Raw genomic sequence first — 71732 nt, 5'->3', positions numbered from 1 at the left:
TCATCTGGGTTCACATCGTGTGTCGATTTGGGATGCCTGCAGAAATAACATGCGACAATGGTAAGCAATTTATCGGTGGTAAAGTGACAAAATACCTCGAAGACCATAAAATAAAAAGGATATTGTCAACACCATATCATACGAGTGGGAACGGACAGGCCGAATCAACAAACAAGACTATCATCCAAAACATGAAGAAAAGATTGAACGAAGCTAAAGGAAAGTAGAGAGAAATTTTGCCCGAAGTCCTTTGGGCATATCAGACAACATCTAAATCCAGTACGGGAGCGACTCCATTTTCCCTAGTACATGGCTCCGAAGCTTTAATTCCAGTCGAAGTCAAAGAACCCAGCACAAAGTTCCGACATACATCGGAAGAGTCAAACTACAAGGCTATGAATACTAGCCTCGAATTATTCGATGAAAAATGAGAGGCGGCACTAGTTCGAATGGCTGCACAAAAACAACGAATCGAAAGGTACTACAATAGAAGAACCAACCTCCGCCATTTTAAGGCCGGGGACTTGGTCCTAAGGAAGGTCACCATCAACACTCGAGATCCTAATGAAGGGAAGCTCGACCCAAATTGGGAAGGGTCCTATCAAGTCCTCGATATAGTCAGGAAATGGTCTTATAATCTTGGAACAATGGATGGAAAACCATTACCAAACAATTGGAACATATCGCTTCTCAAACGATATTATTGTTAAGGTATGATTTTCTCCTCTCTATCGTCTATATATATATATATATATTCGTCGCTAACTCATTGAAGGAATTCGACAAAAGACATCAAGACCTCTGGTTTTAAAGCATGCGTTGTACTCTTTTTCCCTTAATTCGGCTTTTATCCCAAATGGATTTTCTAGCAAGGTTTTTAACAAGGCAACAACTATGTGCTACCTGAGGGCAATTCAATAGTATCCGAGGCTCCATCATAATCAACCTCGAATACTGGGGGGCTACCATCAAATAAACCAAGTTCGGCACAAGAAAATTGTTTCATATCAAATTCATGTCGGACAGGGTCTCGATAGAGAAAAGTGTAAGGGCCAAATGGTCAAAACAAACCATGCCCACGTAGGTTTGCTCGAACCCTGGCATAAGATATGAATACATGTATAATTACTTATAAAGGAAAACTTCTTCTTTTCAGATATATCTCACACTTTGAAAAGATCTTCCTACTTCATGATTCAAACAGGCTTAAAGGCTAACCACCATCAAAAAACATTTTGATACGAGCGATCAAAAAAGCCTACGGGCTACAAATACTTTGAGTTTGAGTTCGAAGCAATCGCTCACTCAATTATTAAGCCTAAGGGCTATCTTACTTCGAGTTCGAGCAAATCACTCGGTCATAAAAGGCCTATGGGCTACGATACTTTGAGTTCGAGTTTGAAGCAATCACTCACTCAATTATTAAGCCTAAGGCTATCTTACTTCGAGTTCGAGCAATCACTCACTCGATCATAAAAAGCCTACCGGCTATGATACTTTGAGTTCGAGTTCGAAGCAATCACTCACTCAATTATTAAGACTAAGGGCTATCTTACTTCGAGTTCGAGCAATCACTCACTCGATCATAAAAAGCCTACGGGCTACGATACTTTGAGTTCGAGTTCGAAGCAATCACTCACTCAATTATTAAGCCTAAGGGCTATCTTACTTCGAGTTAGAGCAATCACTCACTCGATCATAAAAAGCCTATGGGCTACGATACTTTGAGTTCGAGTTCGAAGAAATCACTCACTCAATTATTAAGCCTAAGGGCTATCTTACTTCGAGTCCGATCAATCACTCACTCGATCATAAAAAGCCTACGGTCTACGATACTTTGAGTTCGAGTTCGAAGCAATCACTCACTCAATTATTAAGCCCAAGGGCTATGCTACTTCGAGTTCGAGCAAATTGCCTGAGGCCTCAAACTTACAAACATTTTCAGAAAACACAAGTAAACAAAATCTTCACTAAGCAAAATGACCGATCAGGGCCTTACAAAGGAACCTAATCATCTACGGGGAGCAGTCTTTTCTCCATCGGGCTCCTCCTCACTCTGAGACCCGCTTTTGCTCCCGTCATCATAATCATCGTCGTCATCGTCTTCGTCATCATCATCGGAGGCCAAGGCCCCAACATCAGCTTCAAGCTCTCTTGCCTTTGTTATCTCTTCAGAAAGATCGAAGCCCTGAGCATGGATCTCCTCGAGGGTTTCCTTCTGAGTTTGGCATTTGGCAAATTCGGTGATCCAATGTGCTCGAGTTCGAGCGGTATTGGCAACCTCTCTCGCATGTAACTGAGTGACTTCAGCATCAGCCCGATAAACAACCACCATTGCGTCTGCATCAGCCTTTGTTTTTTCATCCTTGGCAAGTTCAGAGGCCAACTGAGCCTCGAGCTCCTCCTTTTCCCTTGCTTAAGCCAAGCTTTTCTCCTTCAGGCTCTAAAGTTGACTTTCGGTCGATGACAACTGGGCTCAAGCAGCCCCTCTCTCTGCAGCAAGGCGGTCCATGTTTTCCTTCCATTTCAAGGACTCCGCCTTTATCTCATCAACCTCCTCAGGGAGTTTCCCGATCAACTCAAGCTTCTACTGCAGCTGTGAGATCGAAAGATTAGCCGTCATTCCAGTATCGAGCCCATAGGCTTTTAATAGTATCATTACCTGCTCGAACAGACCGGTCTGATCTTGATAAGCTTTAGTCAACTCAGCTCGGAGATCCTTGATTTCCTCCTCTCTTTACCTTAAGAGAAGTTTAAGGGTATTCCTCTCCTCCGTGACTCGTCGAAGATCGACCTCATATCGATGCAGCTCAGCTCGGGATCGAGAACATGCCTCTCGATAAGCTGCCGCAGCCTACAAGGGAAGAAGAAACAAAGTAAAAAAAGAAAATAGACATAAGGGATAATACCAAACGAAATAAATTAAGGCTTACATGATTGAAAGCTTGCTGCACTCCGTGAAAACAATCTGATGCATCACTGCTACAGGCAGCATCCTCGACACCGGTAAATAGACCATAGAAGGGATCATCCCCTTCATGAGGCATGTCTAGTTCGAGGGCCCCCAAAGCTTGGGCTTCCCAAATCTCCCCTTCATAAAAGGTAGGAAAGGTGGGCGAGTCTTCGATTCCTGCTGCCCTAAGTAAGTCACTTGGGGCGTTCCCTTCGGTTTGAAGAGATTCGGGAACAACCCCTTCAGATATATTCCCAATCTATTGGCTTCGATTGGAAACACCATCGATCTACAAAGACTCAGTAACTCTGCCCGAATCCTTCTCTGATATATCCTCAGTTTGAGCCGGAGCTGTATAAACCACCATCGATCCACCTACCTGTGGGGCATTGGCGGTTTTCTTCGTTCGGGCCACCAGCACGAACTCCTCACCTTCTTTTTCCTCATCTTCGTCTCTGAGGCACTGAACCGACTCTAAGGTCAAAGGGACGGTATTCTTCTTCGACTTACGAGTTGACTTTGCCTTTGGTTTTGGATTCTCGGAAGTAGAGGCCCTTTTCCTCTTATTTTTCTTCGCCGGTTTGGAAACTAGAACCGAGGTCTCTTCCTCGCCGGACAGGGGCCTCAAAACTACGTCTCTGCACAGGCCTACACACAAGAATTCCCAAAAAGGAAATCGGTTGAGTATAAGGAAAGTATTTCGTTCGAACTCCCAAAACATGAAAAATGGGCTTACCATGATTTTTCGCCTCCTATCGGCCCTTCGCCAGATCACGCCACGAACGTTCGGCATATGAGGAGTTCGAAGCCAGAGCCAGTACCCAGCTCTTAAGATCAGGAATGGCACCGGGCATCCAAGGAACCGCTGCATCACAAAAAAGATATCGGTAAGAAAACAAACTAAGAAACAAGGCAATAGGAAATAAAATAGTAAAGTACACTCACGATTCATATTACATTCTTCGGGGAACGGCATCTTTTCGGCAGGGATCAGGTCCGAAGTCTTCACTCGAACAAACTTGCCCATCCAACCTCGATCCTTATCCTTGTCTATACTCGAGAACAATACCTTGGTAGCCCGGCGTTGTAGTTTTATCAATCCGCCTCGAAAGAGGCGGGGACTATACAGTCTAATAAGATGATCGAGGGTGAAAGCCATCCCCTCGATCATGTTTGCAAAGAAACAGATGAGAATAACAATCCGCCAAAAGGAAGGATGAATCTGGCCTAGAGTTATTTGGTATTACCAACAAAAGTCAACGATAACAGGGTCGAAAGGTCCTAACGTAAACGGGTAGGTATACACACTTAAGAACCCTTCCACGTGGGTGGTAATATTGTCGTCGGAAGTCGGAATCACCACTTCCTTATTGCCCCAGTTACAATCTACCTTCAACTGTTCAAGTTGCTTTTTGGTTATCAAGCATAAATATCTCGATACCGGTTCGCATCGACCGAGAACTAGCGTGCCTTTGTCGAGCTTGAAATTAGAGGTAAGAAGGCACGTTTTTGGAACACACTCCTTTGGCCGTGGCTCCGCCGGTGTTTTATCGGTGACGGTTTGTGAAGAAGAGGCCTCTCCTTTTTTAGGAACGGTCTTTGATGTTTTCATCATTTTCCTTGAACTTAGAAGAAAGGAATAAAAAGGGGTATGATGTTTCAAATGAAGACTTTTGTAGTGAAAAACTCAGAAGGAAAATTTCACGCAAACAAATTCAGAAAATATGGGAAGTTGCTTAGAAAATTTTGATCAAAGAATGTAAAGGTGATTAATGGTAGAAAAATGGGATATCTATAGGTTAAGCGGTGGCGATTCAATCTCGGTAATGGCCGACCGTCACCTGACACGCATTAAATGCCTCGGTAAACAGAACCGACGGGACCTCTATCACATATATCATGATCGAACTCGATGCAGACGTCAGTGTATGTCTAACCGTACTGGTGGAAAATCATATCGTTTCTCGTTACATCCTTTTCGAGAAACGAGGGGACTATCTGTGTACGGTAAAATCGATTAAGTCAGTCGTACGGACTGGTCGAGATGATAATACTTCGATCAAAGGGTATCTGCGTGACGACAGGTCGAGGTCCGAAGTAAGGGCGTCAAGCTTCGAGCTCTAAGACCGATCAATGACAAGCTCGGTATCATTATCGAGCTCATATCCAAATCGAACTACGAAGCAAAGCGAAGATTATCGAAGATGCATAGACCGACCAACACTCACCCCGAATATCGAGACTCCAAGTTAGAATCAAGCTCGAACCGAGGCCGAGGGCTCGATCCAATACCAAGCTCGAGCCAGTATCGAGCTCACAGACAAGAGCAGTTGCAACCGCACTAGGGGAGAGAATCTTGGCGGGAATATATTTCAAGTTGTGGGTTCTCCACTATATATTTTTTATTATAGATAAAGTAGGATCCTTCTACTATAAAGAGGGGAATCCTTGTAAGCATAGGGCGGACACACATTGTAACAAAGACAACTTTAGAGAGATTAACACTTTTGGGCTCATTTACTTTGCCTTGTTCATCAACATTTCTTTTTTCTCTGCCTTATATTTCATTTCATTTGTCAAGAATATGCATATTTCTATTTCACTCTATAATTTGTACCAAGTTATATCACGTATCCTTAGAACCATACACAAATTTAACTCTATCCAATTTTTCGGGTAAACACTACTTCTTTACTTGTAACACCCTCTCTTTTCTTTTTATTCTTCTAATTAGTATGGTTTTCATCGAATGTATATAATATAAACTCTTCATTTTAGTTAATCTTTTTCGCGTTTTTTTTTCCTTATGTGGCTTGTAATCTAATTAATTAGCCATCTGGGTGCCCTCCCTATGAAAAGAGATTATCTGGTTGCCCTTCCTAAGAAAAGAAGATACTATATATAACAAGGAAAATAGATGAAAATCTCAACTTCAAAAAACGAGGTTTATGCTTTCAGTTCCTATTCTCTGGGAATTGGGATCAATTAGGTCTTCCTTGTCATCTATCGACTAATTGTTACAAAATCCTACTACCGAGAAATTCAAATCTCTTTGATAACACAAATAACAGCAAGATCTATTATAATATAAAAAAGTTTCTTTTCTTTAAGTAAAAAAAATGAACAAAATTAAATAGACCAAAATAGACTTGTGGGTCTACTAACTTGCCTCACACCTTGCCGTATAGAGGACATGAAAATGAACTTGACCCTGAATATATTAATAGAAATTTAACTAGAAAGGGAGAGAATAATCATCGAGAAAGATGTCTTAACATTAAGGTTTTAATTTTAATTTGATGTTTTTTTATATCAAACCAATTTTTGACAAATACTTTAATGTATCAGTAATTAGTAAACAAATAAATTACAATCTTAAATTATATGTTTAGTCAAACATCATCATATAAAATAAGATATGATGAATAATATCTTTTGTAGACTTTAGAAGAATTTTTTAACTTTCTACCAATATGAGATCAACATAAAGGAATAGAACAGATTGTTTTCAACCATCCGTGCAACATGGTTTGTGTACTAATTCTCTTAGTATCAGTTACTAATACTTATAGAAGTAAAAAGGATTAAGAAGATGTTTGGTTAAGCTTATTGTATAGGTTAAAATCTGCCCTAAAAATATTTAGGGCAATATAGCACTAAGGAGTGGGTCAATCGAGGTCGACCAAACAACGAGGTTTGTGGTCGAGATGTCAACAATGGGCGAGATCGAGTATCATTAGTAGAGTTGTAACAGCTAGTTTTTAAAATGGGATATTAAAGAGAATATTCTAGTGGATATTCTCTGCACTTGTACTATTAGGATGTGTTAGGTGTATGTCTCATATAAATAGAAAAAGACACAGTGATGTAGGGCATGTGACATTCATTTTGATATGAATAGACTTTTGAGAAAAGATTCTCTCTCTCTTATAAAGATACACACAGTGCCTTTCATCAAGATTCTTGTTCATATTATTCCAGACTTTTCCATCAAATTCGAGAATAATTCGAACATTCTACGATTTGTCGGTCATTCATCATTAGCAGGAGGGACAATCATCTAGTTCATCCTTTATTGGGTGAACCATTTCTCCTATTTACTTAAATATTATTTATTGTTATTTATTGTTAGTCCTTCCTTCATTATTGCTCATGCTTTTTGGAACAGTTAATGCATGTTACCCTCAACCCACTATCGGATCTGTCTAACGTTAGTCACGTTTTTAGAACGCACATCTAGAGATATTATTATTAACTAAGTTTAACCCATTATTATATAAACTCAACTGTTTTAGCCGAAAATTATATTTTTTGGTCAAACAATTTGGCGCCGTCTGTGGGAATTTTCTAGTTAAATTTTTAGTTTCTTCTAGATCTATAACTAACACGGATCGCTAACATAAAAAAGAAGTAAGAATGAGATCTCCTTTCTTTGTATGCACAATTCCAATATGGAAGGTAACAGAGAAGAAAGGACGAGAATAATAAGTGACCTCCCAACCAACCTCATGAACGTCATCAATGAGAGCTGTGAAATAGTGGACGAAGACGCAACGCCCAATGCCTCCCCTAGACGAGATGGGTCACCCCCTCCTCACTGCAGCATCACAAAATCTCTTGGTAAAGGAGCCTCCATATCTGTGGGGGAAGAGACGCCCCCAGCCGTAAAAAAGCTCCTTGAATCATGGCTAACCGATGCGCTAATTGGCGTTCTCAGCAAGTCCACCCAAGATGCGGTTGTGGAAAATTCAAGGATTTACAGTGTGCAACATGCGAACGAACAGTGTGACCAACACCCTCCACCTCCAACAACGGGTATTACTCACAACGTCATTGATAATGCAGGTGATAACGCTCTTGCAATTATTTTGAAAAGGATGGAGGAAATGGAGAACGAGAACAAGGTACTCCGAGATCAAATGAAAGAACACCAGGAAAGGGTCGATAAAATACGGGCGCCCCCAAACTGTTATCGAAGAGAGACGCCAAACTGATTTGTCGAGTAGCCATACAGCGATGATGCAGCCCCACATGCCATATCGAAGACCTTCAAAATGCCACCCTACCTAAAAATATGTGATGGCACGACTGATACTGAAAATCATGTCACTCACTACATCACAGCCGTGAAAGGCAATGATCTCGCCAAAGAACAAGTATCCTCCATTTTGCTGAAGAAATTCGGTAAAACCCTCACAGGAGGAGTGTTGATATGGTATTCACAACTATCTGCGCGCTCCATCGAAACTTTTGAAGAGATAGATGACAAGTTCGTAACGGCCCATGCTGGGGTCAAGAAAGCCGAGGCAAGAGTGAACGACATATTTGCTATTAAGTAATCTCCGGGAGAGGGACTGAGGGACTTCCTTGCCCGCTTCAGCCGAGTAAGGATGACCCTACTGAATGTGTCCGAAGGGATAGCAGTCGCATCCTTCCAGAACGGGCTGAGCAAGGACGGTTCGAGGGCGACTAGAAAGCTATTGAGTCGACTAATAAAGTACCCCCCAACCACTTGGGACGAGATACACAACGCATATTGTGCTGAGGTCCGAGCAGATGAGGACGACCTCAATAGACCAACTTATCGACTGACCTCGGTACAGGCCGAATCCAGAAAAGATCAAAGAAACGATAGTAGAAGGGACCTCGCTGCTTCACGACCCAACAGGGAACGACATCAACCATATGTCAGAGCGTCCGTTGCACCCTCCTCCCGCTATGAAGAAGGCCCACACATATCAAGGACAGGGACTCACCGGAACGAAAGAGGTATGCCTCCTTATTATCCGCTCACAACTTTTGTATGTCACCTACAGAAATAGTCTACGCCTTGGAGAAGCTCGGACCAAAGGTAGAGCAGCCACAAAAGATGAGGTCAGATCCGAGTACCAGAAAATCGGACGCCATTTGTGAGTTCCATCAAGAACAAGGGCACAAAACTGAAGATTGCATCGCCCTAAGGCAGGAGGTCGTAAACTTATTATGACAAGGACACCTCAAAGAGTTGATGAGCGACCGGAGAAGGACCAACTTTTCCAAAGGACGCGAACAACATCAAGGGCTGCCGAAACCACCCTCACCGACCCACACCATCCACATGATCATCAGAGGTGGCGAAGATGCCTCCATCAACAACGTAAAGTTCACCACTACCCACCATCTCAAACGGTCAATCACCCGCGAGTGGTACGACGAACTCGAAGAAAGTATCATCTTCGATAAGTCAGATACCAACGATTTGGTTTTCCCTCACTATGATGCCCTTATTATTACTTTACGAATTTTGGATACTGATGTGAAACGCATTATGGCAGACGATGGGAGTGGCACGTGCATTATCCATCCTCGAGTGCTTGCACAAATAAAACTCGAAGATAAGATAGTGTTGTATTGCATCATGCTAACTGGTTTTAACAATGCAGTTGAGCGAATATCAGGCGAAATCACGCTCCATGTTCTGGCCGGTGGCGTCACTTTGGAGACCACTTTCCATATCATGGACCAAGACATAGCGTATAACGCCATAATAGGGCGACCATGGATACACACCATAAGGGCCATCTCCTCCAGCTTATACCAGGTCATCAAATTCCCAACTCCATAGGGAATATTCAGTATACGAGGGGAACAACGCACATCCCAAGAATGCTACCGTGTCGCCCTAGACCGCACATCCACTCAACAAGTGAAGGACAAAGAAAAGGAGGCATAGAAATCAACATGGTCGAGGTCGATATGTGATGATAGCGAAGACGTCATCAGATACCCCAATATGGTCGAAGTTGCAGAATCAACCATAGAAGACTTCGACCCCGTTCAATTAGACACCAACGATCACAGCAAGAAAGCTTACATTGGCTGCAAACTTATGAAACCAGGTAAATTCCATCAGTTCTTAACTACTAACGCAATTTTGTTTGCTTTTAGCCATGCAGATATACTAGGTATCCCAAAGGAAATCACCACACACAAACTGAACGTCGACCCATTCCACCCCCCGATGAGGCAGGTCAGGCGTAAGTTCAACTCTGCGATTAATGACGCGGTACGACAAGAGGTGGAAAAACTATTGGAAAATGGCTCCATCAGGAAGTTGAAGTATCCCTAGTGGGTCCCCAATGTAGTGATGGTGAAAAAGAAGAATGGGAAATTGCGGATGTGTGTGGATTTCACTGATTTGAACAAGGCATGCCCCAAGGATTCGTTTCCATTACTCCATATTGACCAACTCATCAACTCGACGGCCGGGCATGAATTACTGAGCTTCTTGGATGCCAATTCAGGATACAATCCAATCCTCATGGAAGAAAAATATCTGAAGAAAACCACATTCATCACCCATCAGGGGGATGTACTGCTACAGGGTCATGCCCTTCGGGCTGAAAAATGCAGGGGTGACTTACCAAAGGTTGGTGACGAGGATGTTCAAAGACCAACTCGACAAAATGATAGAAGTCTATATAGACAACATGCTAGTCAAGTCCAAAAGGAAAGAAGATCACATCGACCATCTGAGAGAGACCTTCGATATATTCAGACGATACGGAATGAAACTGAACCCCGAAAAATGTGCGTTCGGCATGGACTCGGGAAAATTTTTGGGTTTCCTGGTATCAAAACAAGGAATCGAGGTCAATATTGATCAAATCAAAGCCATCGAGGGGTACCAGAACACTTGGCCACCAAAAAATAGGTCCAGAGGTTGACAACCCGTATCGCCGCCCTTTCAAGATTTATCTCACGATCATCAGACAGGTGTCACAGATTCTTCGACATACTCAAAAAGGATAACAGCCTCCAATGGACTTCTGAGTGCATCCAGGCCCTGAAGGAGTTGAAAGCATACCTGTCATCACCACCACTGCTTTCAAAGCTGGAGCCAGGGGAACGTCTCCTCGTTTACCTCGTTGTATCCGAAGTAGCTATAAGCGTAGTCCTGGTTCGAGAAAATAAAGGTACGCAGTCTCCCATCTATTACATTAGCAAAACATTAATCGACGCCAAGACGAGGTACCCTCACCTCGAAAAATTGGCCTTAGTCATAGCTTTGCGAAAGCTTAAACCATATTTCTAGTGCCACCGCATCTCGGTTATCACGACTTCCCCCCTAAGGACCAATTTGCATAAACCCGAGTTGTCGGAAAGGCTGGTCAAATGGGCCATCGAATAGAGCGAGCACGATATCACATATCAACCGCGAACAACGATAAAGTCGCAAGTCCTCGCTGACTTGATTGCCGACTTCAGTGCAAAAAGAATGCCCGAAGTTGAAAGAGAAGTCGTCCACACTTTTCCCCAAACATAGGACCTCTGGGTCTTGTACACAGACGACGTGTCTAACGCGTTAGGGTCCGGAATGGGACTCGTACTCGAAGTCCCAACCGGCGAAGTGATTCGCCAGTCCATAAGGTGCCCAGATATGACTAACAACGAGGTTGAGTATGAGGCCATAATTGCAGGGTTAAAGCTAGCACTCAAGTTTGGGGCGAAACGGTTAAGACTACGCTGCGATTCCCAACTCGTAGTTAACCAAGTCACAGGGACTTTCCAAATCAAGGAACAAAGGTTGCATAAATATCATACCAAAACTTGCAAGTTGTTGCCCAAATTCGATGAATGTCAACTCGACCAGATCCCACGAGCATAGAACACCGAGGCGGACGGTCTCGCCAAACTAGCCGCAGCCACCAAAAATATTGCAACCGGAGACAGAAGTGTAGTCCACCTTCTCAACTCGTTAATAGACCAAATCGAGGTAAGAACCATAAACCTGACTTGGGACTGGTGCAACCGTATTGTTACATACTTGCAGGACGGCGTACTCCTGGGTGACAAAACAAATGCCAAGAAACTGAGAATGCAAGTAGCCAGGTACAACATCATCCATAACGACCTGTACAAGAGAACGTACGGCGAACCTCTGGCAAAATGCTTGGGCCCAAATCAGACGCGGCGCGTCCTTGAATAGGTCCACAAAGGCCATTGTAGAGCTCATTACGGCAATCAGGCTTTGTTTAGATGCCTCATACGGGCAGGGTATTACTGGCCCACCAGGAAAAAAAGGGTCGCGGACTTCGCGAAAAAATGCGAGCAATGCCAAAAGTACGCCCCAATGATTCACCAAACAGGTGTACACCTCCACTAGATCACCTCACCTTGGTCGTTCATCAAATGGGGAATGGATATCGTGGGCCACCTCCCAGCAGGGCGAGGTAACGTACAATTCCTTCTGGTTTTAACTGACTATTTCCCTAAGTGGGTGGAAGCAGGAGTGTTCGTCCAAATATGTGAACAGGAAGTGATCGCCTTTATATGAAAAACATCGTATGCCGGTTCGGCCTCTCCAATGAGATCAGCTGCGATAACGGACCCTAATTCACGGGGAAGAAGGTCGCTGAATTTTTTGAGAAGTGGCGTATCAAAAGAATACTTTCGACGCCATACCATCCCGCGGGCAACGGGCAAGAAAAATCCTCCAACAAGTCGATACTGAACATCATGAAGAAGAAACTCGAAGACGCCAAAGGACTGTGGCCGGAAATATTACCGAAAGTATTGTGGGCCTACCGAACAATGCCGAAGACAAGCACAGGAGAGATGCCCTACTCTTTAGTCTATGGGACTAATGCAGTATTACCGGTTGAGGTCGGGGAGCCCAGTCTAAGATACTCCCATGAGAGCGGACCAAGGAACGATGAAAGCAGAAGGCAGGAACTCGATGAAGTTGAAGAACAAAGAGACATGGCCTATATAAGAATGATTGCCCAAAAACAACAAGCAGAGTGCTATTACAACAAGAAGGAAAAGGTCAGGCCGCTTAAAGTCGGGGACTACGTGCTTAAAGCTAAAACACAAGCAAGCAAAGACCTACGAGAAGGCAAACTAGGAACAAATTGGTACGGTCCGTACAAAATCACAGCGACATCGAACAAAGGGCCATTCCAACTAGAAACATTGGAAGGAAAGCTACTACCAAACAACTGGAATATTACCCACCTCAAGTACTTTGCCTTTTAAGAGATAAAGTGTCCCCCAAGTCGTACTCTTTTTTCCCTCACTTGAGTTTTGTCCCAATTGGGTTTTCTCAAGGAGTTTTTTAACGAGGCGACGAAGGGGACACTTCAAGTCGAAGTACGCAAAGACAGAGGCACAGGACGATTAGTTCATTGCTCGACCTCTCAAGCCTTCTCCACGTCGACCAATGAAGGGACTATATAGACTGGGACTAGGAATGGAACGCCAGCCGACGCCCAAAAATTTGTAAATTTCTCCAAGTTTATGAACAAAACAACAATGCATGAAGTTTATTTCTATTTCTCCAAATGCACAACCAAGGCAACAATGCTTAAAGTTTACGATGTCGACAAACTCCACACATAGAAGCATATCTTTCTAAACGTAGGTTATGTTCGACCTTGTTCGAACTAACACCTATCGCCCCTCAGTCACAATTAAATGTAGGTTATGTTCGGCCTTGTTTGAACTAACACCTACTGGTTGTCGGCCATAATTAAATGCAGGTTATGTTCGAACTAACACCTACTGGCCCTATGTAGGTTATGTTCAACCTTGTTCGAACTAACACCTATTGGCCTTCGGCCATAATTAAATATAGGTTATGTTCGACCTTGTTCGAACCAACACCTACGGGCCCTCGGCCATAATTAAACACATGTGTTATGATTCGACCTTGTTCGGACCCTCGGCCATAGCTCAACGTAAGTTATGTTCGACCTTGTTTGGACCAATACCTTTTAGCCCTCGGCCATAGTTAAACATAGGTTATGTTCGACCTTGTTCGAACTAACACCTATCGGCCCTCGGCCATAGTAAAACATAGGTTATGTTCGACCTTGTTTGAACTAACACCTATTGTCCCTCGGCCATAGTTAAACATATATTATGTTTGACCTTGTTTAAACTAACACCTACTGATCCTCAGCGATAATTAAACCACAAGAAGAAAATCATATGCAAATAACAAAGTTGGTATTTCATACTTAGAACATTTTTACACAAGCTCATGAAGACACCACCAACTACACACAAAGATATATAAAAAATACAAAAAAGAAAACTACTAGCCACCACCTTCATCGCCTGCAGCATCCTCGTCGACCTGGCCCTCAACTACGGCACCCTCTTGACCTTCAACACCCTCATCATCACCGTTTTCGCCCTCAGGATATGCAGCATCATACCATGCATTTTGCTCAAGCCAGTCTACATCTTCGTACCCCCGTCCTCGCTGGCCTCTACGTTGCAGGTTCATACCCGTAAGAGAGTCGAGCTTCACGAGCCTTGACACGAGAATCTTCAAGGGCGGCCTCAGAAACAGATCCCCCCGCATGCAAATCTCAGAACACATCCAACTGGGACTCAGCATGAATCCACTCCTCGTATAACTCTCGAGGAACATTAGGAAAGTCTGAAGTATGAGAAGAGAACGGTCACGCCAGTAATTGGGCCTTCTCGTCCTCAAGGGCAGCAAATCGGTCGTAGAGGTCAGAATTCTCTTTCTCCAACTCTCTGATCTTCTCATCAAGACGCTCCTCTTTTAACCTTGCAGTTTCCAGTCGTTCTCCCGCTCAGAACAGAGGGTCTAGATCACTACCTCAAGGGCCTCCGTCTTCCTCGAAGCCCCTGATCGAGCTAACTTCGCCCTATCCAGCTCGTTCTGCTTCTCGGTGATCTCGCCATAAAGAACCTCCATCTGCAGGCGACACTCTTCCAATATCATGCGCAACTCGATCACCTGTGTCTGGAGGTCGCCGCACTAAACCTCCACGGCCCTACTGACCTCGAGCTCTTCTTCTTTATTTCTCAACGTCCCCTCGATGACCTTCACCAGCTCATCATCTTTTTGCTTCAGCTCGTCCTGAAGGGTCGGCAAATTGCAGCCCTTGCCAAAATGCCTGCGTATTTCCCAATACTTGCCACGGTAGACAAAGTATTTGCCCCAAAGTTTTGTGAAGATAGACTTGCGCCTCTCCTCCCTTCGGGCACTTTCGATTTCCAAGATCACGGTCTGTAAGTGCCAAAAGAAAGAGAGTCAAACATGAGAACGCCTCCGCTGACAAGGGCAAAGCACTAAAACGAAGGCCAAAAATCTAAACAAAGCAGACAAGAAAAAGAAGCCTTGAAAATTTTACCCTAAGAGTGAGGCCGGCTATGCTTCTCGATAGGGTGGCGTCATCAAACTCCGTAAGGGTTTCACCCTCCATTTCGGAACAAAGGGGACCAAGGGCAGGGACCACGTTCTCTGTGTTTTTTAACAGATTATGGTCCATGGGGATCGCAATGGTCCGCGTAGACCCCTCCAGCGTCACTTCGAGCTGAGTAAATCCCTCTTCCATCATCCTCAGCTCTGCAGCATCAAGATCTGAGCCCATCTCATAGCCATCCTCAGCCACGCCTTTATCTCTCCCATCAGTCGGCGAAGAAGCACCGTTAGCCGGTCGCGAGGTCGATGGCCCCTCTTGCCACGAAGTATCAGAAACCCTTGCAGATGCCCGTTTTGACTTCTGTTGTCACAAAAGGAAGGGATACACCCTCTACGGCCTCAGCCGATATCGGAACCTCAACCACCAGCTTGATGTCATATTCAAATATTATGAGTGTCATCTAGTGGATGGTAAAATCATCCATCACAGAATCTATAGCCCGGGCAACCCCGTCACCAACATCCACTGACCTTCTCTTGTGGGGCACCAAATTCCCATCGCTTGGCGATAATTACTCCTCCTCATCCATAAGACGGAATAAAGGGAAACTCGGAAGCTCCTCTATCGAAATATTTGCAGGCGGAGAAGAAACCGATGCTGAGGCAGCAGTAGATAGGGCCAAAGACCGAACAGACCTAGCCGCGGTCGAGAAGGGAACAGAAACAGAAGACCGAATAGGCCTGGCCACAGTCGTAGGGCTGATAGATGTTGAAGAGGATGCAGCTTTCCTCTTACGGAATGCAGGAGGGGGAGCTCTCGGCCTCGTCAAAGATCCTTGGGCTGGAAAAGAAAAAATCGAAAAATGTTATCACTATCGGCAAAAGCAAACTATAAGAAATAGGTGACTAAGAGGCCAAAACAAAATTTAAAAAAAACAGACGAGCTCACCAATCGAGGAAGGAGCAGGCCCAAACTTCTTTAAAAAACCCGGCCACTCGCGAATTCCCACGATGTGAGGGAGAAGCCAGCTGACCCAATTAGAAATGTCCCCGACCAAAGGAGGGGGCGTGGTCTTGGTTGGATAAGAAAAAAACAAAAGATCGGCACTCATGACCAAGCAAGTAAATCAAATGCCTCGAAGAAGAGAAGTTAAACACTTACGAGTATAATTCCAAGTCTCGGGAAATTCGTCTACGTTGGCCACTACGTCCTCAATTATGACAAAGAAAATATTATGCCAGAACTTCCGGCTCGCCTTATCATCCATCTTCACCACCAGGTACTTTCCCCCTCGATGGCGAAGGTTTAATATTGTCCCCCTATAGAAACTACGAGCGAAGAGATGCATCAAATGTCGAAGGGTGATCTCGACCTCGGCCAATTCAGCGAACTTAGTAAACATCCTAATGAGCTTGTATATATATGGCGCGAGCTGAGCCGGACAAATGCCATAGAAATGGCAGAACTCCTCCGCTAAGGGGAGAAGGGGAAGAGTGTAGCCAACATAAATGGGTTAGGCGTAGAACGCACAATATCCATGGCTGTGGAATTGTACCACGTCCTGCCCTGCAGGGACCAACTCGATGTGAGCGGGAATGTCATATTTAGCCCTAAGCTCAAATAAATCGGCCTCTTTCATCGCCGACTCAGAGATCTCGGGCTCAGCCTTAGGCGCCTTTGTAAAGTCAGACCTGATTTTTCACCACGAGGAATTATCCCCTCCGCGTAAGGAGGCAACACCATCGCTAGGGGAACCGGGTCATTTCCCTCACTGGGACCAGAAGATACTTTAACCATAGCTATGGAGAAATAGAGGGTATTCGAATAACAAAAAGTTAAACGCAAAAAGGATCTATAGAGCAGGGAAGGAAGATATGCAACAATGGAATAGGAAGAAAGAGGCACAAGGTTTCAATATGGGAAATCTGTAAAACACGAGTGTGTGCCCTCACATCCCTATTTATAAGAATTCGGGCATCGAAATCAAAAAATTATGCCACCATTACCTAGCACAGATATAAAAGCGGCAGATCCAATCAACAGGCGCACGTGAAACGATGTAAAGCATTGGAAAAATGCACCATAATGACGCATGATGTCAAGATGTCACTTTGATCCAGAAACGATGCAACCCCAAAAGCTACGGCTCGCTAAAGGTCATGTCGCCATCTCGTCCAATCTTCTCGACCACGACAAACAGGATCCGCTCATCAAGGTCATCTAAGGCCGGCCTCAATAAGCGGAGGTACTAACTGTATAAGTCAAAATCTGCCCTAAAATATTTAGGCCAATATAGCAATAAGGAGTGGGTCAGTCAAGGTCGACCAGGAAGCAGCAAGGTTTGTGGTCGAGATGTCAACAACGGGCGAGATCGAGCACCATTAGCAGAGTTGTAATGGCTAGTTTTCAAAATGGTATATTAAAGAGAATATTCTAGTGGATATTCTCTGCACTTGTACTATTAGAATGTGTTAGGGGTATGTCTCATATAAATAGTAAAGGAGAAAGTGATGTAGGGCATGTGACATTCATTTTGATATGAACAGACTTTTGAGAAAAGATTCTCTCTCTCTTATTAAGATACAAATATTACATTTTCATCAAGATTCTTGTTCATATTATTTCAGATTTTTCCATCAGATCCGAGAATAATTCGAACATTCTACGATTTGTCGGTCATTCATCATTGTCAGGAGGGACAATCATCTAGTTCATCCTTTATTGGATGAACCACTTCTCCTATTTACTTAAATGCTATTTATTGTTATTTATTGTTAGTTCTTCATCCATTATTGCTCATACTTTTTGGAACAGTTAATGCATGTTACCGTCAACCCACTATCAGATCTGTCTAATGTTATTCACGTTTTTGGAACACACATCTAGAGATATTATTATTAACTAAGTTTAATCCATTATTATATAAACTAAACTGTTTTAGCCGAAAATTATATTTTTTGGTCAAACACTTATAAGCTGGTCAAACTGGCTTATAAGCATATTTTGGTTTATCTACGCGTTTGGTAAACATCCAAAGTGCTTATAAGCCAAGTATTTATAAGCTAAAATCAGCCATAAATCATAAGTTGGTCACCTCCAACTTATGGCTTTTTAGCTTATAAGCACTTTTAGTTTGACGCAAGGCTTTTACTAGTATATCCTTAATAATATTTTTTAATTCACAAAATATTTTTCCCAAAATAAATTTTCTAACTTTCTTTTCATTCCATATTCGTTGTTCATCTTTTTCTTTACAATTGTTTTTAATTTATAATCTTTTGTAAAGTTTTTAAGGATATTTTAGTTATTTAAATAAAAAAATAATTTATTAGCACTTTTCTATCAAACACATCAATTGCGTATTATCAATTTCAGCACATCTATCCAAACATGTAAATCCTTATTTAAAAAATCAGTTTCAGCACTCAAAAATACTTTCAACACTTCAGGTTTATCAGCTAGGCTTACAGCCCGCTCCATGTTAAATGCGATCATTAGGTAAAAAAAAAAAGGACCAAAGTCAAAACAATTTATACTAGGTTGATATAATCGAATTATTTCTAAAATTCTTTAATATTTTGAATTCTCCGGAGTCTGGACGATAATATTTGAAGGGTTTCTCTCTTCCGTTCAGGGCATTGTTTTCCAACGGTCAAAGGGATTGCTACATTTGTGCTCTGTTTTTATATTCCGGGGAAGATTTGTTTTATACTACCGCCAGCCTAAATGCTACAAGTTTAAAGGAATTCTGGAAAGTAGTAAGTCTTACATTTTTATTTCGTACGATCTTAATTAATAATTCTGGAAGTGAATTCCTATGACATTTTATAGATCAACTACAAACATGAAATGGAAAGTATTGCTCAGTCTTTGATATTGTTTTTTGAAGAAGTGAAAATGTTTTGCCTTTGGATTGGTCCTACCGCAAATGACAAAGACATGATATATTTCATGTTCATGCATCTCTCTCTCTCTCAATGTTAAGAGATATAACTCGTACAGTTATAACTTGGAAGCAAGCAAAAACACTTCGTAGGGACCTAGAAATTTATCACATTCTTATGCAAGAGTTATATATCTTACTTCTCCCAATCCTCTTTAATTTACTATATATCCAACGTGATCGTATATATTATCGTCTAGCATCTTTATGTTCAGGTCGAACTTAGAGTTTGTTTACCTTCCAAATGAGTAACAATTGAATTTATACGTAATTAAAGGATATGTAATTTAATTTAACACGAATGAACTATGAACAATAAATAATTGAATTAAAAGGAAATCACAGCGATCAAACCAAATATAATGGATGATTAAATCTAGCCTTGCAATGGACGTTAGGAAATCGGTTCCGATCTAGCCCTCGGAACGGGCTCGGTTACGACTTAACAAACAAGCAGCTGAAAAATACTTTGAACAATAGCTAAAGAGCAAAAATTAACTTTACTGCTTTGATATGCGTGCTAACAATGGTCCTAAAAAATAAAAGGTTCTCCCCTTTAGATAGTATGGGAGTTTCAATCCTAGTACAAGTCTAAATAAGGTTAAAAAAAATCTTCTTCTTCTAATAAACGTTGATATGCAGTTGATGTTGGGCGAGATTTGCACCGTAATATCCGGTTGAGGGCGGATATTATGGCTCCCAGTTTATCGTGTCTAACAATCTTTTCCTTTAGTCTCGGCCCTTCACTCTGCTCGGACCCGATGCTCGGCCGTGTCCGGTCCCGGATGCACCATTCGTCCTCCGTGGGCTCTGAGACATGGAACCCCTCGGCTTTACTTGAGGTCATGTCAGATCGTGCTTCCTTTTCGTTTCTTTATCAAAAAATCGGGGGTAACTTTATCCCCGATTTTACCCGTACACAAATAGTCCCCTAACTTTTCGAAGAGCAGATTTACCGAAATGACGAGAAGTGACTAACTGAACCTGGTTCCTTCCACCGTACGCTACAAACGGGCTGATGAGTCAGTGAAACGTCCCCTCAATCGCGTCGTTCTGACTTCGGACACGTGTCAACCGCCGGTCGACCGTCCTCGAATGCGAAATGTCACACATTAAATATTTTTCTCCTATAAAAGCTTCGGTTTCCTTTTTTCACTTTTTTACTTTCCGATTTCAAATCTTCTTGAGTTACCCTCGAAATTTTTACTTGTTCATCATTCCCTCAAATCTTTACGAATTGTTCTTTACATCTTAATTTCTTCATCCTTAATATTCAAATCTTCATGTTTCCTCTTCAAATATTCAAGCCAAACCTTCAAATCTTCATACCCAGTCTTCAAACCTTCATATTCCCAGATAACGATGGCAAAAACTTCAAAATTTGTGCCTCAAGACACGCCCCTTCAACTTCTGCCTCGGCAGCTGATGTCGAAGTGATCCTCCAGGTTGCAGCCCCAGAACCTCCTCTTAAGGATCTTATTCCTGGAGGCCGCTCCATAGACAACGATTTTAAAGTCGATAAGGCCTCCAAACAAGGAGATTGGGGTGATGAGGTATGGAGGTATATCTATTCCATTACCAAGGATATACTCCCGACGGTTCGGGAGGACTGTAAGTGGGAGGGCAAGGAAGTAGTCATCCCCGGCCCTGATGAGGACATCACTACGCACGTAGAGGGGTACTTAAGTATTTATACGTACCCATTCACGCTTGGCCCGGTGGATACGATAATCCTTAATTTCTGCAAAAGGAACGAGGTCTGTCTTGGGAAGATCCACCCATCTTTTTGGAGGATCGTTATTCTCCTTCGTCACTTCGTCAACAACACGGAGGAGCCCCGGTTCACTATCGACCATCTACTCCGCATCTACAGCTTTCGAATCTTTCGATGGGGGGTTAATCAAACTTGTCCGTCGGACAAAGAAGGCTCCATTCTCGAGCATCAACGAAGACAGGGATCGAGGCTGGCAGGGGAGATTTTTTCGGGTGAAGACCGAGGATCTCATTCCCCCCGAGTTCCTGCCATTCCCTGAAAAAACATGGAACCTGACAGTAAGTTCATCTCTACCCAAGTTGTTAAAATAGTTCGTTGAATTTTATTCTTTTACCGCACTTCCCGGCTTTCCTGTTTCAAGGAGTGGGTCTAGGGGATATGTAAACAATTGACATACTCCGAGCGCGAGTGGCACAAACTTTCAAAAGGAAAATGGAAGGCATGTTCTCATGGTGAGTATTCCCCTTCTACTGATTTTAACTTCCCTTACGTTCTTCTATCGTTTTGGCTAAGTCCCTTTCTTTCTTCTATAGGTTTGCCCAAGACCACCGAGCTTTGGGCGGTGGACGAGGATATGTCCTCGTCCCCATCTGCAAAACCTTCTGCTTTGGGATAGCCTGCCGCTGAGGCCGCTGTGAAGAAGGAGGAGAAAAAGAGAAGAAAGAGGGGGTCTTATGGCTCTTCGGATGCTCTATCTGAGGCCAAGAAAAAAAGGGTCAGGGTCCGAAGGAGCACCAAGAAAAGTACTCGGGCCAGGGTATCAGACCCTAATTCTCTTTATTGGCTCAGGGACTACCCTGAAGATGACGATATGGAGTTTGTCGCCCATGAGCCGGCCATTGCTGCAGAAGAGCAGGCAGCACCGGAGGGAGGGGATCGTAAGGCTGAACCCTCTTTAGTTCGAGAGCCTGAGGGAAAGCCCGTGGCTACTGCTCCTCGAGAAGCTACTCCGATTCTGAGAGAAGCCGCCGACATCATTGATATTCTGAAATCACCGTCTCACATGGAGTCCCTTTTTGATGAGGCACGGGCCATTAGAGAAAAGCCGACTGAGGCATCACGGGCCGCAGATGAGGCTCTTAGCCTGATATTTGAAGGCATGGATGTCGGTGCACTGGAGGACTACTCCAGTTTTGGCCACCTGGAGATCTCGAGAAAGGACGTGCTTTTAGAGTCAGATGGGTCGAGCTCAAGCCCAAAGATTGTGAAGAAGTTCCCCGCCCCAGGCGTGGATCTCGACCATAAGAGAATGGTCATGTTTACGATACCGGTGCATATCAGGGTGCTATCCGGGCTGATTGGCATGGCCATCTACCTTCGTTGCTTGGTAACCGAAGAGGACCAAGCGAAGATGAACGAAGTGGACGCGCCAAGCCTTTTCAACGAGGCACATCATGTGCTGAACAGGGTAAGTTTCCCTTTCCTTATATCCTTAAAGGGTTCATTCATCCTTAGCATACTTTAATGATTTTAACATTTTTATTCCTCAGACCTCGGTGCTTCACCATGAGAGCTTTCACCAGTCTCGGATGGAGGTGGGTCATCTCGAGTTCGAGCTCAAGGAGCAGGTCTTGCAGAAGGACATGTACAAAGCTCTTAATGAGTAAAAAGATGAGGCCCTCAAGGACCTCCCCATCCTCCAAGATGAGCTAGAAAGAGCTCAAAAGGAGGCCTTGACGGTGAAACGGGAATATGCCATTCTTGTCTAAAAGGTAAGGGTGTTTGAGATTAATAACGATAGTTAAGTGCAACTGCTAACGCCATAATCTCGCAAGTCCATGAGAAGATAGACCTAATCGACCAGCTCAGGGTCGAAATGAATGAGGTCAAAGCCTCGACCGAGGAGTTGAGGAGCAAAATGGATCTCTTGGCCTCTGAACGGGATGCCACCAAAGAGGACTTGGCATCGGCCAAGGATCAACTCCAGGTGATGAAGCATAAAGTCGATAAATGGTCTCGGCTGAACGATGAGGTCCGAGCATAACTAGACTCGACCGTCATGGAACGGGACGACCTCGGCCAAGAATACACCTCTCTAAAGTCTAAGTTGGAGGCGTCTTCGAACGAGTCCTCTGAAGTTCAGGATATTCTGGCCCAGTATAAGAACGATGTGGAGGTGGCTGAGGCCCGTATAATAACAAAGGCTGAGAATGTGAAGTGGCTGACCCGGAGGGAGACCCTTGAGGAGAATCATGCCCGGAGGTTCGATCTAGCGGCCAAGATCGAAGAGGCTTGAGGCCGAGGTGAAAGAGAGATACGAGCCCGAAGGTTCGGGCCGCAAGTCGGGCTCCGGTGAAGACTAGGCGGGAAATGCCTTAGATTATTTATTTTTTCCCTTGTATATTTTTTTATTTATTTTGGGGCCGCTTCACAGTGCCTCTGTAAATACCTTTTGGTACATATATAAAAAATTTCTCTTCGGCTATACTGTGTCCTTTACTTTTCAGTTTTTGCTTTATGTTCGAGACTTATAACTTATGCTTCAGTCTTCAAAATGTGCCATTGATGCCTTAGTATAACTTAGACTGTTCATTCTCCCAAGGCCCGGATGAGGCCTAGGTAAGTAATAACTCTGAGTTGCTTTGACTCCAAAGGATTCAAAATAAAGTCTTTGTTAAAATATTTGATCGTTTCAATCAGACACGATTATTCTTTGCTGAAAGTGACTTTTTCATGGACGGACCTGAAGTAATAGATTAAAGAACGTGTAAGGACCTTACTTTTTATGTACGGACTCAGACGTCTCCAAGCCGTTTAAAAACCTTGTCGTAAAACCCACTTTGGGGAAAAACTGCTTAGAAAAAGAGTGCAACACATGCTTTCTGACCTAATCCTTGGATTCGATTTTGACTGAGTATCTGCACGGGTTAGTACAAAGCGTGATAATCCATAAAGAAGATTGTGTCCATACCTTAGTAGTAATATCATTTTAGGTGTGCCGCATTCTAATTGTTGGGTAGTTGTACCCCATTTCCAGATTCGAGTTGATACGAGCCTTTTCCAATTATACAGTTACTATGTACGGTCCCTCCCAGTTCGGACCTAGTTTCCCGTCATTTGGTTTCCTGGTATGTAGTGTAACTCTCCTCGGTACCAAGTCCCTGATTTGGAAGTGTCGAAGGTTTGCCCTTCGGTTGTAATATATCCCCATGCTTTTTTTGGGCTGCTAACTGGACTAGGGTGGCTTCTCGGCTTTCGTCCGATAAGACTAAGCTCGTGGCCATGGCCTTGTCATTTGAAGTCTCTGTAGTGTATTGGAATCAGAGCTTCCGCTCTGTAAACTTAAGAGAACAGTGTTTCACTGGTGCTTGACTTCAAAGTCGTTCGGTATGCTCACAAAACCTCGGGCAAAATTTCATTCCACTTTCCTTTTGAATTAGTCAACCTCTTATTTAGGTTCTAGAGTATAGTTTTATTCGTTGATTTTGCTTGACCGTTCCCACTTAGGTGGTAGGGCGTAGACAAAATCTTTTTTATTTTGTGGTCTTCAAAAAACTTACTAACCTTGCCGCCGATGAACTACCTCTCGTTGTCGCAAATGATCTCGGTCGGTATTCCGAACTGGCATATTATATGATCTCAGATGAAGTCAATGACCTCTTTTTCCCGAACCTTCTCGAGCGCCTGTTCTTCAACCCACTTGTATAAATAATCGGTCATAAGTAATATGTATTGGGCCTTGCCAGGTACCCACGGCAAGGGATCGACGATGTCCATCCCTCATTTTATGAACGGCCAGGGGGAGAGGACCGAGTGAAGTATCTCCCCCGGTTGGTAAATCATCGGGGCATGCCTCTGGCATTCGTTACACTTTTGGACGAAGTCTTTCGCATCATTTTCCATCTCGTTCCGATAATTACCGGCTCTGGTTAGTTTCCAAACCAAGGACTTAGCAACCGAATAGTTTCCACAAGTTCCCTCGCGTACTTCCCTTATAAAGTAGTCGGTCTCCCCCGGTCCCAAGCACCTTGTTAACGGACCGTAATACGATCTTCGGTATAATTTTCTACCAACCAAGCCAAACCTGGCAGCCTTAGTATGTAGGGCCCTTGATTCATTGGGATCTCATGACAATTTCCCTTTCTGAAGGTAGTCTATGTATTTATTTCTCGAATCCCAAGTCAATCTTGTTGAGTTTACCACGGTGTGACCTTCCTCTATCACTGAGTTCATCAATTGAACTACTGCTTTGGAATTGAATTCATCGAAGTTGACTGAAGACCCTAGATTACGCAATACATTGGATCGTTATTTTGATCTCGAGGTATATGTTGTAGGGTCAATTCCTTGAATTGGTGTAAGGTTACTTGCAACTTATCCAAGTATATGCACATCCAGTCCTCTTTTACTTCGAACATCTCGTTGACTTGGTTAACGACGAGGAGGGAGTCACACTTGGCTTCGATCACCTCAGGCCCCAAGCTCTTAGCCAATTCTAATCCTGCAATCATGGCCTCATATTCGGCTTCGTTGTTAGTCAATTTCATAGTTGTAATAGATTGCCTTATTATATTAACCGTAAGCGGTTTTAAAACGATCCCCAACCCGAAACCTTTCGCATTAAAAGCACCGTCCGTGAATAGGATCCAAACCCCCGAAGTAGTCCCCAAGGCGAGCAGTAATTCTTTCTCAACCTCGGGGATCAAGGCCGGTATAAAGTCAGCCATGAAGTCTGCCAAAATCTGAAATTTTATAGCAGCTCGGGGTTTGTACTCGATATCGTACCTGCTAACCTCTACAGCCCATTTGGCCAGCCGGGCCGAGAACTCGAGTTTATGCATAATATTCCTCAGCGGGTATGAGGTCACGACATATATGGGGTGACACTGAAAGTACGGTTTTAACTTCCTATATGTGCTCAATAAAGCGAGTGCTAATTTTTCTAAATATGGATACCTTGTTTCGGCATCGCCTAGGGTTCTACTAACATAGTAAATAGGAAACTCCGTACCTTCTTCTTCCCGAACCAGGACACCACTTATCGCTACCTCAAAAAATGCCAAGTAGAGGTATAGCTGCATGTTTGCCTTCGGGATGTGCAGTAAATGAGGGCTCGACAGGTATCGTTTGAGTTCTTCCAAAGCTGCTGACATTCCAGGGTCCGGGAGAAGTCGTTATTCTTCTTTAGTAATGAGAAAAAGTGGTGGATTTTGTCGGACGACCTCGAAATAAATTGACCCAACATGGCTATCTGCCCGGTCAATCTTTGTACTACCTTGACGTTGTCAACTACGGTGATATCCTCTATGGCTTTTATCTTGTTCGGGTTAATCTCTATTTCCCAATTAGATACCATAAAACCGAGGAACTTGCCCGAGCTGACCCCGAAGGCACACTTCTCTGGATTCAGCTTCATGTTGTATTTCCTCAGTATGTCGAAGGTTTCCTGCAAATGCTCCTCTGCTCGCAGGGACTTAACTAATATATTGTCAATATAAACCTCCATTGATTTTTGTATTTGTTCTTCGAACATCAGGTTAACTAAGCGTTGATACGTGGCATCGGTATTTTTTAGCCCAAACGACATTACATTGTAACAGTAGGTATCAAATTTAGTTATTGCCCGGGTCCATCTGAATTTGGTTGTACTTGGAATAGGCATCGAAAAAACTCAGTATCTCGTATCCGGCTGTCGCATCGATCATTCGGTCAATGTTAGGCAAAGGAAATGAATCCTTTGGACATGCCTTGTTTAGGTCCTTATAATCTACACACATCCTAAGTTTGTTTCATTTTTTAGGCATGACCACTACGTTAGCTAACCAATCAGGATATTTAACTTCCCGAATAGAACCTATTTTCAGAAGTTTAGATACCTCATCTTTGATGAATGCGTGTTTGATCTCGGGCTGTAACCTCCTCTTCTATTTGAACGGGTAGAAATTTGAATCCAGGATCAATTTGTGAGTTGTCACCTCCGGTAGGAACCCTGCCATATCTAGGTGCGACCAGGCAAAAAAATCGACATTAGCTTTAAGGAATTCAATAAGTTTTTTCCTGAGCTCGGGAGTTAACCTCGTGCCGAGGTATACTTTTCTATCCGGTAGGTACTCGATCAGTATGACCTGCTCCAATTCCTCGATTGTCGATTAGGTGGCATCGGTATCATCGGGTGCTATAATGGATCTCAGGACACCGTAATCATCCACATCGTTTCTTGTGTGCTCTTCCTGTTTTCCTAGCCCGGTCAGGGTCGGGACTGCTGATTTCTATTTGGTTTCTTTCTCTCCGACCAGTCCCCTACTATTTGATGTCATGACCGCGGGTACCGAGACCACTTCCTCGACAACGAATATCTCCTTTGAGGCCAGTTGTTCCCCGTAAACCGTTTTGATTCTACCCGGAGTGGGAAAATTCAACGCTTGATGTAGGGTCGAAGGCACCGCTCTCATGTTGTGGATCCATGGCCTCCCGAACAAGGTATTGTATCTCATATCGCCCTTGACTGCTGAAGATGGGTATGAAGATTTGAAGACGAAATATGAAGATTTGAAGATTAAGGATGAAGAAATGAAGATGTAAAGAAGAATTCGTAAAGATTTGGGGGAATGATGAACAAGTAAATATTTCGAGGGTAACTCAAGAAGATTCGAAATCGGAAAGTAAAAAAATGAAAAAAGAAAACCGAAGCTTTTATAGGAGGGAAATATTTAATGCATGATGTTTCTCATTCAAGGACGGTCAATCGGCGGCTGACACGTGTTCGAAGTCAGAACGACGCGATTGAGGGGACGTTTCACTGACTCATCAGCCCATTTGTAGCGTACGGTGAAAGGAACCGGGGTCAGTTAGTCACTTCTCGTCATTTCGATAAATCTGCTCTCCGAAAAGTGAGGGGACTATCTGTGTACGGATAAAATCGAGGATAAAGTTATCCCCGATTTTTCGGTAAAGAAATGAGAGGGAAGCACGATCTAATATGACCTCGAGTAAAGCTGAGGGGTTCCACGTCTCAAAGTCCGGGGAGGACGAAGGGTGCATCCAGGAGCGGATACGGCCGAGCATCAGGTCCAAGCAAAGTGAAGGGTCGAGACTAAGGGAAAAGACGGTTAGACACGATAAATAGGGAGCCGTAATATCTGCCCTCAACCGGATGTTACGGCGCAAATCTCGCCTGACATCAACTGCATATCAATGTTTACTGGGTGGAGAAGATTTTTTACCTTATTTAGATTTGTACTAGAATTGAAACTCCCCTACTATGTAAAGGGGAGAATCTTTTATTTTTGGGAAAAGGGCCAAATATACCCCTCTACTTTTATATATTGTCTATATTTAACCTTTGTTATGCTATCAGGCCAAATTTACCCCTACTGTTATACTATCGGGCCAAATTTACCCCTAGCAAACTTTTAAAAATACCCCTGATCTGTTAAGTAATCCAAAATCTCCCAAATTCTTTTTATTTAAATTATTTGTTATTTTTCTTGCTCCATTATTTTCAAAAATTACTATTGATGTGAATGTTAAAGTTACTAGACTATACAAATTATTCATAATTTATTTTAATTACCAATGCACCCATTTCTCTTCTTGTAATAAATAAAATTGGTTTAGAATTTTATTTATTTTTCAACCATATACACACCGTAGAATTTAGTGGGTCTACGTGTTGTGTATTATATAAAGTTGATCATCATGTATGTACATGTATATTCAAATATATTTTGTCATTGCCTGGTTAGTATAGAGTTTGATCGACTAACTTAAGAGTGCACAATGTGTAGGCATTTAATTAAAGCAAAGTTGAATTAGACAATGTAAAGTCTCCGAGGAACTTCAACTTCAATTACTAATACTCGCAAAGTCTCCATACATTTGGTGCAACGAATTCATTAAAATTGGGATGCTGTAAATACTTTTAGAATTTAGAAAAGCTACCTAATTTAGATTTTTTAATTTACTATACTTTGTTTATTCGATTGTATTATTTAATATATTTTTTTTCTCTAATTTAAATGCTAATTATTTCAAAAATAGTGGACCAAGAAGAACAAGTGATTTAAATAAAAGAAATTTGGGAGATTTTGGATTACTTAACATATCAAGGGGTATTTTTAAAAGTTTGCTGCTTGTAGTGGTAAATTTGGCCTAATAGTATAACAGTAGGGATAAATTAGGCCCGATAGTATAACGGAGGTTAAATATAAACAATATATGAAAGTAGAGGGATATATTTGGCCCTTTTCTCTTTATTTTTTAGGACCACTGTTGACGCGTATATCAAAGCAATAAAGTTAATTTTTATTCTTTAACTATTGTTCAAAGTGTTCTTTAGCTGCTTGTTCATTAAGTCGTAACCGAGCCCGTTCTGAGGGCTAGATCAGAACCGATTTCCAAACGTTCATTGCAAGGCTAGAGTTAATTATTCATTCATTGCAAGGCTAGAGTTAATTATTCATTACGTTTGGTTTGATCGCACGGATTTTCTTTTAATTCAATTATTTATTGTTCATAGTTAATTCGTGTTAAATTAAATTATATATTCTTTCACCGCGTATAAATTTAATTGTTACTCGTTTTTTAAGGGTTCAACAAATCATAATCTGGCTTGTCTCCCGTATGTGCCATATGCAATGACCTCTCTCGGCGATTACTTCATATAGTTGTGACTTGTACTTTAAAATATTTTACTAACAAAAATAGTACGTATGTCATATGCGGTGGAAACTGGAAACTAGGATACTGCAACTACTACTATATTGAACACTAAGGTTAAAAAAACAAGATGTTTGACTTGGCTATCAAGATTATTGGACATGCAATATACTTTCTCAGACAAATAACATACTGAACCAGGGACTATGAAAATTGGCAACAAATTTAATTAAACAAACCTGTTAAAAAAATAAAAAATAAACAAAGACCTGCTGAGCGAGTCCAATCAACACTTGAGTACTGCACGGACACAATAGATCAAAACAAGTTTAGCTGGTCCAGTGGCAAAGACACCCACTAGGCTGAATTGAATCCGAACCTCGTTGAGCTACTCCAGCAAGCACTCATTTCAAAAGCTCAATATGTAAGACCGGAGATTAAATAAACAAAAAGAATTAAGAAAAATTAGCAGGCAAGAAGAATCTCTGCCTCTTACTTTTGATGCGATAATTGGATGTAGAAGGGGAAATAGCAATTCTACTAAGCACCACTCTAAGAGACTGTTTAAGAGAATTCAAGCAAACACCATTAATGGACTTAACCACGAAAACGCACTTAATTCTGCCACCCAAACTAGTTATATTAGCCTCCACAGTTGTTAGTTTCATGTTCTTAAGCGCCCTGTTTAGCTCTGAGAACAATTCAGGTCGATCATCACAGCATAGACAAACCTTGAGAAATATGCTATTGCTGGAATTTTCATGATTTTCTTCCTCATCTAAATGCTCAATTATTACTTCATCAATGTCAGTTGGAGTGTTCACTACCTTGCTGATTTCCTTTGCTCTTCCTTTTAAATCTTTAACGTGCTCAACTACACTTCTAAGTAGAGCTGCCTTATCCATCTGCAAGTTAAATGATTTGGTAAATCATAGAAAAAGCATTTGATACATGGAAGATATATTACCCATGTTTAGGATAGTTTAGTATGTTTGATATGATGGAAGTTATTTTCTATGAAAAATATATAGTTGGAGCATTGGCGGAGCCAAATATTTATATTAAGGCGATTCAAATAAATACTTTGAATATCATAGCTGAGATTTGAACTTATGATCTAAGCAACTTTTGAACCCCTTCTACCACTTAGCTAGAATTTTTCTTTAGGTAGAGGGGATTCAACCGTTTATATATTAACTAAAAAGTTCGTTCTTACCCTATCTGCGCAGTATAATTAAATTGGAGCAACTAATATGAAGTTAAATTAAGATAACGTATAAAGAAAATGACTCCGTCCGTTAGTGAGAAAAGTCATTTACCTTCTACTGATTGAAAACATTTTCCTTTCTCTAGTAACCAAACATCAATGACCTTCTTATAAAAAATATTGTTTAGAAAAATAGCTTGCGTACCCAACAGACAAAATAAAAGCTTACCTTTTCAGACCTGGGAATGAGTTTTCTTAGAGTGGAAAGCTGAGCATTAATTCTGTCTCTGCGTCTTTTCTCAGCTTCACTATGGCTCCTAGAAGCAGCACTTGCATTTGCACTTGCACTTGCATCTTCTTCAGATAAGTGTTGAGACCAATAACAAGGGTTTTCACAAAGTTGAAAGGAGGTATCATCACAAGTATTTGGAATCAATGGAAGTAGAAAAGGTGAAGCAACAGCAACTTCTTGGAAATGATGAAAATGAGTCTCAGTTTCAGTTTCAGTTTCAGTCTCAGGCCAATATTCAGAACATGAGGAATTATCCATCATGTCCCTATGTTCTAATTTCTCCCTCAATGATCTTGGCATATCTTGTGTTTTAATTTAAAGAACCATAAAAAGAGATTTGAGTGTCACTGTTTATGCACTAGTAGCAGCTAGATATGAGTGATCTTCAAGTACTGATGCTGATGTGTGTGATATCTAGTAGCCTTTAATTGGTCAAATGAAAAATCATATTTGGCCTTATCACTTATCACCATGTCATTTCAATGTGACAAAAAAGTTTTTTGTCTGAGCTCCCTTTACCAACAGACACTTCCATGAACAATAGTACCTTAAATTCCAAGGGAGCATTTACACTTTTATGGCAGTACATAGAATTTTAGGTTTGCCTCATATAAACATATAATTTGATCTTTGTAATAGCATATAAAGCCCCCATAGAATCAGGCTACAGATTTTCCAGTAGTTATACAACTATAAAATATATTAATATATACAAAAATGTCATTAGGCAACTGAAACTTGTCAAATAAAGGGATATGAAAATTGAAAGTCGCACATAAAGTGATTTCTATAAAGTATAGCTAATGATGACGAAGGGAATTTAACTAAAAAGGTTTCTTAGTCAAATAAGTCATCCCTTCATAGACGATAGATATAAGAAAAGAGTTACTCCATCTTCATAGTGGGGAATGACAATACATAAGATGTTCTTTTTTTCCTTGTTCATGCATTTTGTGATCAATCATTTTGATGTGTAGAGTTTTGCTCACTTTATATAAATGTAGCATGTAAGAATTTCCCTGCAGAAGAGTACAAAAGAGCTTCAATTAACTACTACCCCTTAAATCATGGAGTAGGGTCACAATTACTCTCCTTGTAACTTCTACCATAAAGAAGATTTAAAATATTGATATGACTAGCAATCTACCATTCCCCTTTCATCAAATCTGAATTGAATTGTGTGGTCCTTGTAGTTCCTTCCTTTCTCATTTTTCCTCAATCTAATACTATATAGTTTACTTTCAAGTGCTGCTGCATTTATGTTCCGTTACTTAGTTTCCTCTTTTTTCTCTAACCAGGCCCCCATCATTTTGTTCAATTATCCTTATATCCTTACATCTTTGTCGGTGTCACAGTAGAAATGAGGGAAATACTGAAAACAAATCAGAAAACATATAGTGAAATAACGACAAGTCTGAGAAGGTGTGTCCCGGAAGAGGATTAGGACACAAGTTGGATACGCATGTAATGAAATTTCGGCAACGTCAAAATAGCAAAGGACACACTGCACATGCCACTGGCCAAATCAAAATGGAACAGTTACCATGAACGCAATATGCTCCACCAAAAGGAAAGGTGAGTGTTGGAGAAGGGGGGGGGGGGGGTGAGAGAGATTGTTGAAAGGTAATGCAATAATTCAACACGTGATTGCAAGAAAAGAAAACACTCAATCTAGATTCAGCAAAGATTTTATCCGAACTATAGATGTTTGAAAATTTCAATGAAGTGCAAGAACTAATCAGGGAACCCATTGACAGACCATGGAATTAAGCTCGTGATTTCAAGTCCAACCATCAAATATATTTTACATTTGCCTAATGAAACTACATCACAAAGCATACTGTTGGACAGCATCTTTAGTAAGAAATCTAGAGGAACCATGGCCAGATATATAGACATGACAAGAGAAGCACTTGTTGTACATAACACTGCTAACATTGGTCCTCACGAACAGGGGCAAAGCTAGCTCTTTGGTTAGGGGTTGGACCGAACCCCAGTAGCTTTGATCCAAACTTGTATTTGTCTAAAATATCTATTGAAAATATATAAATTATTAGAACCCAATAACTTAAAAGGACTATAAGCCTGAACTCATAAGCTTCAAATTCTTACTCGGCCTCTGCTCATGAATGGGTGAAAATGTTAAGTTGTACGTCCCAAAAAGCCAAGGAAACTAACCACCCCGTGACCATCTATCTCAGCTGTACCGGCTGAGAACCCTGGCAGCCCTAGATTTCTCTCGCTATGAATGGTGATTCTCTTCAAGGTTCGTTCCATTCTGAGAAAGATGCAACCCCCTGCAAAGTTTTGGAAGTTACTGTGAACGACCATTTGAAACTTTTCTTGATGACCGAGTTTAACCACCAAGCTGCATTGGAACCTCTCTCTTAAAGATCAGTGGATAACATAATTCACAGTAGGCGTATTATTTTCAGACCCGAGCTTCCAGCACCATCAGCAACTAAAATATTACTATAATTAGTGACTGAATCTGTCTTCTTAAACCCAGCATCTGAGAGGGATATTTGAAGCGCTGAACCTTCTGCACTGAGGCACTTCTTCGAGATGTGCTGGTAGTCTAGTAATGAATTATGGTGATACAATGGTCAGCTCTTCTCCATGTATATTTACATATATTGTACAAAGCATCTCATAAATTTTTAAACAAAAATCATTGAGTTTTCCCGTAGAGTCTGATGTCATTGCTGGCTGTCCAATGACTATCAATAGACTCAACCCCCTCCCACCCAAAAGCGGCAGAAAAAAATAAAGACTCTATGAAATGCCTTCAATAAATTCTTGAACAATGAAAATGGCCAAAACCAGCAAAGACCAAAGCAGCTAGAACTTTAATCAAATACTAGATATAATTGATGTTGATAATATGCCAGCTATAGCAAACCGTTTCACTAGGTCAAAGGGCAGGATGTCGAGAAAACTGGGCAGAATATGATGCATGAAGTCTGGCTATTATCGTTTTGTGATACGAAAATAACTTTGGGGTGTTTGATCACTATCATATGTTAGTTACTTTATATAAGAGGTTTGTAGGAGGCCATAAACCTTTTATATACTTCTCATTTTGGGAAACGCATTAGAAATATTCAGATATTATCTCACTGGCCTCGAACTTAACATTTTCTGCTTCCACTACATATGTTTTGTGGAGAAAGCAGCAAAAACTGCCATTAAGCAATTCAAGAAAAGCATATGCTGCCCAGGTTCTTTCTCGGTCCCAACAGCTTAAACAACAAGTGTCTGCTGCCTGACGACAAATAGGTTCTAGATGGACTCTTCTAATACAAGAAAGGAAGCTTCTGTGTGATTATGTGGAAGCCCTGAGGTGCGAAGAAGAATTGTGCAAGGCCAAGGCCACAAATAAATGGTAACCAGTTGCTGATGCTAATGATGCTTTTTTTTACAAGGTAAAATTTTATAGAAAAGGTACCAGCTTGTATAAAAGAATTACATAATTCATACAAAGATCAACCAGACAAGCTAGAATTTCCATGTATTGTGCCAAGCTAACTGCTTTTTTTTTTTCTCAGATGATTAACTCAACATAGAGCAAGGAGTACATTTATCAGGAGACATGATCAAAGAGGGAGGGCGATCACTAAGTACAATTGAGCAGTAGGAGTGTCTACTCACATTTGTTAGTGAAGATGAAATTTATAACACACTGCTAAGTGATTGATGACTAAGCATAAAGCTCCACGCCGTGATGGGTTTACAGCAGAATTTTACCAACATAACTGGCTCACAGTGAAGGCAGAGGTAAATTGCATCTTTCAACAACTTTTTGTAATCATTAGCAGAGAGCTATCTGCTGCTCTTAATTGTACCACTATTATTCAGTTCCTAAGGTGAAGACATTACAAGGACTTCCAGCCCGTATCAGGAATGAAAGTCATTCAGACACTGATTTTCAAGATTATTACTAAGCGATTGAAACCGCTCATGACATCTTTCATCAGTAATTGTCAGAATGCTACTGTGTAAAGAAACAGCATTACAAATAATATGCAGAATTACCATAAAATGATGGGAAACCTAGGTCCAATGAAGGAGGACATAGCTCACGGCTCCAAGCTTATGATAAGAAAATTGTTTATTTTTTTCGATGGATGTACTCAAAGCTTTTGGCTTTGCAGCATTACAGATAATATGCAGAATTACCATTAAAATCATGGTAAACCTAGGTGGAATCTAAGTTGCGGACTCTTCGTTTTTGGTGCCGCACCCGTCTCGACACGGGACGGGAGCGGGTGCAGGAACGGGATACGTCCCGGATTCGGTCAACTAACTTCGGACACTTTGACCCGAGTCCATCGACAAATTTGGGAGGAAATTGAGATTTTGATTTCTCAAAATTAAAAATAAAACATATTTAAGACATGCGAAATGGCATACCTTCAATATTATAGTACTTTTGTCTCATATTTGCAGCTTTGTGCTCCAGAAAAACCATGAATTCAAGGGGTCGTGTTCTGAGTTCGGACTTATAGATCTATTTTTTATAAATTTGAATTTTTTTAGCCGAATCCCCACACCTGTATCCATACCTGGATCCGCACCCCCGAATCTTAAAATTTAGATTTTGCTGAATCTGACACTCGGATTCGTGCCCGTATCAAATGCACGCACCCGAGTCCGAGCAACTTAGGGTGGAATGAAGGTGGACAGAGTTCACGGCTTCAAGCTTATTCAACTGTTTATTCTTAATGAATGTACTCCAAGCATCTTTTGGCATTTCCCATGAGGTCACCTCCCGAATAAAAGTCTTTCTCCATCTTATCTTATCAAAAAATAAATAAATAAAGTCTTTCTTCACAATGCTAAGTCCTACATGAACTTAAACGGTTCCTTAACCCCTCCACCCTCCGGAGGGGGGGTGGGGGGAGGTTGAGTTAAGGAGATTCTATACCTCCTTACCTGTTCCACTCGCCGTTGAGGTCTTCACATGTTTGTTCAACACAAATATTGCTCAGCAGGAATTTAATTTCCTCCCTACATTGCACATGTTTTTTGTGGGTTGTCTCTTCATTGGTGTTTGCTGTTAATGAGAAGTCCACCCATACTCCTTGTCAAACAAGTTGTTGATCAATTTGGAAACCTGGTTTATTCCTAATATGCCAAAAAGTGCTAAAGATTTTGCTGGCTTACCTGTTGATGATACTAAAAGATCAGCCATTGGTGGGTTTCAAGAGGCACATTGTTCCTGTCGACTATTAGGCACCTCACTTATCTCTTCCGAGCTGGATCAAACATTGCAAAAAGCTTGCAGAGAAAATCTTAGGTAGAATACGAACTTGATCAAATACGGAATCCAGAGTGACTAAAGACGCTAAGCTTGTTTTGTTTGGTATCAACACATATTGGTTTAGGCTCTTCATATTGCCTAAACAGAAGCAGGTTATCAGAGCTATCTCACAACTGTTCCAATAATACTGCTATTCTTAATCAAATTTGGAATATTTCGGAAAAGGATTCTTAGTGCAATTGATGGGTTCAGTGTTAACTTAGAAATAAGAATTTTCGGGTAGTCTCAGATCCTCATAATTGCTCATGGCGTTAAATCCTGCAACTAGAGTACTAGACTTTTTATTCATTATCAAATTGCACATGATTGTGATATTTCTGTATGCTATAATTCTTCGCATTCTTTAGGACCATGGCACGAGGTTTTCTCTCCTAATTGCTGCAACTGTCATATTTGACTCTAAAATAACCGATTTGACTGTGGAGTATGGGCGGCATTAACCAACCAGAATCAGAGAAATGCTCAACTAGTCAACTTTGGTGGAGCTTCTAACGGTTCATTTACCATCAATAATGCCATAAAGCAGAGGCCTCTAACTTGGGCTACAGTGCTTTGTTTCGCAATACGGATTTCAAGGATGGATTCATTCTTTGGCTTGCTATTCTAGATAGACTTAAGCATTACTCAAAAGTTGAAAATTGTGGACACTGAAAGTTGTTTGTGTAACAAACACCATGAAAATGTACCCATCTGGCAGCATCGCTTACAACAGAGGTTAGTACATAGAGATATTTGCCTTTGGCCGGAGAACTCAATTGGTTGATTCGAGTACTAAACGGAGAGAACTGTGCAGCTGTATCCTGAAGTACTCTTCCAGTGGCAATTTACTTCCTATGACAGGAGTGGAAGGAATTGAAGAGTGCTTCAAAATTAAGCTCGTCCAACTACAACCCCCTTTTATCTGTGATCCAAGAGAAATTGAGTACTTGCCACAAATCTAGAACTAGAGATAAGTGGGAGATGAACTAAAGTTTGGGCTTTCCTCTACACATTTTCAATCTGTAAAGAGTATCCAGTCGGAGCTCCTTGGTATTTATTTGTGCGTGTGAGAGAGATAGAGCGTAGTAAACTACCAGTTCAGACCACAATGCCTCACGAAGGACAAAATTGAGCAATCTTTTGGTGTATAGCAGCATGTAAATTTCTACCATGTCTAGAATTATATCAACAATGGGATATTAAAAGTGTAAAGCAAGAATTGGTTATACAAGAAAAGAGAGGGAAAGAAAGAAACATACTGTTGTTGAAAGCCCCCACAGACTTGGAAACAGCTACTGTCTCCTCCCTTATTCTGGTTCCTCAAATGAGGAGTTGAAGACCCTCTACCATGAAAAGTGCTGGACAGTGAAGACTGCAGAAATTAACGGTCGCTGACGCTGAGGAACAGTGTAATCAGCACTGGTGCACTTGGAACACTGCTTCTTCTTCACTTGCAAAATGAATGGTGCACATGGGGGCCCCGATATTATCCTCCAATATATTTTTCCTAATGGGATCTGAATTACTATGATCTTACTGTTTCCCATGAACATAAAGCCAACCAACAAATACATAAGCTACTGTTTTCCTTTTTTATTTTTGGTCTCAGAAAAGAAAGTCATTTCTAAAAGAGTATATGGAAATTAAGATATTAAACTTAAAATTTTACATGTAAATGAAAATTAAATTTAGTAGTGTTAGAAGCTTTTATTTGATCACTATGATAAACTTTTTCTCGACATATATAATTTCCACCGTTAATTTCGTTTATTCACTGAAAAACTATATGAGAAGTACGTATAATCCATTTTTTGGGCAACGCCCATCTTTATTATTGTCCAGTAACTCCAGTTATTGCCAAGGAAACTCTCCAAGAAAAGCATGTTAGACCAAATTCTTCCAGAAACTTATCATTCTTTCTTTTAATAAATAAATCCCCCCTCCTCCCACCTTCCCAACAATAAATAAAAACGAAAACGAATTCTCGGATATGCTTAATGCATGAACATCACACCAAAAGTGATTAAAAAATTTACAGCTCCTAAGAAAATACGTAGCTGCACACAATTCAACATGAATTAAAGATAGAATTGAATTTCTTTTCACCAGACAGACATTAGACCCATAAATATTATTCCCTTCATCTGTAACGCCCCGCCGTGCCAGTGTATATGACTATCTACTTTAGCTAAACCTAAAGAAAGGAGGACCATCTCTTTTATTCTAACTGCCAAATCAGAGGCAGACTTTTTTCCTGTAATTAGTAACTTCAAGGCTGAAGGTACTGACAAAGTATAAATACAATCTAAAGTAAACTTTATAAAGAAAAAGGAAAACCAGAAAAAGACAAGATAGGACAAAGTCTAAGTATGTTGCAACAAAATTCATCTCTTGTATTTATGGAAACAAAGATTTTGTAATCATTTGGTACCATCACAAAAGATTGGTCGTACAGCAGCCTTAAAATCTTCATAAAACCTTTGCTCTGAGAACATGGAGGCTCGCTTCCTCGCAGCAGCAGCTATCTCCAGCCTCTCATTCTCTGGCATCTTAATGACTTCAATAATGGCTTCAGCATATTCCTCTACGCTCTGGGCAAGGAACCCAGTCTGCTTCGAATCTTCTGGTAACACAATATCCATCCTTGGGCCAGCTGAATTATGTGCTGAACGAAACCGACAAACTTGAAGTCAACTAAATAAGTCATATACTCAAACACAGAACAAGAGAGAAATCACACAACATGACTAACCAATTGGTATCGCGCCAGCAGCCATATATTCAACTACACTTATGCCAAAGTGCTCATCTGTCATGGAATGGATTCCGGCTACAGCACCACCCAAAAGTGTGACCAAATCACTGCACCAACCAAGATTAAAAAACAAAAATGAAGATTTTTCACCATGGTAATCATGTATTAAATTGATGGAAATGGATAATCTACCTAAACATTTCACATTCTATGTCTAAACACAGAGCTAACAGAATTACCAAGATATCCAATCCAGTGGGGTAAGCAATTTACACCCATGCATAAATATATTTCCTCTTTGTGTATTACATTGCCCGAACACCCGATCAATTTTTATTTATTTTTTCAAAAAACATTTCCTCTTTTTTCTTTATTTTTTCCGGGGAGAGGGGTAGCCAAGGCAATAAAGCGTCCATCCCTAATGAAACCCTTACCTTGAAAGTTATAGGTTCAAGCAATTAAAGAAAAGTTGTGATACTAAAAATTCAGTAAAATCATGCCTTGGAGTTTAAGAATTTCAGACAAACAAAAATGGAGTTGTACCACTAACCTGTACATGACATTCTTGTGGAACTCAACATGATCATCCACATTCAGTTTAATAGCTAGGTCCTTCAGATTTTGCAACCTTTTCTCATCTGCTTCATTCCTACAACTACCCACTAATTGGATAATCGGCCTTGGCAGATTTTGGTCTAACTTCTTGATGGCAACTGCAAATGCCTCAAGTTGGAGAGGGTGTGCCTAACTCACAGAAAAAACAAATTTTACAAGAGTTCAATATTGCAATATACCTTGAAACACCTGCAAAAGCATGGGTACCTTGATTTCTACAAGGACCACACAAAAATGCCCACCTTCTCTGGACGGAACTGAGCCACAGATACTATCTTCGGAGGCTTCATTGACTTTTCCAGCGGAAGCGCCTGTCAAGAGCAGTGTCAAGTTTTTTGTTTATATTTGCCATGCAAAAATGCAATTCCTTACCATCCAACTCAGACTGAACAGAAGAATTAATAAGAGCTTCTAAAAAAGGAATACAGTAATATCATTTCCCTCAATTTTCAACAAAATCAAGAGTCATGAAAGTCCAAATAAGGATTGAGAGGAGAAATTTGTCTGAAAGTTACACTCAGTCCTACTTTCGTCAAATACTTCATTAATGCAAAAATGAAGGACAGCACTATAGTAAAATTATTAACCAACTTACTAATTTAATCAAATCTACAGAAAAGAGGGAAAGCATTAAAAACTTTAGGCGTCAGGAGGAGGAAGAAGGGTTATATTAACACCAAAAGAGTTAAGAATACAGACCTGAAGCCTAGAAGTATCACAAGGAGGATACACGCGCCTTATTCGAGCTGGTATTCCCCACAGCTTCTCAATATGAGATTGGGTCCATGAAGAATTAACCATCGCTAGGTGTGCACAAGAACCGACAAAGCTGTACAGCCAGCTAAACAACGTATAATAAACAACCTTGAACCGGGATAGTATCGCACTGCCAGAAAAGCAATTTCATGAGCTTCATGCACAGATACAAGCGGAGAAAATGCAAAGACATTACAATCTTATCATATTCAGTCCCTTTGGATATATAATTTCAGAAGACCCACTAATGCATCTAGATGTACACTTTACTGGAGAAGCGGAATAACATCTTGCCATTATATCTTCTTACGACTGCCAGTTAGTGAATGACCACATTAATTTGGTAAAAAGATACGCATACATGTCACAAGGTCAACTGATAAAATTGTTAATATTAGAAGGCAAAGAAAAAAGACACAAGCAGATCAACAGTTTCTCATACGGGCCTTAGGCACCACTTAAGTTGACAGACAATGACAAAGGCTCGCCAAACTAAGCATGGCCTTTTTCTTTTTGTTTGAATAGCCCATTCTCATTTTTCTTCAACAAGGTAGACCAACGCTTAGGTGCTTAGTAACAGAAACTTCCATCAAAATGACTAATTGACTTGTTATCATGAAATTCTACAGATGGCAGACTTTTACAATTTACAACACAAAAAGAAAAAGGGAAAGATATCCTATAGATGGCATATGCTGATATGTAGTACCTCTTGGCAATCAAGGAATCATTGTTGTACATTGAACTGCGCCCACGAACACGAGATAGCATGTCTAAACTGATAGTTGGATAATGAGTATAGGAAAAAACTTTGCATCCAAATACACGGGCAACTGGATAAGTAAAAGCATATCCACTAGTATCAAAGTAATATAAGGGTGTATATTTGCACAAAGCTTCCCAAGAAAGGTAAATCGATCCAAAGCTTTGACCAATCATTGTGAAACGAGGGTAAGTGGTTTCTTCGACCCACTTTCTCCTATGCAGATGGACCACCTGATGTAAACTGCAGGAAATCAGTAATCTTGAGCAAAATGACATCGAATGCCAATATATTGAAGTTTCGAAAGAACAACTACACTATTCAGCAATTATCTGGACAGGGTATTATATGTGTTTGTGATTAACACCGTCAAACATATACCAGTAATAAAGCATCAAAAAGAGGAATATAAGATGCAGCAATACAGGTAAAAGGGGAAGAAGGAATATACAATACAGATATCTCAAAGTACCTACAAACTAACATAAATAAATATTAGAATTCAAAACAGATTAGAAGTGTATTCCTGGTGCTACAATAAAGAATATTGAGGAGGATTTCAATGCCTTATCAGGGATAGAAGAAGCACAAAGACTACGTGATACTGTTGAAATTAGTGTTGTCAAAGGCAAAAAGCGTTCAAAAGCGTTCTAGGTCTATCGGGGATTTAAGTGCAAAGCGCAACTAAAGTGTGAGCTTTAGTTAAAAAAGGCGCAACGGAGGAGAAAAAAATACATATTTAATGCGAGAAAAAAGTAACAACTTTATTCAAAATGATTTACTTAACAATTAATATATCTTCTTGCCAATCATATTAATTGTTTACTAGCGCTCTATTCAAGATAGAATTAATGGGCAATGAGGCGTACGCCTTAGTGCCTTGCCTAAACTGAAGCGCAGCTTAAGTGAGGCAAAGTGCCTAGCCCGAGCTTCTATGAGCTTCAGGGCTTAAGCGCGCCTCAAATGAGCATTTGACGACCTGGGAGTTCCCTTGACACTAATGATGGAGCTTGGGCGTGGGTATGGGGAGGGGAGGAAGATGAAGAAACGGGAGCAAATGTGAAAAAGGAAGTTGTTTGTTTAGCTAAACAGAAAGCAAATGTGACAACATTTTATTTTGTGACTTAATGATTGATAGTATTCTAGTTTAATACTACATTCACAACTTTTAAGAATTTAAATTCGTTATACTTTCAAACTTTGTGACATTTCCTATCAAAGTATAACTTTTCAACCATCACTTTGATATTATTCCATTGTCGCTGATAAAATATGCAAGTCAAATAAATATCCCTAGAGTTCATTTCAAGTCAAACACTATCATGAAAAATGAAATAATGGAAATAATATCATGTACGCAGAGAAAAACACACCGAGAGGGTACCTTAGGAGGGTGGATTAATTTGACTCCAAATCGATCAAGGGCACGGCCAGTAAGGCTGTCAGGAGAAGCATCATGATCTCCTGTATATATGACACAATCTAGATTTGGGTTTTCATCTTGGATGGCTTTCACAGCGCACCACAAGACTCGTTCTCCGCCACCTCCGTCATTGGTGTATGGGTGGAAGACCCCAACAGCCTTCTTTCTATTTCTCCAGCCATTGATTACCATTAACAATAATCTCACTGCTTGAGCAATTACCACCGTTACGGCAATAACAGCACTGAGCATGAGCCAATATCCCATATTTCTTCCCCCTCTTGCAGTTCTCTGAAACGTGTTTTTATCAAATTACACTGCTTTCACAATAGGTTCTTGAAGTCACTGATTCTTTTGGCTTTTTTTCTCTAAAATGAAATTGAAGATCCTTGACTAACACGGATTTAGCTTCTGAAATAGAATTATATCAAAAGATCAGAGGGCATAATATGCAAAAATAAAATAAACAAATAAATACATAAAGAAATAAAGATATAGATAGATATCTTAGGATCAACAAAATGGGATCCTAAAAATGCAAAAAATAAATAAAGAAAAAAAGAGTTTGCAGCTAAATGGATAATGAAAAACAAATAGAAAATAAACTTAAAAATTTAAAGCTTGCTAAAATTTTGCAATAAAAAAAGGAAGACAAAGAAGACGTATGCGAAAATCACTGTGGTGGATCAAGGTGTTCGCCACAGCAGATTCTTTTTTTTTTATAACCGTGGTAACCGGTCCAGCTTGCGCGCACCTCAACTAATTCCACGGGGTACCTGCCACCTCCCACCTCCCACCAACAACAGGTACCAGGTAACTCTATCTCCAAGGCTCGGATAGATGGGAAGAAATCACCTAGTATTTTTTGCCTCCGCTAGATTTGAACCTAAGACCTCATGGTTTTCACCCATTTCATTGACCACTAGCCACACCCATGGGTGCAGATTCTATTAAGACAAAAACTTCAAATCAACAAGCAACAATGATTGGATCAAGTTAACAACAACAACAACAACAAGCCCAGTGGAATCCCACAAGTGGGGTATGGGGAGGGTAGTGTGTACGCAGACCTTACCCCTAACCTTAGAGGGTAGAGAGGTTGTTTCCGGAAGAAGACCCTCGGCTCAAGAAGATGAAAAGCAACAATAGAAACAAGTAGTATCAACCACAAAGGCAAGAAAGAAAGTATCAGCAGGAAGGAAGCAATAGCAACAAGCACAAAGATGTCATATCAATAGCCCCAAAATAGTCCTAGCTGCAGAATTATACAGGTTACTAAATTTCTGATATGTGTGATGCCTTCAAAAGGCTGCAATAATTCTAATCAAGCAAGATCATTTCACCAAAGAGAGGTTCACCATATAAATGCAGCTTATATGAAAGCAAAACTTGTGTGATTACTTTGCATACGCCTTGTTGTAAAATAATTTTGGTCAACCCAATACTTGCAAATGAAATTCCATAACAAAGTAGTGTTCTCATATATAAAGGCAATGGTCGCATTTAGATTCTCACAAATGATTAGAAGCCTCCAAAGACCTTAGTCCCCTGTACCCAGTGTCCTCTTCTCAAATGAAAAGGGGAAAACAAGTAAAGAGGTTGTCCGGAGCTAGCCTGTTTTACAGTATTACGCAAGGCTGATAAACGAGTCAACTGATTTACTTTCCTGTTTTTCCAGAGAGAAAAAAAGATTATTGTTCATATAGCAAACCCACCCCCACAAAATGCATTGAAGAAAAGAATAAATAAATAAACAGGGAAACATTGTTCTCATTCGAACCTGAACAGAGCATAAGCTTTAAGAAAGGTTCTGAAAAGAAGAAGGAAGGATCACATACCATAATCATGACAGCCAAACTTCTTGTATAATTTGTTCTTCTGTCCAGCCAGACTTCAGAAGTACGACTCTTTAACCAAAGAACACGTCAATTAAAATACCAACGTGGAGTCCATGTCACTATTTTTTTAATAATATTTTTTAAAATAAATAACTAAATCCACTTAAATCTAATCACCCACTTAAATTTACAAAACACCATTGCTGAAAATACAAAATCTTAGCATAGAAAATTCCGGAAACCAAAATAATACAAAGCCTCCAAATTTATTCCTTTAACTAATCTTTCTGCAGAAACTCTTTTTTTAGATAAATCTCAATGATGGCAAAAAATTGCAGGAAGAGTGGGATCTTTACCGTTAAGAAAGAGAACCCAAAAGCCGCTTCAAAGAATCTTCGCTAGGCATCAAAGATTTACAAGTGAAATCTTGGACTTAACTCCCTTCATTATAGTAGTAATTTTCCGTATGGGGTTTTAGAGATGGCTGTTGTAAATTACAATATGGACTAATTGAAAAATATAAAGAAAGATACCAAATAAAATCCCTGGAGAAACTTCAGCCAAAGTCTTGTACCGGAAGCCTCGATGAACAAATTGACTGACTGAAATGCTCTACCTTTGCCGCTACCTGAAGTAATGATTTATGGAAGAAGGTTGGTGGAAGGCGACTGATTATAGGAAGAAGTTGATATCTGGGTATTTTATTTGGTGGCTGTCAAGGGAGGAAAATAACAAGCAAAATATATTTTCAGAAAAGTAATTTTCTCCAAATTTCTTTGTTTTTATTCTAGTCATTACAAATATCTCTTTTTTAATCCAAATAAAACTAAATAATCTATCAGAAAAACTCGAATTTGGAGATTTTATTTGAACTTCTGAATACTTCACTCTTGATAAGATAATCACTAAAAGTCGCCAAGCAACAAATTCATAGGAAAATAAAAATTTATGACCTAAAAAGCAAAATCGACATTTTTGTTGATAACCGTAGTGTCCAGGCCAACTTGTGCGCACTACCACGAGTTACATGGGATACCTGCTGCCTCCCACTAGATCAGGTATTAGGTAACTTTGTCCACCAAGGCTAACAGATGGGAAGAAATCACTTAGTATTTTTTGTCTCCGCTGAGATTTGAACCTTAGAGTTCATGGTTCTCAACCCAATTCATTGACCACTAGGCAACACCGTTGTGTGCAGAAGCAAAATTTACATAATGAGTATAGTATTACTTATTCAGGAAGTCCGTAACTCTCATAATTTACTTATCTAAACCATCCATGATTATCAAATAATACGTTCAAATTCATTTAAACTCCAATGTGAAGTTACTTAAAAACTGTTGTAAGCTAAGAAACATGAATTTCACTAATTAAATGACAAAGAACGTCTTCTGTAACCCATAACAAATTATCAAATAGATATTCACTGTAAGTTCGTAAATCACAACTACCAAATCACTTTCACAAAATCAGAGTATTCAATGTTCCTTAATCATTCTCCAACTGAAAAAAAACGAAGCAAAAACTCAAAAACAAAAGAGAAGATCAAGTAAAATAGTTAAGAAGAGAGAAGAGAAGAAGAAGATACCTAGGCGAAGGTCGCACTAGCAGTAAGAGCGCAGTAAGAGCGAGCCGATCGGCGGTTGTGATCCTGGTGGAGACTGTATTGAACCAGCAAATTTGGAAAACAGGTAAACTGTCAAAAATGCCCTTCTTACACTTAATAAATCACAAAACTTGCCACTAACTTATTTTTAGTATCAAAAATGCATCCCCTGTTCTCCTTCCGGTTATAAATATATTATATTATTGATATTCATTTAGTATTCCGTTGAAAATAAGCTTTCTGAAAAAATTTATCTATATGAGATTTCGACGTAAATGTTTATCTATTTAGTACTCTATTGGAAATAAGTCTCCTGAAGAAACTTATCCTTTCAATACCCCATTATGGATAAACATCACACCCGGTAGACGATTATCGATATCTGGTATAATGAGCTTATCCTTTCGGTACTCCGTTATGTATAAACATTACCATCGGTAAAAGATTATCTATATCTGGTATAATGAGCCTATCCTTTCGGTACTACCCGGTAGAAGATTATATATATCTGGTACAATGAGCTTATTCTTTCGGTACACCGATATGGATAAACATTACAACCGGTAGAAGATTATCTATATCTGGTATAATGAGCTTATTCTTTCGGTACTCCGTTATGGATAAACATTACCCCCGGTAGAAGATTATCTATATCTGGTACAGTAGCAGCTTACACAGTAACTTGCAGAAGCAGCTTACACAGCAGCTTGCTTTCTTCTATAAATAGAGGAGATTTCAGTTCATTATGTACATAAGTTTAAAGTTTGAATAATATATCGGTTTCTCTCTATACTTGTCTTTACTTTACAGTCTTTATTTTATAACAAGTTATCAGCACGAGACTTTGCCATCTCGAGCAAATACTTTGAATGTATCAGAGATACGAACTTTCTTTTTCTAAATAATGTCAAATTTTTCTAAATTTGAGTTTGTAGCCCTGGATATATCGGGCAAAAGTTACATGTCTTGGGTGCTTGATGCTGAAATTCATCTTGATGCGATGGGTCTGACAGACGCCATTATGGACAAAAATCAAGCATCAAACCAAGACCGTGCCAAAGCATTGATATTCCTACGCCATCACCTTAATGAAGGCTTGAAAATGAAATATCTCACTATTAAAGATCCAGTCATACTGTGGAATAATTTGAAATATAGATATGACCACCTGAAGATGGTCGTTATTCTACAGGCACGTTATGATTGGACTCATCTAAGGCTACAAGATTTTAAATCTATCAGTGAGTATAATTCTGCTATGTTCAAAATTATTTTTCAATTGAAACTATGTGGTGATAATATTACTGATCATGATATGTTGGAGAAAACTTTCACCATTTTTTATGCCTCGAATATGCTCCTGCAGCAGCAATATCGAGAGATGAGATTCAAAAAGTATTTTGAACTTATCTCACATTTTCTTGTAGCCGAGCAACATAATGGGCTATTAATGAAAAACCATGAAAGTCGACCTACTAGTTCTTGTCCATTCCCTGAAGTGAATGAGACGAACTTCCACCAAGCTAAGCGTAGAAGATGACGTGGCCCCAGTCGTGGTCATGGCCGTGGTCGGGGAAGAAACTTTAATCATGGTAATAATAATGCATCAAAGAATCCTCCTCATCACCAGCAGTGGAAAAGGAAGGAACAAAAGCATGAAGCGGTGCAAGCAGCAAAGCCAGAAAATGCATGTTATAGATGTGGAGGAAAAGGGCACTGGTCACGTACATGGCGTACGTCAAAGCACCTGGTTGGGCTGTATCAAGCCTCCCTGAATAAGACAGAGAAAAATGTTGAAGCAAATTTTATTTCTGAAGATAATTTAGATTTCATGCATTTAGATGTAGCTGATTACTTTGTACTCCAGGAATGAGAAACAAGTCGTGTGTTCGGTGATGAATTTGTAGAGATGTAAATATTTTAATTTTTGTTGTTTGTAGTAGATAGTATGGTTATGTAATTGTTGTATATAAATAAAAGTTATGATTTAATAATGATGTTTACTACCATATTTATTTTGTTTATGTCATTTTGAAGAATATGGATAATCCTCAAATTATGTTTGGATCAAAGACCAATCATGAAGATATTTGTGTAATTGATAGTGGAACAACTCATGCCATATTTAAAGATCAAGAATACTTTTCTTATTTGCATAAGGAAAAAGCAAATGTTTCAATAATTTCTGGTAATATAAGTTTAATTGAAAGCTCCGTAAGAGCCACTATATTTCTGTCTAAGGGAACAAAACTTATAATAGACAATGCATTATTCTCCTCTAAGTCCAGAAGAAACTTGTTGAGTTTTGTAGATATCCACCGAAATGGGTATCATGTTGAGACGATAGATAAAATGAATATGGAATATATTTGTATTACAAAGAATGTTTATGGCCAGAAGTGCATTGTAAAAAAGTTACCAACTTTATCTTCTAGCTTGTACTATTCAAAGATTAGTACAGTTGAAGCACACTCTATCGTAAACCAGAAGTTTACTGATTCAAATATTTTTGTGCTTTGGCATGGCCGTTTGGGCCATCCTGGATCAATAATGATGAGACGAATTACTGAAAATTCGAATGGACATCAATTAAAGAACCTGAAGATTCTTACAAATAATGAATTTTCTTGTGATGCTTGTTATCAAGGCAAAATGATCACTAGACCATCACCAATGAAGGTTAGCATTGAATCCCCTGTCTTTTTAGAACGTATACATGGGGATATATATGGACCTATTCACCCACCAAGTGGGTTATTTAGATATTTTATGGTCCTAATAGATGCATCTTCAAGATGGTCTCATGTGTGCCTACTATCATCTCGCAATCTGGCGTTTGCAAAGCTATTAGCCCAAATAATTCGATTAAGGGCACAATTCCCAGATTATCCTATAAAGGCTATTCGCCTTGATAATGCTGGAGAATTCTCATCTCAAGCTTTTGATGATTATTGTCTATCAATTGGGATAAAAGTTGAACATCTTGTAGCTTATGTTCATACTCAAAATGGCCTTGCATAGTCATTTATTAAACGCCTGCAATTGATAACAAGACCACTACTTATGAAAACAAAATTGCCCACTACTGTTTGGGGCCATGCTATCTTGCATGCAGCATCACTTATCCATCTCAGACTGACACATTATAATAAATATTCTCCGTCACAATTAGTTTTTGGTCATGAACCAAATATTGCCCATTTGCGAATTTTTGGATGTGATGTATATGTGCCAGTAGCACCACCACAGCACAGTAAGATGGGCCCGCATAGAAGATTAAGAATATATGTTAGGTTTGAATCACCCTCTATTATTCGCTATCTTGAACCATTTTCGAGAGATTTATTTACTGCTCGATTTGCAGATTGTCGGTTTGATGAAATAAATTTTCCACAATTAGGGGGAGAGAAAAAGGAAATCAAAAGAGAAATTGTGTGAAAAGTTTCATCATTATCCCATTTTGATCCACGCACCCCTATATGTAATCAGGAGGTCCAAAAGATCATCCATTTACAAAATATAGCAAATCAAATGCCAGATGCGTTTACTAATTTGAAAAGGATAACTAAGTCACATATCAATGCAGAGAATGTGCCTATCCGAATTGATGTCCCAACAGGACCATCTACTAGCATGACAACTAGTGAACCTAAAGCACGCCTGAAGCGTGGTAGACCTTTGGGTTCTAAGGATCGAAATCCTCGAAAAAGAAAAACAACAAATGATCAAAACGATACTATGAAGGGATCCCCTGAAGAGACCCAAGATCTGGTTAGTTCCGAGATTCCTGAAGAAATCAATGAACCCGAGACTCAAGTGAGTGAGAAGCTTTTAATAAGTTCTACTTGTGAAGGTATTAATTTAAATCGATCTAAAATAGTGGTAGATAATATTTTTGCATATAATGTTGCACTTAACATTATGCAAGATAGTGAGGTTCTTGAACTCCGATCTGTCGAAGAATGTCGACAAAGATTTGATTGGCCAAAATGGCAAGAGGCAATTTAATCAGAATTGAACGCACTTGCTAAAAGAGAGGTCTTTGGACCAGTAGTCCAAACACCTGCTGGTATAAAATTAGTTGGTCATAAATGGGTTTTTGTACGAAAAATGAATGATAAAAATAAAATTGAAAGATACAAAGCTCGCCTTGTCGCACAAGGATTCTCACAACGACCTATAGTCGATTTTGATGAAACATATTCACCTGTTATGAATGCCATAACATTTCGATATCTCATCAGTTTAGCACTACATGAAAAGCTTGAAATACATCTAATGGATGTAGTTACGGCTTATCTGTATGGTTCACTTGATAATAAAATTTATATGAAAATCCCTGAATGACTTAAAATGCATGAAGCAAATAAAATCTCGGAAAATGTATTCAATCAAATTACAAAGATCTTTGTATGGTTTAAAGCAATCTGGACGTATGTGGTATAATCGCCTCAATGAATATTTGCTTAAAGAGGGTTACATAAATGATGTTATCTGTCCATGTATTTTTATAAAGAAAATAGCATTAGAATTTGTTATACTTGTTATTTATGTTGATGACATAAATATTGTTGGAACTCCAGAAGAGCTCCAAAAGGCAATTGAATATCTTAAGAAAGAATTTGAGATGAAAGATCTTGGAAAGACAAAACTTTGTCTTGGTCTGCAAATTGAACATTTAGCAGACGTGATCTTTATCCATCAATCTGCCTATACAGAAAGGGTCTTAAAACGCTTTTACATGGACAAAGCACACCCATTGAGTACACCAATGGTTGTTCGATCACTTGAACTGAATAAGGATTTGTTCCGACCTCCATAAGAGGATGAGGAACTCATTGGTCCTAAAATACCTTATCTTAGTGTAATTGGTGCACTTATGTATTTTGCTAATGCTACAAGGCCTGACATAGTATTTTCTGTTAATTTACTACCAAGATATAGCTCTTCTCCTACACAGAGATATTGTAACGGGATTAAGCATATATTGCGATATTTAAATGGAACACTTGATATGGGTTTATTTTATTCTAACAAAGGTAGTGCAGATCTTGTTGGTTATACAGATGTAGGTTATTTATCCGATCCACATAAAGCTCGATCTCAAATCGAGTACATGTTTACATGTGGAGGTACTGTCATATCATGGCGCTCCACAAAGCAATCTATTGTTGCTACTTCTTCAAATTATGCTGAGATAATAACTATTCATAAAGCAAGTAGGGAATGCGTGTGGTTGAGATCAGTTATTCATTTTATTCAAGAAAAATGTGGTTTGGAATGTGATAAAAGATCCACAATTTTATACGAAGACAATGATGCATGCATAACCCAATTAAAGGGAGATTTTATAAAAGGAGATAGAACGAAACACATTTTATCAAAATTATTCTACACACATGATCTTCAAAAAAATGGTAACATTGATGTACAACAAATCCGTTCAAGTGACAATCCGACAGATTTATTCACTAAATCTTTACCAACTTCAACTTTTGAGAAGATGGTATACAAGATTGGAATGCGGAGACTCAAATATTTGAAACAAGGTTTTTATCAGGGGGAGTAAAATACGCGCTATACTATTTTTTCCTTACTAAGGTTTTTTCCACAAGATTTTCCTTATAAGATTTTTAATGAGATAACTAGTTATGCGTATTACTAAATATGTGTACTCTTTTTCTTTCACTAGGATTCTTTTCCTACGAGGTTTTTTGTTACACCCCATGTTTTCGTACGTGAAAGTACGCCATAAGTAAATTGATAAAAGCTCGAAAATGAGATATTACATCCCACAATTTTCGTACGTTAAAGTTTCACCGTAAGTTAATCAACGTAAGTTCGGGAATGAGATTATTTAAAGATTATAAGCATTTTATGCTATTTCAAACAAGTAATGAGTAAATTCGTGAAGGCGAGAGGGTAAGCAAATCGAAGAAAATGAATTTCATCGAAGTTTGACATTTTGGGATGAAATATGGCCGAGCTAAAATATCCGATATTTATGGACTAGTACCATACACGATACCACATGGCCATGATAGTAAAGTATATAAGGTATGTTAAAAGTGAGTAGTATTTTAAGCAAGTGGAGATAATTCTTAGTTATGTGGGTAATTAGTTAATTATTGGGTAATGGGATATTACCTAGTTAATTAATATTTTTTGGGGGGAGATTAGCTAATTAATTATAATATTTGGATAAGTCTAACTCCCCCTAACGTGGCTGCCCAAAGGGGCCTTGATGATGAGTATTAACTCACACAGCACACACCCACTAAAGTAAGACTTCTTAAATTCAACTAATTTCATACAAGAATGATCAATTCACAATCTTCAAGTCTAATTCACAAGAAACGCGAATTAGAACTAAGAAAAGTGACAAAAGTGGGTAAGAGTAATAATTATCTTGTCCATGTGGGACCATGACAACTAAAGGTTAGTATGACTAATAAGTATTATACATTGGTGTCACACTTTGAGATAAGTGATCTTTCTAAGTATTAAAGTCAAGTGGGGCCTACCAATCAAGACATTGAAAGAACTCATTTGAAACTTCAAGAATTCATTTTGAACTCCAAGGCTTTGGACGTGAGCTTCATATTTAGTAACGTGAGCTTTCAAAAAAAATTCAGTAACGTGAGCTTTCAAAAAAATTCAGTAGCATGAGCTTTCATGGATCTTCAAGAATTCAAAAACGTGAGATTTCATACAAAGTTATACTACGTAATAGCAACAAAATTTTGTGATTCTAAGGGAGTACGGTGCAATCCTTCTTAAGAATATCATACGGATTTTTCCCTACTTCGATCCGCCGTTACGTGTTCGTCACAAAAGACGTGCGTTAGAGGAATTTTCAAGAGAATCGGTCCATGTATGTTAAGGCTATCCCTTTTTTCTTTTTGGCATGATCCAAATGATACAAATGAAACGAGCAAAATACGTAACTTTCATAAATGACTCTATTCATAGAAATACTAGGGGTGTCTATATTATTGATTCCCCATGTGAATTATTATTATATCCTCTATTCATGGGTCTCAGAAAAATACGTATTTGATAAAGTTTGTCCGAAAGGCTTATTAATTTTATGATATTCGAGAAATCTTATTAACGTATTTCTTATGCATTTCATGCATTTATACATGTACATTGACCCATGACCAGAAGGCGTTATATACGCGTATATTATATGTATATGGGATATGAGAAAAGGTTACGACGTTATATACACACCACCACCTGATCAGCTGGTATACGTTGATGATTTTGCCCACAGTGGCTGAGATGATATGATGGGATACCCTCAGAGGCTTGATGATGTTATGTACGCATATACCTATGCATGGTATGGCATTTATACGCACATGCATGACATTATAAATTTTCATGATTCACAGAGCTATTTAGAATTACAGGTTGAGTTTTTTACTCCAGGTTTCTTTCATGTCTTTTATATACTACTGTCATGCCTTACATACTCAGTACTTTATTTGTACTGACATCCTTTTTGCCTAGGGACGATGCGTTTCATGCCCGCAGGTCCTGATAGACAGGTTGAGAGTTCTCCTAGTAGGCTATCAGCTAAGCAGAAAGTGTTTGTGCACTCCACTTGTTCCGGAGTTGCCTATTTGGTCAGTATGATTTGAATATGTATTGATTGGTATGGCGGGGCTCTGTCCCGACCTTTATGATATTTATGTACTCTTAGAGACTTGTAGACAGATGTCATGTATACGGATACTAGTATGGACTTATAGGCCAGTACTTCATATGTATAAATCGGTATATCAAGTTGGGTCACCCTATATTGAGTATTTCTTCACGTTTTATTCTACTTATCTCACGACAGCCTCTCCGTCTCATTTACCTATGATAGTATGATACGAAAGATACGTTACGTTGGTACTCAGTTGAGTAAGGTACCGGGTGCCCGTTGCCTCCCATAAGTTTGGGTCGTGACATTTTTTCTAGTAAGGTTTTAATGAGGCACATTATCTTTTAATGAACATCCAAGGGGAGTGTTATAAATATATTATATTATGGATGTTCATTTAGTACTCCGTTGAAAATAAGCCTCCTGAAGAAGCTTATCTATATGAGACTCCGCCATAAATATGTTTATCTATTTAGTACTCTATTGGAAATAAGTCTCCTGAAGAAGCTTATCCTTTCATTACCCCGTTATGGATAAACATCACACCCGGTAGAAGATTATCTATATCTGGTATAATGAGCTTATCCTTTCAGTACTCCGTTATGGATAAACATTACCACCGGTAAAAGATTATCTATATCTGATATAATGAGTGTATCCTTTCGGTACTACCCGATATAAGATTATCTATATCTGATACAATGAGCTTATCCTTTCGGTACCCCGCTATGGATAAACATTACCACCGGTAGAAGATTATCTATATCTGGTATAATGAGCTTATCCTTTCGGTACTCTGTTATGGATAAACATTACCCCCGATAGAAGATTATCTGTATATGGTAGAGTAGCAACTTACACAGCAGCTTGCCGAAGCAGATTACACAACAACTTGCTTTCTTCTATAAATAGAGGAGATTTCAGTTCATTATGTACATAAGTTTGAAGTTTGAATAATATATCAGTGTCTCTCTAATCTTGTCTTTACTTTACGGTCTTTATTTTATAACACTTCAATCTATTGTATCACAATTGTCATTAACATTATTTTTAGGATTAAAAATAAAAACAATTGACACAAAAAGCCCCTATAAGAACTTTATGACCGAAATGCTTCCTAATTAAATGTACATTTATGAAAGATTATCACAAGTATCATTGAATCATGAATTTTGATGGTGATTCTTGCTAAAGTTAACTAGATAGACATAATATTAATCGTAGGAATATTTCTGTTTTCTTTCATTCGAAGTGAAACCTACATAAGTGTAATGGAGTATAAATCAGGGATATGAACGTTTCCCCACCAACCATCACCTTAGATTTCATTTCAGTTCAATATAAAGTGATTTGACTCGGTAATTAATTTCTTCAATTTATTCTGTAGTTTTATTTAACAACAACAATAACAAACTCAGTAATTTCTCACAAGTAAAATTTGGGGAGGGCAGGATATACGCGGCTTTACCCCTACTCTGGAAAGAGAAAATAATTGTAGTTTTATTTGAGTTGAGAAAATAATTGTGGAAAAAAAAAAAGACAACGTACAGCATATGAGAAGCGGGTGAAGAGTGAATTATTATATACTTCCTCCATGTGAATCTCTTTGATTCAACAAGAAGTTTAAAAAAAGAGTTTTTTCGAAATTTGGTTTTAGATATGTCGTTGCATTTTGTTTGGCTATAAAATCATATCATATAGGATAAAAAATAAAGTTTAAAGTAAGATTATTTCAAATATAAAAAAGTATCTTTTTTTAACATACTAAAAAGAAAATAGTTTCACATAATCTGAAATAGAGTCAAGTTTAAATTAAGAATTTTGACTAAGACCTTAAAATATATTCTCCACGATATAAGTTAATTTGCAACTCATAGTAATTGTTATGTAGTTTTTCTTATATAAGTAAGTTTTTCTTTTTTCTTAAAATTGCAAATGCATCAATGCAGTCTAAATCTAATCCAGCTTAAAATTTGACAGATTAATCATGAAGCGAAATATCCCAAAGTGTAATATTTGCAAAGTGTAAGCTGGTGCAATTTAACACTCTTTAAACACAGTATTAAGGAGCAGAATAACATATTATTTGGAAACGTACTTGCACTTTAATGAGATTTGAATTGTTCCAAGACTTGATATGAGGACCATTGTATTTTTCATTTAAAGGATGTCCCCGAAGGGACAAGGGCTTTTATATTTCAAAGTTGTCAAAAATAGACCATTTAACATTTTCTTCTTTTTTTAAAAACTGGAAAGTTCGCACTCTCATTGGTTCTTTAGGAATTAACAGTGCCTATAATGTGATGGAATACATCAATAAAATATTAAATTAACCATTCTAGTCCCTTTTATGAGCAAATTATGACGAGTTTAACGGAATGTGATCGTTTGCGGAAGACAAAGCCTAAAAAGTTAACGAAGTCAATGGTTGTTTTACATAAAGTTGTGAACCTGTTTTATCTTTGTTTTAACTGGTAGAATTTGCTACAGAATTATAACTTTCTTCCAAACCACGTATCAACTACAAGAAACCCAATCCAACCAAAATAAGACAAAGTGGATTGAGCTACGATGAAGCACAAACCCCTCAATTAGTTCCCTTGATTAGCTGCATCAGTAGGTGATAGAAGATATGTAATAACTCCTACTTATTAAGCAAAATTACTTTTAAAAGAATACATTCATTTAGTTCGATTACTACATCCAACAATCACTAACTAAACCCGAAGATAAAACATTATAATTCCAAAAAGAAAAAGACGAGTTAGTTCTACCGCCCATAGTCAGACAATTATCATAAAGCTCAATACAATCAGATTAGCTATGCTGTTAAAAAGAGTGATAAGATACAATCAAGACTCTGCTGGATACCAGCAACTGGGTATAACATAGGATGAAGACACGTCCGCATAGAAAAAGAACCCCAAATAGAATTCAACATAATTATACCCTCAAGAAAATGAATATGGAAACAATTACAAAACTGGAGAAGTAGCACCTTTACTGACCCCAATAAATCAGTACAAGATGCAATACAATGCATCTCTTTGGTCCTGAATAATAGTACCGTCTTCTTTCTGCCTAACTACAAACAAAAATAAAAGAAAAAATGCCTCTTCTAAAAGAATATTACAAAGGAGATATCAACACCCTATGACACACAACAGAAAACAATTATTTTATCTTGAGCCTCCACTTGTGCCCATCAGCGGTCAACAACTGCAAGGTGAGTGAGAAAGATACAAGGGCAACAACTCTAAACACAGCAACAGACCCACAGATCATCTGCCTGCCCGTGTGTAGTGTTTGTTTATACCAGTATGCTGAGCGCCATCAGATTAGTAGGAACCCATGGGTGGCATGCCAAATGGAGGCATGGGAGGCATTCCCATTCCACCCATAGGCGGGGGAGGAGCAAAACCACCTCCCATGCCTGCACCTCCCATACCTGGCATTGGTGGAGCAGGCAAAGCCAATGGCAGTAGCTGTGCATACATATTCTGCAATCAATCAGTCAATACGATTAGCAAAGCCTGGTTTGGACATCAACACATTAAAGAGATGGTCAATTTTGCCACAAGCTGTATGTACGTGCCACTTGTCAAAATATTAACATGATCCATGCAACTTAATTCATAAATTCCAGACCAAAATAAGGAAATAAATTGAATTAGTTCCAACCATAGATAGGTTTGCTATGTACCTGCTGCTTAATAACATCCTTCTCTTCATTCTCTTTGGCTTTTGCTTCACTTTGAGCCTCAATCTTATCTTTTATTAGCTCATCAACCTTGCCAGTGTATTCACGGATAAACTGAGAGAGAGAGAGAGAGAGAGGCGGAGAACCAAGTTAGTGATTGCTGATGGCAGTATGGAACAAGATCTTTAAGAAGCACTCCCAGTGGACGAAATCAGAAATGATTACAGGTTTAAAAATAGCTAGAAAGTAAAAGAGAAGAATATGATGACAAAACATAAGCAAAGACCGCTCTTAAGCCTCATAAACAAATAAAAAAGTTCATCCAAAGTCATCTTAATTTTTTATAAAATTTCATAAAGCAACAGAACAATGGATAAATGAAACAAGAGTATCTTGTCCAAGACAGGTCTAATCTTCAAAACAGCAGCAGACCCTCAACATTGGGGGTGTACTGGTTTAAGAATTTTCTTATTTGGTCTAACAGTTCATGTGCGGAAAAACTTTTCCGAAAAGAATGCAGAGATAGACCAAACGCTTAAGACATAAACTAAACCAGGGTGACTAATGAAAGTGTCTCATCAGAACCTCGTGGAGACGTTTATTTAAAGAGCATAGCAGTTCTGCCAATGCAAATTTGAATTGCATCGCAGGCACAATATGTGTGCTTTAACCAGACTGCCTAAACAACAACAAAAAATAAACTTAGCAGAACAATGCAGGCCTATCCAAAATTATAAGGCTCACAATAAATAGGTCTACCAGAGGAAAGGACTCAAAATCAAGCTGAGGCCTTTTCCTTTTCTTTTCGTGGGATAACTGAGAAGGTTGTATTTTTATATAGCAGATATGCAAAAGCACACATACAAAATCAGAGTGGAGGTTCAGAGATTTACCTGTAACAGGTAAGGGAATGCAAAGTCAATCATATTATTCATCCAGGCAAGCTCAAGGGCAACATCTGGGCGAATCAAATCGTAACAAACAAACAGGCATGATGCGAAGCATTCTTTCTTTCCCTGCAAAACAAGTACCAGTGGTTAGAAGCTCGATTTCATTTCTCCCCAAGGCTTTCTTATACAAAGATAAAGAGTAAACAATAGAATAAAAGTCAAATGAAAAAAATATAAAGTTAAAAAGTAAGAGACTTCAGAATTTTCTAGATGTCTAGTACATTAGAATTTATACTGGCATTAACCAATGTACAGATTATGAGAATCCAAGATATCGAAATTTCTTGGACCAACAAATATCATTTCCACGCAAACTATTTTGTTGCCTCCTTAATAATTCCCGTCCATAAATTTCCTTTTGTTTTCTTTTAAAAGGCAAAGCCTGACAATCAAATATGCACATAGATTAATCAAAAAGAGTATGCATAGCAACAAAAACTTTAAGCCGTATCTGCTAAAACGTTGAAGTGTACCAATTTTTTTTCTTTTTTATTGGGATATCTGTCGCATTTAATTTTAGGGAATGTGGGGGTGGGGGGTGGGGGTGGGGGGTGTGCTCTGACACCTGCAAATACCCAGAAAACCAAGACGGCTGGTTCCCACTCGCAAGCCACAATAACTTAATCATGAAACTGACATAGGTGACAGAGCAAGTATTAACCTATTTTCTGCAATCACTGTGTTTACCTCTTTAGGGGCTTGGGGAGAAAGGGGGAGTGAACAGTAAGGATGATTCTTAAATTCAAACCACTATACCTGTTCAATAAAGTAAACAAGCAACTCCTCTGCAAGTTCGCGATCTCCAGATTGTGAGGCTGTCTCCATGGCATCTTTGTAGAGATTATCTTTCTTTGACAGAGCAATGGATTGCTTCCACCTACCAGCTTTCTTATAGATATAGGCAGCAACACGCCGCATCTCGAGAAGCTCATGTTTCTCTATCTGCTTAAAACAAAAGAAAAGCGAAAAAAGTTAATGAGACATCTTATGAACACAGAGAGAGAACTTAGAAGAACTAGCCTTCACCTTCTGTGCAAGGCCAATCTGATCGAAGTTATCATGCAAATCAGTTGATTCACGTAGTCTATCATAGTCTTCTTCCTCAACATAAATTTCGTTAAGGGCCTCATTCACTGCAGAAACGTTGTTGCTCTGAACAGCAATCATGTAAGGCTTGACTAGGCGAAGGTGACCAGCCTGATATCAACCCAACAGAAAAAACAACAAATGATTTAGAAAGAAGAATGCATACACAATCTAATACAAACAATTCTTGCAAGCAATGAGGTTTTGGTAATAAGCAAAGACCTTTCTCATTATGTCCACTACGCGTGTGTGATCCACTCTAAGTGCAAGAACATTTAGCATATCATTAATGAGATCCGGATGCTCTTTCAAATAGAAGTGAACGGCCTTGTAATAAAGCTCCACATTAGCAACTTTGACAACAATGTCTTTGAACTGCATATGATCCCAGGCATCTGGAGAATGATTCATGACAGTAGTGGCAGCATTATCAAATTCATCATATTGGATGTACAAATATGTGAGTTCCTTCCAGTGTTGCTGCTCATCACAGGCACGAATAAGCTTGGGAATGTTGAGTCTGGTGGAGAATAATTTAATGTGTTCCATGAGCTTCTCGTGACGGTATCTGGCATATAAAACACCAAGTTCTGTGAAGATACCCATATGTGCACGCTCCAATCCCAGCCCGCTCTCCATAAGAGAGATTAATTCATTGAAACATCCTCTATTTTGGTAATATTCACTAACTTCCTCCAAGTCATCTACCTGCAAAAGTAAGAGGAGATATACATATCATGAGTAGCCAGAAGATCTCCTTAGATGCAAATGAAGACAGGCAGAAGTACAAGCAATGTCAGCTCGATAATAACGCGTAAAGCACAAAGTTAAGATACCTGAACGATAATGTTAAGCCCACAAATTTGAGCCAAACGGAACTCCTCAGCATCAACACAAGCAAAGCAGACATCTTTCCATGTCTTAGCACTATTTGCCTTGCGTGCTGCATCGACAGCACCTTGAAATTGATTTAACTTCACAAGCGTGCTCGCCAACTTGGCCCAGTTAGAAATGAAAGCGAATATGATCTTTGCAGCCTCATATAAGCCTTCATCAAACAGCTTATCACCAACATTCGGTAGATTAGCAACATTTGGCATGAGAATAAATTCTTCAATGTCACCCAATCGATCAATTTTAGCATATGCATAAATGAGTTCACTATCAACTTTGGGCTCTTTTGTCTTCTGCCTTACCATCAGCAAATACTTAACCAAGTCATGGTAAACATCTGCATCCTCTGCAGCATGAATTACATCCAAAAAGTGGGTGGCGTCATCTGCACGAATAAATGACTCAATAGCGTCGCTCACTAATCCTTCTCTCAGTTGAGCTTTAGCCACCTGGCTCCAAACAGCATCTTCTTCAACTCGGAATGCAAACTCCACAGCCCGATTAATATCACGAATGTTGTCGAGCAGAACATTAACAGCCTGGACATTCAGATTGAACTTCTTGAATATAGCAAAAGCTTCTTCGTAAAGTTGGGCTTCTACAGCAACCTCCCCTACTGCAGGTCCATCAAAATTATCAAGCCTATTGATATAGTCCATTACTCTGGATGGATCGGCTTTGATGGCTGTCAGGATAAGCAAATTCTGCAAATTAAAGTTCCCACTGAATGCAGAGTTCTGGAGAACAATCTTTTCAAGAAGCTCAATTAGTTCATGAGGAAGATCAGCAGTCATGAAAGCTTTAACAGCTGCAGAAACTTGCTCAGGGCTCTTGCTTTCAGGCAAAGCAGTGGAAACAACTTGATCAATAAGCTGCCTTCTAAACTCATTTTCGGGGTTAAGAACTTTCTCCCAAAGATCACCATCCATCCTCTCAACCACATACCTGAAAACATTATAATATGATGGTTACTCACCAATAGACATCTGATAAACCAGCTAATATCGCAAACCCAACAAGTGACTAACCTCGCTTGAAGTTTGAACAAAGAGTTCTTGTTTGTCACATTAATGAGTTCATCATCACATTGCCCTCTCCTATATGCAACAACAGCAAGGGTAGGATCGCGCTTCTCACAATATTTACCCACAACGCGCGAGTCATAGTATGGATTGGTTGTGAGGAAATGCTCTGGGTTGTTATTGCTATCAATGATGATCTTTCCCAGAGCATTGTGTACATGCACATCTTGACTTCCTTCACTTACAAGATGCTCCAAGAACTGTGTCAGCAAGCGGAGTCGATTCCTGAAAACCAATAGGATAAAAGGTTTAACACACTAAGGTTGACTGCGAACATTTTTGGATCAATTCTACAGGGATAAACAAAGACCTTTTTTCACATTCTTCCACCAAGGGCTCAACTGGAAGCAGAGAACGCACAGACAGGATCAATCCCTTAATGAAGTCCTCAGGACACTCATCATCTAAAAGCTGCCCTACAACTAAAGGAGCATTTCCTGGATTGACCTATTCCATAGAAGATAAAAGCCTGTCATTCCCCACTTGCAAATACTTCCTTAAAACAAGTATTACACGGAAACCAAACGAACCTTCTGGACATAACCTTCAATATACCGTAGCATATTGTTGGTATAGAGATAGTGTGTGAGATCGGGAACAAAACCAAAGCGGTCACAAACATTAATCAGAGGCCGAGCATCAGGAAGTTTGGCTTCCATCAAGAAGTTCTTTGTCTTTTCTGCATCATAGAAGTTTGATTCTCTTGTGACACGCTCAACCTCCTTGATTTGTCCAGTTCTGGCAGCTGCCTCAATATATTTAAAGTGGATATCAGGATCCTCACTGCACAAGACCCAAAAAATCGATGATTAATTAATAATTATAATTAGCCTGCCAAAATGACAAAAAGATATCTTGAGTATGCACCTGGAACTCAAATATGATCCAAGGAAGAAATATAACCCCTCATAAGACTTAAATTGCTCAAAAAGCTTTATGCAAGCATCAACACCCAACTGCTCACAGTACTCTTTTGCAACCTGCAATACTCATAATCAGCTAAGCTGCCATTATTGTGGAATACTACCAAGAAATTCCGCTGCTTGAATTTATGCAAACATTATAGGTGAGAGAGTACATGATAAATTCCAGCAAAAGGTCTCTTCTGCAATGACAGACCATAGCCAGTACCTGAACAATTATTTGAAGGTTTCCTTTGATATTGATAACAAGGAGGTCTTTCATGCATTCCAGTGCCCATTCACGTGAAAGAGTCCCAAAGAACTCAACCAAGGCCTGAAAGGAACAGCATTAATCAATATAAGTCAGATAAACTCCTACAGAAAAGGTAAATACGATCTATGGATTTTTCCAACCTGAGGCTCAATTGCATGTGTATTCACAATAACACGCTTGATATCAGGCAGTTCAGAATAGTGCTGCAGAAACAACAAATAATTATTCTGACTTAGCTGTGGCATCTTGGGGATAGTTAAGGAAGAAATGCTGATAATGATTCAACCTGCAGAGCCCGCATGTAAAGACCACCTTTCTCACAAAGCTGAGCAATCCGAGGTCGATCATAATGACTGAACATCCCATTTGCTAATATAGCATCAGCAACATTCGGGAAAGTCACAAGGTTGATTTCCAAGACCTGAGTAGAAGAAAAAAGTTACGATTCAAAAGCAGAAGAGATTAACAAACAAAGCTTCCTAATGAAAAGAGTAAAGAAACCTTAGTCTGCAGAAAGCCATGCTCTGGAAGGTTAGGTTTCAGAACATCCAGTAAAAATGCTGTTGCCTCACGGATCATGTTCCTCTATTAACAAAAGCAGAAAGAAAGAGACAATCCTTAATCAGCTGTGAACTGCATCCCACAAAAAAAGATAGCAAGCATTCTAATGCACAGACTTTAAAGCACTTAAGAAAGGAAAAATTTGTAATAAATTGTCTGCTTGACAGTCTACAAGCTATTTGACATCATTATGAGTCGATTAACCTGAAGAAATAGATCGGTGATAGTGTTGTAATCAACAGGACAACCGCCCTCCATTTGGGACATCATGAGCGCAAAGTTAACAGCTCCCTGCACAAACACACAAATATTTCAACTTCATCCAAATTAGCACATGTCAGATTTACAAGTGCTCATTTTCTCTTCACCACAGAAAAGGCAACTTTTTAATCTGAGTACAGTATCTCAAAGTGACATCATTAGATACACAATTCTTGTTGCAAAATCTCCTCAAAAAAGAAAACCAAATTTGAGGCTGTATCATACGGTCAAAGATATTAACATCCAAATACCAAAGAGTAAATTCGGTAAAATCTACAAAATGAAGCCAGTAGATAAGGAAGAGATAAGATAACATTATGAATTATATGACTATTCTCAACATACCTGAGGATCAGATCGCAGAATGGTTTGAAGAAGGAACAAGTAGTCAGGTGCATATCCAACCTGTATCAACCAAAAAAATCATTTCAATAATCCAAAGTTGAATTCAGTTATACGAGACAGATTTGAACCATCTAAATATGGAAGCTCAGACAAGCACCAAAAAAGAAGAAAAACAAATTAAAAATTTCAAGAGGAGAAAAAGAAAGACACAAAGCAGACAGCCACACGACCACACAAATGAGCCACTCACCTGCTTGGAATATATCAGAATCTTATCGAACTCCCTGCGCTCAGCAAAAGCAGCAACAACTTTCGGAGTCGCTCTTGCTTTGATATATATTTTCAGGGCAAGGTCATTATCAACAGTCTAATAAAAATATACAAGTGCAATCAGTAACTACAGAAATAGACTACTTGCAAATGAAAAATAAAATAAGGTGGCGAACAAGCAAATAAAGAATTTCAAATTCAAAATTTGACCTTCACAAGATCCCCGAGTTCCTCACTACACTCCAGCTTATCCTCAGCCAACCAGTTCTCCAACAGGTTTTTCTTGTTCTGGTTGACAACAAGGCGCGACAATTCTAATGATTCAAAAGCGTTTAGCTTCCCTTTTGTTAAAAGTGTCCCAAAGTACTGCAATAGCGGAGGCGTTTGCCCTGCTTGAACGGGAACACTCTGCAAAAAAGACCAATTACAAAACTAAGTGAATAAACATATTGACGACCTTTTGCAGAATAACAGACGAATATTCAGAGACTCTTTCACTGCCTGTAGAGTGATAAAAATCCTGAGAGCAAAACATGTTTCCGGTATCATAACCAATACCTGAAATTTGGCAACAGTGTCAGGCGTACGGAGTATGCCTTGTGGTGATTCCGCTGCAAGCTCAGCAGCTTCTTTGTATTTTGTCAGGGCAAACAACTCTTGAAACCGCTGGACAACCTGAGAAAATATAAATGTAATAGAATGAGATCATTGTAGATAAAGACATCATCCTCAGATTATCGACATGTTGAATCAATAAAATCAAAAGATTTTGATAAAACCGCCAACTGCTGATGATATCTACAACAATCAATGATTCCATTTTAGTATATTGTTCTCAGAGAAGGAAACGCAGATAGGATAGCAAAACCAATGGTGCACCATATAATAAGAAAAGATTGGTAGATTTCCATAGGAAGTTGACAATATGGTATCAACTTACCAAATTCTCAGCTCCAGGAAGGTTTCCTCTTTTGGCAAGATTAACAGCAAGCTCCAGATTATTCAACTGGAATATGATGTGTCCAAAATTTATATCTTGGTTTATACAAACTAGAAAGAAAACTCTAAATAAAATGTTAATGATTGATATATTATATTAAAAGAATAAAACAAAAATTGACATACTTGGCCACTGACAAAAGGTACTAGAGTTGCTTCATTCACTGTGGCCAGTAACACTTGACCTCGTCTGTTGATGGCATAGAAACCACCAATAGATGAAGCTTCTGCTGTCAGAAAAATAGGATCCGGGCTGATCCTATTCCTGTATACTGCAGTAGCTGTTTCGAGGTCATAGACAAAGAGAAGCCCAAGCTTTGTGATGACATAAATTAAACTGTATTTATGAGATATCTGCCAGAAAAACAAAGAACCATGTTACAGGATACTGAATAAGGCAAAATGCAAAAAGACAAAATAAAGTGACAACAGATCCACACAGAGAAGGCAAGAAATACCTGCATGGCAACTGGGAAATCATCAGCAAAATCTGGAGGAAAGAATAGATCTGCCTGTTTCTTCGTAAAAGCTGGTTTCCCTGCAAAATTTAACACATTAGGAAAACATATGAGAATCATATTAGGCAATTTTCTCACAACAATTTTACTAAATAAACTCCAAGATTAAACTTCTGGAGAAAGGAAGAGAACAGCAGTGTACTGACCTGGCTGGGCTCCAAGCTCAATGACATGCAACTTTGATGTGACTTGTCCAGCATTCGAGGATTTTGTGGCAAAAGAAATGAGTACGGAATCCCTATCATTTCCAGGAACCTGAATAAAGCATGCAACAGTCAGGATGCAAAAAAGAATTAAAAAAAAATCAAGAACAGTGGAACACATCAAAAGAATGGAGGAGCTTTTCTCACCCTGAATGTGGCAAATGCTGCAGCATGTGCCTCGAGAGCTTGACTGCGTTGCTGATCTACTGAAAATAATTGCATGTTCCCTTTGACTAGTTGGGGCCTCTATTAACAGAAAGACAGCAGAATAGTCAAATAAAGAAGTGCATGTTCCTTGTACATTAAAGATATGAAAAATCATCAGAAATGTAACAAACACAAACAGGGTTCTACCAATCTTTAAGCTTAAGGTTTTTTAATCTGATACCACCAAACATCCAAATAGCAAAAATAGTTGCAGTATACTGGCATTTCGATGCAAAATCAACCACAGTCATAGTAAATTACACAATCCAAAGATTGGAAAGTACATGCAAAAAGCATTTTACAGCGATAGGATGTAGACAGAGCAATCACAGAGACAAAAGAGAAGCTGACAAGCCCTAGACAAGCTTTCCCAGTTTCTGCATCCCCAATGACATTGAAAAGGCGGCTTGGGAAGTTGAGAAGGACTGTTTTAAAAAATAGGACACCAAGATTGATTTTTTCATTAGCATAATAAACATTACACACCTCTGGTGAACCTGGCGCGATACCAATCAAAACCAACCATTTCTCTGAAGGATCACATCGGTAGTTAATTATTTGGTTGTTGGCTAAATTGGCTGTTCTATCAAACATCTTTATAGGCTCAGAATCCCCTGCAGAAAGACAAGTGGGAATTATAAAGGGCAGACAACCATCCACCAGCTCAACTTCAAAAAGTGACCAAAAAATTACTACCAACAGAAAACAGAGCTTAACCAGGTAAACAGGAAGAAGAAAAGTTTGTAATGTGAAAAAGAAAACTATCCTACCTTCAATTGGCCAATGATAGACTGACGTTTGAGTAACAAGACCTAACATCTTCGTTGTAATCCACTTCCAGAAAACAACCTGTAGTAATTTGGTCATTATATGGCTGAGCAGTGCATCACATGATCCATGGCTGTGGGCACTAAATAATGCATAAACCAAATCAAATAAATACATAAAGCCAGTACCTGCTCAGGCATCTGATATGATTTCATTTTCTGCTTTGCCTCAATATTGAAAATCTGCAAGTGATCTTGACTAGTTCCCGGGACTTGAGCTTCAAGAGATAAGAGAGAATTGTATCATAGGGTGGTCCTTATATTTTTTTAATAAGGCAGAGGAATAGCAGTCTGTTAAGCTTTAAAAATATATTTTCTAACTCACTTATGATATGAATACAGATGAAGGAAAACAATATATAGTTTAACAATTATATTGATGAAAAATTAATAACTTATAAAAATGAAATCCATCAATTTGTGTAAGAAAACGAATGAAGAGTAAAATTGACCTAGCCAAACTACAATGTGCTGGTCCTAACTCCTAATAAAGAACGCTAAAAACATACACCAGGATGTCACTGCAAGGGGGAATTCTGTAAGCAACAATTCCCTAATAACAGAACATAGAGCGGGGACAACGATAAGTTCCACTATTGTAGAAAATACAATGAAGATGCAATTAGAAACCACACGTGCTAGATAAGATAAGAAGTGCATCAACCATTAGGCATTAGCAGCAGGGTAACAGATTACTAGCGTCTCAACACTCAAAGAGATATAAGGTTTTATGAGAGAAAGGGACAAATGCATCATCTTATGAAACACCTTCTTCAATTGCCAGCTTCCACAGTAAAATTGAGAATGGACACCATTTAGTTCCCATTGTTTCCCTCACTCCAATCAAAAAGTGTGTGATATCCACAAGGATCCGCACAAAGAGGAGATCACGACACGCAATAAAGTCAAAACCCAATCAACCTCCTTGATCCATCCCCTATTTCTCACTTAGATTGCTAAAAGCTTCACGTGTGCATTTTACACTATGATTGCTAACTCCTTCTACTTTTTGCTTGTTTCAAAGTTCTTTAGTCGTTTAGCGTATCAAGATAGTGGAGAAGAGAGACTGCTTATTTGCTCGAAAGCGAGAAAGCCAACAAACTCTAAAGCCAGTAAATAAAAATATCATAGGCAATTCAGGAATTGTTATCAAAACCGTTTAAAAATCAATAACTTGAACCAGTATGAGAACCATCGATGAGAATTTAACACTTTAAGCTAAGAATCCATACCTTTTAGAGCCAAAATTCTAGAATTAGGATTCATAAGAGCAGAATCAGCGGTAATTGGACGCCTCAAAGGTTGCATTGGCATGTTCATATCAATAATCACCACACTATTCTGAGGGGCCGTCTCTCTTACACATATATACTTATCCGATTCCATGGTAACATTCGTGAACGTGATGAACTGCGGGTTCACCCCAATACTTTGCAACTGCACAACATAATACGAAATTCAATCCAGTATAACAAAATCAATAGCATACTCTCTATTATAGATCTGGCAATATAATTACGTATCAAAGATCTAACTAACAGTCCACACATGCTAACCTATCAATACACTAATAACAACAGCGAATCAATGTGACTCAAAACAGTACATAATCGAGGCTCAAGTAATTATACCGTGAGGGCCTCTTTCATGGTGATCGGAGCGTTAGCAGCCGCCATGATGGGCGAGATCAAAGATAATGGATCGGAGCTCCGGATCTGTGTTAAATTGCGAAATCAAATGGGCGATTTGGTGGGGAGTCCAAACGCCAGAGAGATCTCAGACGAAGAAGAAACCCTCCAATACAGAGAGGAAACGAAGGGGGAGAAAGAGATCTAGACACAGTTCTTCTGAAGAGAAGAGAGAGAACTGATGCTAGAAATGTATTTTGTAAGCACTGGGCATGCTTAATATACAAAATGCGACAGACTATAGGCGAAATATGGAATTTTTGGATTAGACAAAACTAATAAGTGGGCGTTTGGACATAAGATCGTAAAATTCAAAAAAAAAAGTGAAAAAAAAATTTCAAATTGAAATGTTATTTGAAAATTAGAGTTTTGTTTGGACATGAATATAATTTTGGGTTGTGAAAATTTTGAAAAATAACTTTTTGGAGTTTTTTAAAATTTCGAAAAATTCTAAAATAGAATTTTCAAGTGAAAATTGGAAATTTTACGAACAAACGCTGATTTCGGAAAAAAGTAAAAAAAAATTTAAAAAAGGGAATTTTTTTTTATGTCCAAACGGGCTCTAAGTGAGCGTTTGGACATAACAACAACAACAACAATAACATAGTAAAATCCCACTAATGGGGTGTGGGGAGGGTAGTATGTACGCAGGTCTTACCCCTACCCGAAGGAATAGAGAGGCTGTTTTCGAAAGACCCTTGGCTAAAAAAAAAAGGACAAAAGGACAAAAAGGAGATAATATTAGTATCACAACAATAATCATATGATATATAAAAATACCATGAAATCCAGAAAGAAGGATGCAAAGCAAAGGGAGACAATATTAGTAAATATTAGTATCACCACAACAATCATAAGAACAATAGGAACACCATAAAATCTAGAAGAAAGATGCAAAGAAAAAGCGATAGCTAGTAAATAGGACATGCACTGAAAAGCGAAATAGTAAGCCACAATATTGCCACTAGCTATCTTCGACAAAAACCTTACATAGCTAGTCCCACAATGGTACGAAGTAAGGCACGACTCAAGTACCTCCTAACCTACAACCCTAATACTCGACTTCCACATCTTCCTATCTAGTGTCATGTCCTCGGAAATTTTGAGTCTCGTCATATCCTGCCTGATCACCTCTCCCCAATACTTCTTAGGCCGCCCTCTACCTCTTCTCGTGCCCTCCACAACCAGCTGCTCACACCTCCGTACCGGAGCATCTAGGTTTCTCCTCTGAACATGTCCGAACCATCTAAGCCTCGCTTCCCGCATCTTGTCATCAATGGGAGCCACATGCACCTTCTCCCGAATATCATCATTCCTAATCTTATCTATCCTAGTGTGCCCGCACATCCACCGCAACATCCTCATTTCTGCTACTTTCATCTTCTGGATATGTGAGTTCTTAACGGGCCAACACTCAGCCCCATACATCATGGCCGGTCTAACCACCGCTTTATAAAACTTACCTTTGAGTATCGATGGCACTCTCTTGTCACATAGGACTCCAGATGCTAACCTTCACTTCATCCATCCTACCCCAATATGGTGTGTGACATCCTCGTCGATCTCCCCTCCCCCTGGATAACCGAACCAAGGTACTTGAAGCTGCCTCTTCTCAGGATGACCTGCGAATCAAGCCTCACATCCACGCCCACTTCCCCTGGCTCAGCACTGAACTTACACTCCAGGTATTCCGTCTTCGTCCTGCTCAGCTTGAAACCCTTAGACTCAAGAGCCTGTCTCCAAACCTCCAGCCTCTCGTTAACACCGGCTCGCGACTCATCAATCAGAACTATGTCATCGGCGAATAGCATGCACCATGGCACATCCCCTTGAATATGGTGTGTTAACGCGTCCATCACCAGGGCGAATAAGAACGGACTGAGCGCAGAACCTTGTTGTAACCCCATTACAACCGAAAAATGCTCAGAGTCACCTCCTACTGTCCTAACCCGAGTCTTAGCCCCATTATACATGTCCTTAATCGCCATAATGTACGGAACCGACACACCTTTTACCTCCAGGCATCTCCAGAGAATTTCTCTAGGAACCTTGTCATACGCTTTCTCTAGGTCAATAAACACCATGTGCAGATCCTTCTTCCTCTCTCTGTATAGTTCCACCAACCTTCTAACAAGGTATATAACTTCTGTAGTCGAACGACCCGGCATGAACCCGAACTGGTTATCGGATACAGACACTGTCATCCTCACCCTCGCTTCAACCACCCTCTCCCACACTTTCATAGTATGACTCAGTAATTTGATACCCCTATAATTGTTACAACTCTGGACATCACCTTTGTTCTTATACAATGGAACCACCGTACTCCACCTCCACTCATCCGGCATCCTCTTCCCCTTAAAAATAATATTAAACAACCTAGTCAACCACTCTAAACCTGCTCTCCCCACACACTTCCAAAATTCCACCGGAATCTCGTCTGGCCCGGTCGCTCTGCCCCTACTCATCTTGCGCATAGCTCTCACGACCTCCTCAAAATGATGAACCTCCTCCGTTCCTCTCCCCAAAATCGAAGCCTCCATGCACCTCGCCATAACCACCTGCAGTCGACCCAATATGCCTATTGAAATCCCCTCCTATGAATAGCTTCTCAGCAGGCGGAACCTGGCGCACAATCTCATCTAACCCTTCCCATAAGCGTCGTTTAACCTCCTCATCTAGGCCCACATGCGGCGCATAAGCGCTAATGATGTTTAGGGTGCACTCTCCAACCACCAACTTAATAGTCATCAATCTATCATTCACTCGTCTAACCTCAACCACAGACTCTCTAAGTTCCCTATCCACCAAGATGCCCACTCCATTCTTACCTTTCTGGACTCCTGAGTACCAAAGTTTATACCCGTCCACGTCCCTCGCCCTCGACCCTACCCACCTGGTCTCCTGGACACACGCCATATTGACCCTCCTCTTCTGGAGGATCTTCACCAACTCTATAGATTTACCCGTCAATGTACCTACATTCTATGACCCAATTCTCAACCTACAGATACCCTTGTTCCCTTTTGGACATAAGAATTATAAAATTTTGAAAAAAAAATTAAAGTGAAAATGATATTTGAAAACTAGAGTTGTATTTGGACATGAATATAATTTTGGGTTGTTTTTTTTTTTCAAAATTTTAAAAAAATTCAAAATTCATCTTCTAAGTGAAAATTTAAAAATTTATGGCCAAACACTGATTTCGGACAAAAATAAAAAATTTTCGGGAAAAAGTAAAAATTTTCTTATGTCCAAACGGCTCTAAGAAGTCTCTTTTGAGTTGTAAACAGGAGTACACTGTGTCTGAGATCCGAAC

General features: G+C 39.5%; 5 protein-coding genes across 11 annotated transcripts; 1 reads left to right on the top strand and 4 right to left on the bottom strand.

Annotated features, from left to right (window-relative positions):
• Nucleotides 1-2011: 2011 nt before the first annotated feature.
• Nucleotides 2012-3047, bottom strand: LOC104096241 (uncharacterized). The gene is made up of 3 exons (XM_009602591.1): nucleotides 2934-3047; nucleotides 2742-2854; nucleotides 2012-2411 (listed from the first exon to the last, which is right to left on the bottom strand). The coding sequence occupies exons 1-3, from the start codon at nucleotides 3045-3047 to the stop codon at nucleotides 2012-2014; spliced, it is 627 nt and encodes a 208-aa protein (XP_009600886.1).
• A 9479-nt stretch (nucleotides 3048-12526) lies between these two features.
• LOC138907901 (uncharacterized) lies at nucleotides 12527-12970 on the top strand. The gene has a single exon (XM_070198522.1). It carries the CDS (start codon nucleotides 12527-12529, stop codon nucleotides 12968-12970), a length of 444 nt encoding a protein of 147 aa, XP_070054623.1.
• Nucleotides 12971-29549: 16579 nt separating this feature from the next.
• Nucleotides 29550-38309, bottom strand: LOC104096237 (transcription factor bHLH51-like). The gene is made up of 3 exons (XM_009602579.4): nucleotides 37493-38309; nucleotides 30869-33509; nucleotides 29550-30337 (listed from the first exon to the last, which is right to left on the bottom strand). Exons 2-3 carry the CDS (start codon nucleotides 31229-31231, stop codon nucleotides 29888-29890), a joined length of 813 nt encoding a protein of 270 aa, XP_009600874.1. The 5' UTR covers nucleotides 31232-33509; nucleotides 37493-38309; the 3' UTR covers nucleotides 29550-29887.
• A 294-nt stretch (nucleotides 38310-38603) lies between these two features.
• On the bottom strand, nucleotides 38604-46113 carry LOC104096238 (GDP-Man:Man(3)GlcNAc(2)-PP-Dol alpha-1,2-mannosyltransferase). 7 transcript variants are annotated; one of them, XM_070197025.1, is made up of 11 exons: nucleotides 45972-46113; nucleotides 44740-45095; nucleotides 44384-44452; nucleotides 44061-44211; nucleotides 42507-42956; nucleotides 41069-41355; nucleotides 40303-40489; nucleotides 39846-39914; nucleotides 39539-39732; nucleotides 38986-39095; nucleotides 38604-38898 (listed from the first exon to the last, which is right to left on the bottom strand). In XM_070197025.1, the coding sequence occupies exons 5-11, from the start codon at nucleotides 42810-42812 to the stop codon at nucleotides 38654-38656; spliced, it is 1398 nt and encodes a 465-aa protein (XP_070053126.1). In that variant the 5' UTR covers nucleotides 42813-42956; nucleotides 44061-44211; nucleotides 44384-44452; nucleotides 44740-45095; nucleotides 45972-46113; the 3' UTR covers nucleotides 38604-38653. The 7 variants fall into 7 exon arrangements, with proteins under 7 accessions (XP_070053126.1, XP_070053123.1, XP_070053124.1 ...); XM_070197022.1 differs by lacking the exon at nucleotides 44061-44211 and having other exon boundaries at nucleotides 44740-44824; nucleotides 44917-45095; XM_070197023.1 differs by lacking the exon at nucleotides 44061-44211 and having other exon boundaries at nucleotides 44740-44824; nucleotides 44917-45011; nucleotides 45972-46097.
• Nucleotides 46114-56556: 10443 nt separating this feature from the next.
• Nucleotides 56557-68607, bottom strand: LOC104109821 (clathrin heavy chain 2-like). The gene is made up of 30 exons (XM_009619188.4): nucleotides 68357-68607; nucleotides 67958-68162; nucleotides 66855-66943; nucleotides 66669-66747; nucleotides 66385-66512; nucleotides 65839-65937; nucleotides 65635-65743; nucleotides 65429-65508; nucleotides 65097-65324; nucleotides 64912-64977; nucleotides 64530-64646; nucleotides 64182-64379; nucleotides 63952-64068; nucleotides 63702-63761; nucleotides 63300-63386; nucleotides 63036-63119; nucleotides 62821-62955; nucleotides 62675-62737; nucleotides 62490-62594; nucleotides 62226-62338; nucleotides 61889-62141; nucleotides 61669-61805; nucleotides 61305-61583; nucleotides 60219-61221; nucleotides 59605-60090; nucleotides 59323-59493; nucleotides 59053-59238; nucleotides 58240-58362; nucleotides 57350-57460; nucleotides 56557-57146 (listed from the first exon to the last, which is right to left on the bottom strand). The coding sequence occupies exons 1-30, from the start codon at nucleotides 68399-68401 to the stop codon at nucleotides 56985-56987; spliced, it is 5118 nt and encodes a 1705-aa protein (XP_009617483.1). The 5' UTR covers nucleotides 68402-68607; the 3' UTR covers nucleotides 56557-56984.
• Nucleotides 68608-71732: the final 3125 nt, after the last annotated feature.

The sequence above is a fragment of the Nicotiana tomentosiformis genome, chromosome 3 (assembly GCF_000390325.3).
Source record: "Nicotiana tomentosiformis chromosome 3, ASM39032v3, whole genome shotgun sequence".
In the NCBI taxonomy this organism is placed as follows: Eukaryota; Viridiplantae; Streptophyta; class Magnoliopsida; order Solanales; family Solanaceae; genus Nicotiana; species Nicotiana tomentosiformis.
This window is presented reverse-complemented; position numbering and strand designations above follow the sequence as displayed.

Bases quoted from the DNA above. Each gene is read 5' to 3' on its own strand.
- LOC104096238 (XM_070197025.1), bottom strand. From the start codon at position 42,812: ATGGGATATTGGCTCATGCTCAGTGCTGTTATTGCCGTAACGGTGGTA. The intron at 40,490-41,068 runs GTACTACATATC...CTTTTCTGGCAG, and splicing joins GATTCCTTGATTGCCAAGAG to TGCGATACTATCCCGGTTCA. The intron at 39,733-39,845 runs GTGGGCATTTTT...TCTGTGAGTTAG, and splicing joins CTCAGTTCCGTCCAGAGAAG to GCACACCCTCTCCAACTTGA.
- LOC104096237 (XM_009602579.4), bottom strand. From the start codon at position 31,231: ATGCCAAGATCATTGAGGGAGAAATTAGAACATAGGGACATGATGGAT. The intron at 30,338-30,868 runs GTAAGCTTTTAT...TTTAACTTGCAG, and splicing joins TCATTCCCAGGTCTGAAAAG to ATGGATAAGGCAGCTCTACT.
- LOC104109821 (XM_009619188.4), bottom strand. From the start codon at position 68,401: ATGGCGGCTGCTAACGCTCCGATCACCATGAAAGAGGCCCTCACG. The intron at 63,387-63,701 runs GTATGTTGAGAA...GTGTTTGTGCAG, and splicing joins TTCTGCGATCTGATCCTCAG to GGAGCTGTTAACTTTGCGCT. The intron at 62,595-62,674 runs GTTGGAAAAATC...TGTTCCTTTCAG, and splicing joins CACATGCAATTGAGCCTCAG to GCCTTGGTTGAGTTCTTTGG.
- LOC104096241 (XM_009602591.1), bottom strand. From the start codon at position 3,047: ATGCCTCATGAAGGGGATGATCCCTTCTATGGTCTATTTACCGGTGTC. The intron at 2,855-2,933 runs GTAAGCCTTAAT...CTTCCCTTGTAG, and splicing joins TGCAGCAAGCTTTCAATCAT to GCTGCGGCAGCTTATCGAGA. The intron at 2,412-2,741 runs GTAAAGAGAGGA...GGCTTAAGCAAG, and splicing joins ACCCTTAAACTTCTCTTAAG to GGAAAAGGAGGAGCTCGAGG.
- LOC138907901 (XM_070198522.1), top strand. From the start codon at position 12,527: ATGCCGAAGACAAGCACAGGAGAGATGCCCTACTCTTTAGTCTATGGG.